Source organism: Mesoplodon mirus (genome assembly GCF_964341445.2).
Source record: "Mesoplodon mirus genome assembly, chromosome: 10".
Taxonomy (NCBI): domain Eukaryota; kingdom Metazoa; phylum Chordata; class Mammalia; order Artiodactyla; family Ziphiidae; genus Mesoplodon; species Mesoplodon mirus.
In genome coordinates this window covers 26,645,631-26,717,719 of record NC_138986.1, presented here as the reverse complement: position 1 = coordinate 26,717,719, position 72,089 = coordinate 26,645,631, and the positions used below count along the sequence as shown (strand labels likewise).

Below are 72,089 nucleotides of genomic sequence, written 5' to 3'. Positions count from 1 at the left end.
TAAGCCTGTGTTTTGAAATCAAGTAATTCTTCTGGGTGGAGGAACGGACACAGGAAGGCACAGTGGCAAGCCAAGCATACCCCTGACTAATGGGGTGTGTGGCATGTTAAATTGCCTTAAATTCCCTGGAGTGGTAGGTCTCTGGCAGGCTGAAAACAAAAGTCAGGAAAGTGCTGATTCAAAATATATTGGTCATCTCTATTTGGAAGTGGATATTTTAAGCCAATCCCCCTTAACATTCCTGTACTTTCGTACCTCTTGTTGCCTTATCAGTATTTCTGGAGACATGACCTTGTTCATTGGCCAGGTTCTAGACTAGAAGAAATTGTGCATCCAGCTCTGGCATTTGTCCCTTTGGAAAATGAGCGAACTACTCAAAACTGTATGAAAATCCTTTCTCAAATCTCCAGAGGAGATGATTTTCTCCTAGACTATGCAACCCAGCTATTGATACCCTCTCCCTGTGGCTGGCTGGTTAATTAACTGGGGCATGAAATTCTGGAGTGTCCCTCTCCTTTCATTCTCTCTCCCTCCCATTTTGCTTTTCTTCTCTTCTCTTCCTTCTTTCTCAAAGCAAAACACATTCCTCAACTTGCCTCTTGAATCTCAATTTAGCATTTTTCTCACTTGAAGCCCGATCTTGAGGTCTTGTCTTACCCTCAGTCCCAATCTCTTTATCAAAATATTTTTTCCAGGTAAACATAGAGCACTTCCTCAGAGGAATTCCAGGGAGTAAATTTTCTGTCTCATTCCATTTATAACAGTGATGTTATGGAACTTGCAAAGTATAATATTAAAGACAAAACATTGCCTTACTTAAAAAATAAACAATATTTATGATGCGATCCTTATGTATTGATCACTCTCCAAGTGATTTCCTTGCCTTCTCTTACTAACTAACCTTTCTGGCAACCCTAAAAAATAAGTGTTTTATTCCCTGTTATTAAGCAACTTGTCCGAAATCACACAGCTAGTAAGTGGTGAAGCTGCGATTTGGACCTAGGAGTTTGGTTTTTACTATGACATACGCTTACATCTAGGGAAGCATGAAGGACATTAATTTTTTTTAAATTTCTTTTTGACATTAAGTTTTGAAACAGGTGTGAACAGAGAAGCAGGAGAGAGTATTAGGTAAGTAAAAGATATTTGGGAATAGGTACTCAAAAACTGCTTTATTAATTTATTAATTATTTTCTATTTTAGAATTGTTTTTTTTCACTGCTGTAAAATTATTTGTTTATTGTCATCATTCATTTGTATATTGAGCATTTTTGCATTCCTTTTTATTTATTTATTTTTTAGTTTATTCTTTTTTATTGAATGAAAGATTCTTTTTTTTAAACAGCTTTTTTGGAGTATAATTGGTTTACAATGGTGTGTTAGTTTCTGCTGTATAACAAAGTGAATCAGCTATACGTAAACATATATCCCCATATCTTCTCCCTCTTGTGTCTCCCTCCCACCCTCCCTATCCCACTCCTCTAGGTGGTCATGAAGCACCCAGCTGATCTCCCTATGCTATGTGGCTGCTTCCCACTAGCTATTGATTTTACGTTTGGTAGTGTATATATGTCCATGCCACTCTCTCGCTTTGTCCTAGCTTACCCTTCCCCTTCCCCGTGTCCTCAAGTCCATTCTCTACGTGTACGTCTTTAGTGCTGTCTTGCCCCTAGGTTCTTCAGAACAATTTTTTTTTTTAGATTCCATATATATGCGTTAGCATACGGTATTTGTTTTTCTCTTTCTGACTTACTTCACTCGGTATGACAGACTGTAGGTCCATCCACCTCACTACAAATAACTCAATTTTGTTTCTTTTTATGGCTGAGTGATATTCCATTGTATATATGTGCCACATCTTTATCCATTCATCTGTCCATGGACACTTAGGTTGCTTCCATGTCCTGGCTATTGTAAACAGAGCTACAATGAACATTTTGGTACATGACTCTTTTTGAATTATGGTTTCCTCAGGGTATATGCCCAGGAGTGGGATTGCTGGGTCGTATGGTAGTTCTATTTTTAGTTTTTGAAGGAACCTCCATACTGTTCTCCATAGTGGCTGTATCAATTTACATTCCCACCAACAGTGCAAGAGGGTTCCCTTTTCTCCACACCCTCTCCAGCATTTACTGTTTGTAGTGAATGAAAGATTCTTTAAATTCTATAGTGCTTTAAAATTTTTATAGGTTTCACACACGATTTCATATAATCTCATAATAACCCTTTTTTAAATGCCCTGCCCCTACATTGCCCCTCCTCCCTTCCCTCTCCCCATGGGTAACCACTAGTTTGTTCTCTATATTTGTGAGTCTGCTTCTTTTTAGTTTTATTCACTAGTTTGTTGTAGTTTTTAGATTCCACGTATAAGTGATATCATACAGCATTTATCTTTCTCTGTCTGACTTATTTAAATGCCCCCCAAGTCCATCCATGAGGCTGTAAATGGCAAGCCTTCATTCTTTTTTATGGCTGAGTAGTATTCCATTGTGTATATACACCACATCTTCTTTATCCATTCAAATGTTGATGGACACTTACATTGCTTCCATACCTTGGCAATTGTAAGTAATGCTGCTATGAACATTGGGGTGCATGTATCCTTTTGAATTAATGTTTTTGTTTCTCATTTGGTATGTGAGCTAGTCTAGGCACAAAACAGTTCTTGACTTCAAGTTTGAGTTTTGTCTTCCAACCAGTTCAGAACCCAAGGAGGAAGTTGGGGTGGGGATGGGAGGTGGTGGTTAGGGGTGGATTTTGTACCCTGCCAAACTCCACTCCTAGCTCCTAAATGAGGGATGGTCATTCAATCTCAGCCCTTAGAGCCAGGGCCCCATCCTACCCTGTTGGACATCCCTTTCTATTTAGATACTCATCTCTCCTTGGACTCTCTGTCTCCTCCTTGTTGGGTCTTCTAGCCCCTTCTGACTGCTGCCTCCAGGGAAGAATGCCACTCACTTATCCATTCTGGATGGGGTGGGCTGAAAATGACCTTGGATAGTGTATGTGGGACATCTGCAAGACAATCAGTACATATGCCCCTAGGCTTTCTGTGTAGTTTTTATGCCCTCTCTCTAGAACTGCGATCCCTAATGCCCTCTTCTCATATCTTGGCTTCTGTAAGTATCAAGCCCAGAAGGGTATATGCTGGTGAGAGTCAGAGGATAGAAACCATTTTTCTTATAAGCCATTGCTTTTATATCTCTGTGCTCCTGAATATCAACAATGAGTATACTTTAATATAAAATGTACTTTTTGGCAAATGGGAGAACAGTGACTATTGCTTGGAAGGGACCACATAATTTTATATATATATTTTTTGCTTGAAACAACACACTCATACAATCATTATTACTACCATTTCACCATTTCTTTAAATATGAAAGGACTTTCATATATATCATTTTACTTAATCCTCACAACAATTTTTAGGAAGGTAAGTTAGCTATGATTATCTGTTGTGAATCACAAGTTGGTATATTTTCCTTATTTCCTATTTACATTTTCTGGGCTGTGATTGTTATGTTCATGAAGATATGCTATCTTACAGTGTCTGGTTAGTTTTTCTAAATTGTTTTCCATGGATTAACCTCTGTTTTATTCTTTTTTATTTCTTGGATTGACAGGATATAAAAATATTAAATAGTAGTTTTACATTGGACATTTTTTATTGGTACTGTCTTTAAAGAGAATGGCTCCAATATTTCCCCACTTTTTCCTATTTTTAAATTTTATTTTCCCTTTGTATTTTTGTGAATGCTTTTTTCTTTTCAGATAGCAAAATTACCATACATCATAAAAATTTTGGAAAGTATAAAAAAGCACAAAGAAGAAAATAAAAATAAGTTAATATAAAAAACTCCACTTAGAAATAAACCTATAAACTATATTGTGTCTATTCCTTCTAGCTTCTCATTTCTCTCAATTTTATACTATCATAAATTATTAAAACTCCCAATTGTTATACATTTTTAATGTTTATAATTTTCCTATATTTTAAAGGATGCCATAATAAACATTTACTTACATATATATTAGAATAATTCTGGTAAGTTCCTAGTAAAATTGCATAATCAATTTTAAAGCTTTTGATGAATTATACCAGATGGTTATTCAGAAAGTTTTACCAATACATGCTTTTAAAAACATTGTGTGAGTCTATGTATTTTACCACGTGCTAAATAATCTTAGGATATAATCATTATTTCAATCTTTGCCTACTTGATGAGTAAAGTAATACTTTAGTGTTGTCTCATTTTGTATGTTAAACTCTGATGAGGCTGAGTATTTTTGTGTGCATGAATTGCCTTTTCCCATCCTTTGCTCATTTTTTTTTAAATCGAGGAGCTAATAAAAGAAAAAACCTTACTCTAAGAACTTTCTATACTAAATATATTAATCCCTTGTCTATTACATATTATAATTAACCTGTTATTTGTCTTTTTAATGGCGTTTTAATAATTTTTTTGAATTTGAAAATTATGAATGGTTATTGAATTTTACCAAGTATCTTATTGATACTTATTAATAGTTTTTCTTATTTTTAAATCTATACATGTGATACATTGCAGGAAGAAAAATAAACCATATGTTGGACTATCCTTGTATTCTATAAACTCTTTTAGACATGACACAATTTTGTTTGAATCTGATGATATTTTTCAGGAGAACAAATCATTTCATGTTATTAGAGATGCCAATTATTTCCTGCCTTGGGGATTCTTCCACAGCTGAGCTGTGGCACTGCCTTCCCAACTCCAAGTATCAGGTGACTGCTCTAGAATTGGACACCTGACCAGAGGGTTCCCTCAGTAGACTCACCAGCGACCAGTCTCGCATGACTCTTAGGAACGTGGAACTTGGAGTGATTCAGCAGTGAGCACCTGAGCTGCAGGTGTGTTGGGTCACATACAAGATAAACAAGCAGATATGCAAGAAACCCTATGGTTCCTGAGAGGTGGAAGGTGCAGGGTGGGTTCTTGAGGGCTCTTGAGTTTCTCAAATTTCCAATGAGTCTCAAAGGCATCGTCTGCCCCTGGATTCTGAGCCCCTTCAGGGTTGTTTCAATCATATACTTTCCTCTCTTTTAAGGTAGTTGGAGATTTCTGACTTATGCAACCAAAAAGCCTTCAGTTGATGCTCAGGATGTCACTGGCCTCCTTCAAAAATAGGAAAGGGGGCTTCCCTGGTGGCGCAGTGGTTGAGAATCTGCCCGCCAGTGCAGGGGACACGGGTTCGAGCCCTGGTCTGGGAAGATCCCACATGCTGCGGAGCAACTGGGCCCGTGAGCCACAAATACTGAGCCTGCATGTCTGGAGCCTGTGCTCCGCAACAAGAGAGGCTGCGTTACTGAGAGGCCCACTCACCGTGATGAAGAGTGGCCCCCGCTTGCCGCAACTAGAGAAAGCCCTCGCACAGAAACGAAGACCCAACACAGCCAAAAATTAAAAAAAAAAAAACAAAACAAAACAAAGGGGACGAACTCAGCACTATCTGTTCTGGAAGTTTCCCTTAAGCCCCACAGTTCTATGAGTCTATGGAATTAATGGTCCCCTTTATTGGGACAGTTTCTAAACTCAGCTTGGTAGAACTCTGGAATAACAAAGATTGAGTGAAAACCAGGAGCCAGATGGCAATGTGTTAAGCCAGACCTCTTAAGACAGGAAGACATTTCCAATTTTCGAAAAAATTGTTTCCTTAAAACCTGAAAGAGCATTTTGCTTCTCAGTCAATGAATTGAACGAGTACCTCTGCTTCCTAAACAGTGTAATTTCAGCTGTCTGTCTGTGCTTCTCTTCACGTAACTCAGACTGGGCATCTGGCAGTGACAGGTAATCAAATCATATCAAGGGACACTGAGCCATCTGCCTTGATCTCAGCCCTCAGAACTGAGCTATTGGAAAGGGTTTCAGCTTTTCATCTGGAGCTTGCAAGCCTGCGTGGTCCAGTTTTCTCAATGAAAGTATTGATTTAGGCCTTTAAAAATAATTCCCAGCCTTACTGACATCAAGGAGACGACTCATAGCATCAAGATAAAAGAGAATCAGGCTGTGAATAAAGCCATTCAATTTTCTTTTATGCACAAAACAAAAGTCTGAAATGCCCACCTTCAATGGCCAAAAAAGAGCAGCAAAATAATTAGGACTTTAGGATTAAGAAAGCACAGTGTTGGGAGGTAATGAGGAGGCTGAGGGTGACAGAAATTCCTGGGCTGCTGTCAGACGGGATATATGAAGAGGGATGGAGCTTATGCTTGAGGCAAAGAAGGATACCTTTATTTTCGTTAAAGACTTGAATGTACAACAAACATCAAAACTGACTGGCTTTTAAATTACTTTTAAATTCTTTAGTATCTTAGTCAGTTTGCTATAGCAGATTACAATAGACTAGATGACTTAAACAACAAATGTTTATTTCTCATGTTTCTGGAGGCTAGAAGTCCAAGATCAGGGTGCCAGCATGCTGTTAGTGAGGGTCCATGTGGTTATGTCCTCACATGGCCTTTCCTTGGCATGTGCACAAAAAAAAGAGGGAGAGAGATCTCATGTCTCTTCCTCTTTTTATAAGGGCACTTATAATCATGGGGGCTTCACCCTTAGGACCTAATTTCCTATTTACCACCACCAAATACCATCAAATTGGGGATAAAGTGTTTCGACAAAAGAGTTTTGAGAGGACACAAACATTCAGTCCATAGCACTTGAGAATATGTATTCTATTCAGGTATCTTTGGATTGCATCTTAAGTTGAGTTTCCCAGAAGTGGACCCTGAGATAAGGATTCATGGGAAAGTAGTTTATTAGGAAATGTCCCTAGGAGAAACTGGTAGGGGAGTGGGATTGTGCAAGAGTGTCAGATCAATATCTCACAGGGCATAACTCTTACTCGATCCTGCAGTAAGTAAAACCATCCAGAGTAAGGCAAGGGTTACAAATAGCTCCCAGGGGATGTACATTCCCGGGTAGTTACAGCTCTTAAGACCAACAGGCTGTGCAGCCTGAGAATAGTGCTCTAACAAAGAGCTGCAGGTACTGGTTGGTAGGAGTGAAAGCACCTTGAGGGAAGGCCCTTGTGCAGGAAAAGGACCCCATAGGGTATGGATGATGCAAAAACAGCAAGTTGCAAGAAACAAAAACCCACCCAAGGTAACGTAAGCAAAGGGGTATCTCAGTTAAGATTTCATTTGGCTGCATATAATAAAAACTGGATTCAGCACCCAACCAAAAGAGTTTATGTTTCTAATAAAATAAGAAGTTCAGAAGTTGGCAGCCTGGGATTGGTGTAGCTGCTTCCTCATGGTATCAGTGAACAATGTTCCAGCTCAACCTTCTTGCTTTTTGCTTCATGCTTGCAAGACGGTTCTTCTACCTCCAGCCTCATGTGTGCATTCCTGTAGGAAGAAGAAGAGGAACAGAAAGAAGGTCATATGTGTATCAGGAAAACAAACACCAGAAATCTAGAGCAGCCTTCTGATTATTTTTTATTGGCTCTGAGTTGCATAATTACCTTTAGATGTAAGGAATTCTGGGAAGTGGCATATGGCTCCCCTGAAAAGACTAACTTTTCTTTTAGTAAAGAAGAGAGAAAGGACAATGACTGGCATCTAATAGGGGATTTTTTGCAAAAATACAGTGGGCCATCTTATGGGCATCCAAGGACAAGACACAAGCACAGCTTGGATTCCTGAGGGATGGTGCCGGAACTGGCCAATGAGGAGCTTGTGTTTTGTAAGTTAAGTCTGAATAGATAATGGAACATGCCTCTGCAGAGGAGATATGTGAAGTGGCAGCCCACAGCACACACACACACACACACACACACACACACGCCCTCATGCACACTGGCTTAGTCCTGTGGCACTGTGAGCAGTAGCCAATGTTCGTGCTAAGCAGTTAGCCTGGCTGCACACGCCAAGGCTGGCACCTGGGTCCGGATTGGTGGTGATGATGATGACAGCAGCAGCAGAAGCAGCAATAGAGGCAGCAGGAGCCATAGCCCTGGAGAGAGGAGGGTCCGCGTGTGAAGACGATGCTAGGATCCGTGGTGGGTGCCTGTCTGCTGATCTGGTCGTGGAGCCTATCTCTGGGGCACTGACACAAATCTTAAATCTTTGGCCAGGAACTGCTGGAGCTCAGCTGGTAGAACTTTGTCAGCAAATTATTACTAACTAAAAAAAGACACATGGGCATTGTAATAAAGCCTATCAGTGAGTTAGTAGAATTCTTCATAATTTAAAATCTCTGGTTTTGAAAACTGTTGCAACATGGCCAGATAAATATCCACAAGCCTAGAAATAGAAATTAAATTTAAAGATCATCACATCTGATGGAAAAGAACACTCTTGTCATATGAAGCATCAGATGAACCAATTATTAATGAAGAAAATAATTTTAAAATTAGTTTTCTCTTGTAATGGAAGATACAGTGATAGAATACATAAACAGGTGTTTGAATTATAGATAAATCATGAATTCAGATTTCTGTATAACCTCCATAAGTTACAGGAAATATAAGAGGAAATGTTAACATGCCATTGTTCAAATTTACATTTAAAATTAGATCCAGACTTACATGAAAGGGATTTGTATGAAGGATTACATTTTTTAAGAAAAATTGTTCTGCAAGAATCATCAGCTCTAGATGTACTGATATTTGTATTTCAAAATAAATAATCAGAAAATTTCCCCAAAGTTTTCACAGCCTATAAATTACTCTTAACAGCTCCAGTAACTGGAGTTATCAGAAGATAGATGCTCCTCAAAATGAAAAATGTTCAAAAATCATTTACAATCTTGAATTTTCCAAGAGCACCTCACATTGAAAATGAAGTTGGTAAAAGTATAAATTTTGATGGCCTAATAATTATGTTTGCAGTAGTGAGCCAGAAAAGTCTAATGATCAATCAAGCCATCACACTAATAAACTATAATTTTTAAAATCTACTAAAATCAGGAGTCTTGCTATACATTTCCAGAAGCAAACTTGGAAGAGTCCTGTTGAATTAAAAGTACAAATTAAAATCATTGATTACTGACAACTACCATATGCTATCACTTATATGTGGAATCTAAAATATGACACAAATGAACTTATTCACAAAACAGAAACAGACTCACAGACAAAGAAAACAAAATTATGGTTACCAAAGGGGAAAGGAGATGCGGGAGGTATAGATTAGGAGTTTGGGATTAGCAGATACAAATTACTGTATATAAAATAGATAAACAACAGGTCCTACTGTATAGCACAGGGAACTATATTCAATATCCTATAATAAACAATAATGGAAAAGAATATGAAAAAGAATATATATATATATATATATATATATATATATATATATATAACTGAATCACTTTGCTATACACTAAAAACTAGCACAGCATTATAACTCCACTCTGCTTCAATAAAATAATCACCGATTACTAAAAAGTTTAATATAGTCACTCCTTAGTTACCTAGAATTCAGGCTTATTGACAACTCCTGCAATCTGGAACACAGCAATGGAACAAAGTTCCCTGAGGTGCTGAGACATCTCTCACAGAATCAGTGCACTGAAGCTCATTTGCTTTAATTGTAGAAGAGGGACCCAGTCAGAGCCTGTTCACCCTTACTTTATACACTCTCTAAATAATTTTGATTTTCTGGTTTGCCAGCCCACAGCAGATTAAAACCAAAAATTTATTAGGATAGTGGAAATAAGTGAATGGAAAGCAGAAATGCTGCTAGAACATATAAAGTGATTATTGACATTGGAGAGGAAACTGAAAGAAGGAACTGTAAAATCACAGTAGTTTGGAGACATTTAATGCACACATGCATCCATTTAGCATTCTCACATACATTTAATAAGCATAACCCGAGTGTCTCCTATTAGCCTATCACTGTGCTTGGTGTCTAGGATACAAAGATTGAAAACTCAGTGCCTACCCTCAAGGGCTTATAATCCAGCATAAAGATTGACAAATAGGGCTTCCCTGGTGGCACAGTGGTTGAGAGTCCGCCTGCCGATACAGGGGACGCGGGTTCGTGTCCCAGTTCGGGAGGATCCCACATGCCGCGGAGCGGCTGGGCCCATGAGCCATGGCCGCTGAGCCTGTGCGTCTGGAGCCTGTGCTCCGCAATGGGAGAGGTCACAACAGTGAGAGACCTGTGTATCGCAAAAAAAAAAAAAAAAAAAGATTGACAAATAAAAATGCCATTATGATATAGTATGGCGAATGGTTAAGTGCTGGATAAGACTGAGCCCAGGGCCAGGAGCCAGAATACATTAAAGTGTTCCAGGTGAGATGTGAAGAAACCCTAATTAAGACAGTGGAAATGAAGAAATATGTGAGATATGAAAGATCAAGGAGGTAGAATTTCCACTTCAGGATGATTGATCAGTTGGGAGAGGTGAGGGAGAAGGAAAAGTCAAGGATGGCTCTGAGATTTCTGGCTGGCATGAAGAAACAGTGAGAGGCTCCAATCTCTCCAATAAGGGCATCACCTTATTACAGCTGACATTTTAAATGAAGGCTTGGGAATCATGACATAAGGTCAGGGAAGTGTGAAATCCATTTAGTAGTGATTTTCTGTACTGGGGAATAAAACACCTGATTGTAAATGAATGCTATACAGAGAAGTCCTTGTAAGTTCCTTGAGGGCAGGACATACATGATTTATCCTGGTGTCCCCAGTGCCCAAATCTGGTGGATGATTAATAATAATTTATTTATTTGACTTATAGAAACCAATTAGACTCACTCTGACCTTTTCTAGTCATCTCCCTTTAGGGAGTAAGATAAAACGGAGGAAATTTGTAAATGTCTTTTGTGCTTGAGCAGATAGCTATTGGCTCCAGACATAGTCTTCTTTCAAACAGATTTTTTCTTAAGGCAACTGAAAAGTCTGTGTTGTCATATTGGATCAGATCTTCTGAAGACCCTGGCAAGTAGCCTTTCCATCTCCTTAGATTTCCAGTGGCTTTTACAAAAGTAGCAGACACCAATTCGCTCTCTGATGCTGTAGGATCTGGAGGGACACAGGCAGTGTCACCTCAGGGCAGCGGGAGTGGCCCTGTGTACTCTTAGGCACTCTGCGTGCTCACAGGTCCAGGGATAGGTGTGCAGTAGGAGCCTGTCATTCCCTAAATGCAAGGAGGCCTCATCCAGCCTTCCTGACCAAGAAGGTTCCTCATGGGAATCTATTCAGAAAAGAAGCTTATCTACGAGTGGTAACTTGTAAACAATTAATTAAGTCAAGATGCACTTAAAAGAAAAGCTCAGAATTAGGTCAGGGTTGGATGAAGGGAAAACACAGTCTAGATGCATTATGGAGCTTCTCTGAAAAGAACTGTTTTCATGATTTTAATCACTGACATCTACTGGAGCAATGTAATTTTTCTTTTATTTGAATGTTTAATTTTGGAAGTTGAGCCTGACAAATAGAAGCATTTTATCCTTTATCAGATAGCTATGAGTCATGTTTGATAGGTATGAAAAAATGAGTTATAAAATCTCAGTTGTCTTTGAAGCAGGAACAGAAACAAGAGAAAATAAGAGTCACATTGCACAAGGAAAACCAACTTCCAAAAACACTCCTGAGAACGTTCATCCTTGCCCATGGAATACAGCTTACTCTATCAGATTGCTCAATTTGTGATATCAAATAGCAGATTTTGTCACTACAAAATCTCTAGTTGGATAAACACTATACTGCAAGGATATGGGTGTGTGAATTCAAATGACACCGGGCAGTGGGCCTTCTTGGTCTTTATGTCTTATTCTTTATGTCGCTCGGTTGGAGGAGCCATGCTTTTATTTCTTTTGAAACCCTCCCTCCCCGTCCCCCGCAAGCAGCTGGGATTTTCTGTAAACCTGAAAGTTGTTCAGTAAGTGTGGCTGGCTAGTTGCCAGGTAGAGGTGAACCGTTTCCACTTCAGCCACTTCTGGGTGGAGAAATCATTCTGGAAACATTTAGCTGGGAAGGGGGCCGCCAAGGAAAGGGCGCACAGCCCAGCTCCTGGGGGCCGAGAGAGGTTGTGGACGGATGGGGCACTCATCACCTCTCCCTGGACTTGCTGTCCCCGACCAGGGGCCGTGGGATTGCGGGAGGGCTTGGTCAGCTCAACGCTCACCTGGGAGCAGGTGGGGCCTGTAGATCGGCAGGCAAAGGAGGGGCCTGGGGGCGGCAGGGTACGGGCGGGCAGCGCGGGGCGCAGGGACGAACCCTGTGCCGTTTCTGAATGCAAGTGGAGGGGGCGCGCTGAGAGTGGGCTCTCCTGTCAAGAACGGCCCCTCGTCCTTAGGGGAGGGTGATGAAGCCGACTGTCCTCTGGAACGACCGTGGGACCCGAAGGAGCCAGTTTGGGATGTAAATGTCAGCGGCTTTGCCTGCTGCACTTCACGGAAGACGGTCGGTGCGCGCTGCCTTCCCGCGCTGAGCCAGCCACCTCCCTGGAAGCTGAGCCGCAGGAACGCTCCGCGGAGGGAAAGGCGGCAGGGGCGGCACCTGCTCGCGGCTGCTTCCCACTCCGGCTTGCTCAGGGTCCTGACCCCGGCAGCAGCGTGGAACTCATGTCGGCAGATGCTCAGGGCTGTGAAGACGGCTTGGGCGGCTCCGCAGTTGAGGGCATATGTAGGAACCAGAGGCGGGAACCTTCTCCGTCAGAGACGTGCCGAGTTTATGCATTCGGAGATGTATTCTGGGCTTGTCTGAAATTTTGCTGGGGGGTCTCCAAATTTAATCCTTAGGAGCTGGTTTCTATACTTTCCCTGGAAATACAGCTATGCCTCAGAGATATTTATGTTCACTAACTGCCTTATCAGATACGTAGGGTCTTTAATAATTCTTTTCTATCACACCTACCACCTAGCCTTGAATGCTGCTTAAAAGGCAGACTTATTGAGGGTTAGGGCCCTTGCTCTTACAAATATATTTGCATTTCAGATTCTAAACAAACCAAACATGGCTTCCTAAGAGAGCATCTGTTTATGTCTAGCAGTATTGAAATATTCAGCTAATTCATCCCACTTACAACTACAAAGTTTACTTTGGTTCTTTTAGATAGTTAAAATGAAAGGTTCCCAAGGTCGTATGAGCTCCTTTTTCTGGGACTGAGTTGAAGAGCTATCATTATTCTTCAGGTGGTAGACTGCGCTGTTTGCTAATTTCCAGCCTGTAGACGTCTCGGGGACGATTCACCGTCAGCGTGCGCATCCGGTTTTACTTCCTAATTTCAAATACATTTTTGAATGTACCTGTCCTTATAACATTGTTGGAAAGATGTAGTTCATTTAATTCTCACTGCTCCATCCTAATTAGTTTTTCTGTGAGTCTTTGGTCTTTAAAAATGCGATAGCTAGAGGCCTCTCTGTTCTTGAGGGTGGTGCGGGTAATAGCGTGAATGTGCTCCTAATAGAATTTCCACACTTTTCTAAATGTCACAAGTGATGCATGACCATGATGAAAATGAGAAAACATGTAAGCAGAAAGAAAAACAATGCATTCTTATATTCATATTTATAAAAAGTATTTATAAAAATGTATGTGTATATTTGTAAAAATGTGATTCATTTCATCACTTTTTAATATTTTCCTGCTTAATATAATATGAACATGTTCCTTGATTCTAATGGTTGCCTAATTTTGCCTTGTATGGATGTAACAAAATTAATCTTTTGTTGCTGGAGATTCAAATTATTTAAAAATCTTTGCTATGGTCAATGCAGTGATGAACATAGTTATATTCCTGTGCATTTGCTCAAGTAATTTTGCAAGATGAATTTCCTGAACCCAGGTTTTTTGTTTGTTTGTTTGTTTGTTTGTTTGTTTTGCGGTACGCAGTCCTCTCACTGTTGTGGCCCCTCCCGTTGTGGAGCACAGGCACCGGATGCGCAGGCTCAGCAGTCATGGCTCACGACGGGCCCCGCTGCTCCGCGGCATGTGGGATCTTCCTGGACCAGGGCACGAACCCATGTCCCCTGCATCGGCAGGCGGACTCTCAACCACTGCGCCACCAGGGAAGCCCCCAAATATTGTTTTTTCATAGTAGACATTTAGAGACAGAAGAGAACTTAAAGACCACCTATGTCAACCCCCAGTCCCATGGAGGAAGCCTCTCTGCAAAAGCGTCAGCAGAAACCAGCCCATGCTTGAACCTTTCCTGTGACAGGGAAATCAGTTGCTCATATGGTTACGAATTAAGAGCTGCCACTTAATTATAGAAAGCCCTTCCTTCCTTGGAACTGAACTCTGCCTTCTAGCAACTCCCAAATATGTGTCCTAATTTCATTCTCTGGAGCAACAAACACATGGCCAATGTCCTCACTCATAGAAAAGTCCTTTGCATGTGGCAGCTCTTAGGACTTCACTAAACCCTGGATTCCCTCCACACTTCCCCTTATGTCCTGGCTCCTGGACTGTCTTTGAGATGCTTTCTGGTTGTTCAAGCCTTTGCTAAAATGTGATGCACAGAATGAACATACACTCTAGATTTTTGAAACTGGGGTTAAGATGATGTGGGTGGCTAAGAAGAAATATTAGCACATCTTAATTATACTTGTTTGTACTTCATTTGGGGGAAAGTTACACGTTTAAAGTTCATCATTGTGCCTGGATTAAAGGTGTTTCCACTTGAAGGTGTTGTTTAAATTTGTAATTTTGCAAATTTTTTCATTTTGGAAGCTGCTGGCAACAAGCTGGCTGGAAATATGGGACTTAGGAAAAGCAAACACATTCTATTTGCCAATGGTCACTAAGCATGTGTAACCAAGGCAAGCTTATTACAGAAAGGAACAGTTAGCTGGAGCGTAAAGGCAGAGCATTTGAAAGTCCTAATCCGTCTTCTCTGCATACTAAAATCAGCAGAGATCAACTATTAGCTGCTTCATACGGAAGGGATTTATTTACACTATGTAATTTTTGTCAGTGGGACTGCCTACCTGCTTGCCTGACTGCCTGAGATCTTTTTAACTCTTTATTACCTGTGAGTAGGAGAAGGTGCTTGCATTTCAGAAGTTTGTGTGAATCACGTGTCCGCCTCACTTCCTGCCAGGGCTCAGGTATTCACTCTTTGAATCATGGCAGTTCTCAGCCGAGCCAAGGCACGCCCTTCACCACGGAAACCCAATGAATCAATTGGTCAATAGTTCTTTTCTGTTCAGAATTTTAGGCATAATCAAATCTTGGGAAACTAAGAAGATCGGTAAACAGAATATCGTCATAAAATACTTGTTTCCGACTTGCAAGGGAAAATGTCTAAGAGCGATCATCATTCCAAATAGCTTTACCTATGGTACAAAGCTGACACTGGTTATGGAACCTATGAGAATGACACAAAATTTAGGGGCTTTGGGGTACCATTATTGTTTTCCTTAATTAAATATACACACATTAGAGGATATATAATACATATGTGCAGTTTAAAGAAGAATAATCAAAGGAATACACTGTTTCTACCATGTTTAAAGAGCCTGTAACTAATTCCGCTGAAGTTCCCGTGAGCTCCGTGCACTCCCATCCCCTTCAGTCCACGGGGGGAATCCATGATCCTAAACTTTGTGTTAATCATTTCCTTGCCTGTCTTTATAGTTTTACTATGTATATATGACTGGTGTTTAATTTTGTATTTCTTGAGATGTTATGTAAATGGATTTATCCTCTGTATAGTCTCTAGAAATCACTCTTTTCGCTCAACACACCTGTGAGATTCACATTGCCATGTGGACGTGTAGTTCCTTCCTGTCCACAGCTTTCTTCCGCTGATAGATAAACACACTCATTTTGTGTCAGGCACTCTTCTAAGAACTTTCAATATATTGATTCCTTTAAACCTACCGCAACCCTAGGAGGTAGGGACAATTATTATCCTTATTTCATAGATGAGGGAGGTCGGTCCCAAAAGGTTAAATAAATTGCCTAAGGTAATGTGGATGAAAAATGTCGCCTGCCATATCCTGACGGTGCACGCTGAGGTGTTTCAGGATGGAGAAAAGCAGGACATTGGCCATAGATAGTTAAGGTGCATATCAAAGGAATGGTTTCAATGAGCCCAGACTCTTGCATCTTCCCAGACACAGAAAAGCACTAAATTCATTAACTTGATATGTCTGGTTTCCTTTAATTAGCAGTAGTCTTTTGATGTTCTGATTGATGGTGGGTTTTTTTTCAATTTTTATTTTATATCAGAGCATAGTTGATTAACAATGTTGTGTTAGTTTCAGGTGTACAACAGTGATTCAATTACACACATACATGTATCTATTCTTTTTCAAATTCTTTTCCCATTTAGGTTATTACAGAACATTGAGCAGTGTTCAATAGATTGGGAGTTTGGGATTGACATGTTTACCAATAAAGAATTTATGTAACCAATAAAGAATTACTGTATAGCACAGGGAACTGCTCAATGTTCTATGACTGATTTTTTTTTTTGCAAAAACTCTTACATAGCCTGGCTCTTCTCTTACCTCTTCGGAATAGTCTATCAGAGTTATGTGAGAGGCTGCCTCCTGGGCTTCAGTCCTCAGAAGGTCTGCGGAATAAAATATAATTCTCACCTTTTAGGTTGTGCAATTTTTTTCAGTAGACAGTCCATATATCCCTTTGTTAGTCAAATGCTGCCAAATTCTTTTAAAAGCACAAAGTTGACAAATTTAATGAAGATCCAATATCCCATGCCGCCTTTTTTGGGGGGGTTAGGATTAAAATTCCCACTGATTTTTTTCCCCTCTCACATCAAATGTTCTGAAGCGTCTGCATCTCAGATCAATTTCAGATTGGGGAAGAATGCACTTGAAGAGAAGGAAGAACAATATGTAAACTATCTTAACTCTATGAGACCTCTAAAAGCAGTGGCTAATTCATACGTCCCACAAAAGTCAGTTCCAGGGACAGGCAAATGGCAGATGGTAGTCATCCCCAGCAGTGTTCATTGTCTCAGTGGCCTGGGCGTGAAAACACAAACACAAGCCATATGTCCATCGTCTGAATTGGTGGGAAGCCTCCAAATACCACTTAATCTAGAGAACGACAGATTGAGATGTCAAAAAGAAATCTGTTGAGGAAGTAAGGGAGAAAATACCTCGTCTGTTTCCAAATTTAGCAAAGTGCCAGAGACAGTGTTTTAGGGAAACCCATGAAGAGGCAGCCTTGCCTGAGGACAGAAGGAGACTCCTTCAACTGGCACCAACACAACGTAACCCCTCCCAGAAGGGAGCCTTGGATGAAGCAATGCTTTCAGAGCCTTAACCTGCCATCTTTACTGGCATTCAGAAATGAAAACCACCTGGAAGATTTGTTACAGTCTAAAACTAGCAAAATACAAAAGAAATCTTGTGGCTGCCATAGGCAAAGGAATCTGGAGGAAAATCAGTGATAAACATAAATGTTTATCCAGGATTTACAGTGAAAGCCAAGATTGCCTTCAAGGATCTGTCACTGAAGATCCTGAAGACCTTTAGAGGAAAGGTGGAAGGTGGTCAAAACTAAGCACAGGGGAGTCCAACACCCTCAAAGGGAAGATAAACGACCATCTAATAGTCATCCAGCCACTCTGCAGAGGCAGTGATTTCCAGGAAATAACATTTTGGAGAGGTTCAGTTTTCTTTAAAGGATTCATATCACTTTGCTCTTAATAATGCCAACTTTTGGTTGCTGTTTGACTAAAAATGTTTTAAAGCATTAAGTTTAGAAAAAAATAATTCATCACCTGTCATTTCAGTAGTTCTAGTTTGAATAAGATTGGTGCTTCATAAAGTTAATCTAAGTAGAGTTAAGACAGTTATATATTTTCGAGTGAGTGAAAAGAGCAAGTTATAAAAGTTCACTAGGATCCCTCTTTTGAGGAAAAATAGATACATAAATGTATTGAAAGTGTCTGGAAAATTCTACACCAGGGTTTATCAATGTGGGCACTATTGACATTTTTGGCCAGATAACTCTTTGCTGTGGGGGGCACCCTGGGCGTCGTAGGATGTGGAAGAGTATTCTTGGCCTCTCCCCACTAGATGCCAGCAGCACCCTCTCCCTAGAGTTGTGACAACGAAAAATGTCTCCAGATATCGCCAGGTGTCCCATCGGGGACAAAATCACCCCCAGCTGAGAATCATTTCTCTACCCTTAGATGTGTACAGTGGCTAAATCTGGGTGGGAGTATTACAGGTAATTTTAATTTTCCCCCCTTTATCTCTAGTTAGTTTGTAATGAATATGTGTACATTTATCTTCTACAGAAAAAAAATAAAATCTAGTCTTAAAATACCCACAACCATTGCACTATTTACCTATTTATTTAGATTTTAACATATTCTAAGTTTATTGGCTGAACTGCAACTAGCCAATAGGCTGCTTGAAACTAAGCAGTAATATATCTTGTTGGTAATTTGTGTGTAGTCACACTCTTCTTTTGTAAATTTAAAAAATGTTTATTTTTCAATTTAATTTTTATTTCATATTGGGATATAGTTGATTTAGAATGTTGTGTTAGCTTCAGGTGTACAGCAAAGTAATTCAGTTATACATATACATATGATTTCTTTTTCAGATTCTTACCCCATATAGGTTATTAGAGAATATTGAGTACAGTTCCCTGTGCTATATAGTAGGTCCTTGTTGATTATTTTATATATAGTAGTGTGTATCTGTTAATCCCAAACTTCTAATTTATTGCATTATTTATTAAAAAATTATAGGCACATGGTCTTGAACAAAGTCTTTGAAAAACCGTGGATAGAAGATTTGTGGAAGACATAATGTGGGGAACCACAAAGGAAATAGAAAAAGTTCTTTCCAAGGTAATTTAGCAAAAATTCATCTCAAGATGTGGGATGGCAGTGTGTGGGCCAGAAAGAATTTGATTTATGACCCAGGTGCACTGATCCACACTGGTGCAGCCCTCTATTTGATGTTCTCATTAGATTTACCATGCTGCACAGACTTGCACTCTGGGCTGTACAAATAGTTTTTCCCTGCACTGATTTCCTTTGAGGTGAACTCAGCCTAGGGGCACCCGATCTTCCCCATGTTGTAGGCTGAGGGGACAAATGTCCCTCTTCTCCTACTTCCTTCCCAGGTGCAAGATGTGGCACTAGGTTTCACTCACTTTGCAGTGGGGGGTATTTTTATTCACCCAGTTGTTTAGAATTTATGGGGTATGGACATAGAGCCACTAGAAGACATTTTCATGTGGAAAAATCACCTAATGTGGAAGAGGTATGTAAAATCCTAAAACTGATGAACAGCTAGTGAAAGGAAGAAGGTGCTCGTCAAAGATTCTGAAACCTCAACTTCCCAGCTCCACTGGGACCTCAGGCCTAGGGATGGAATCTAATGAGGCCCCAGAGGATGACTTCTCAGAGCTGCTGAGGCTCTGGCCACAGAGGTGACAGGAAGCATGATGGTTGTTGCTCACAAAGGTAGACTGCATCGAAGAATGTGTCACCCCTCCCCCACAAGACATACCTACTGTACACTCACATTTGAATATATATATGTATCTCTGCATGCATTAGGTATGTTGCAAAGTACTAAAGAAACAAAATTTTACAAAGGCTCAATACTTCTGATATGCTTAGAATGATAAGAGATGTGAAAGCAACTCAGAATTAGATTCCCTTTTACAAAACCACAGATGGATTTCAATCTGAAGGCATAAAGTAGGAAGCAAATTACTCTTGTACTTTTCGGTAAGAGAAACAAAGAGAAGCAAACTCTGCCTTTGAATCAAAATAGTCATATGTCTAAATGGCTTCTTTTCCTGGTGTTAAGCACATACTCTGACAGTTAATAATGATTACAAACACATAGCACTTGCTATGTGCCAGGCACCGGGTTTTTTTTGTTGTTGTTTTTCCATTTTTCCCTTTCCTGGGATTTTTTTTAACATCTTTATTGGAGTATAATTGCTTTACAGTAGTGTGTTAGTTTCTGCTTTATAACAAAGTGAATCAGTTATACATATACATATGTTCCCATATCTCTTGCCTCTTGCATCTCCCTCCCTCCCACCCTCCCTATCCCACCCCTCTAGGTGGTCACCAAGCCAGGCACCGTTCTAGATGCCGTCTATGTTCTAACAGTTTTTCATCCTCCAAGTAACCCTAAGGTTGTTGTTATCCTCCCTACAATGAGGACATTGTAGGACATAGTAGATGCTCAGTAAGTATTCTGTGAATGAAGTGAGTAAGCCAAACAATCATCAATCATTTTATTTTCTTTTTGCTCTTAATAGCAACTCATTCTTTCCCACTCCTGAATTTCCTTTATAGTAATAATAAATTTGTTCTTCAAAACTGGCTGTTTTGAAGCAAATGGTGAAGGAGATGGGAATAGTTAGTGGAAATTAGCTAGGGTAGTATTGTTTTATGATATACGTTCCTTCCCGCAGTAAATTATGTCAAAATTTTAATACACTCTCTCTTACATATTTATTTAATAATAAATTTGTTCTTCAAAATTAGCAGAATCATTTTTACGTAGATTGAGAAGAACAGAACACTCTGGTTAACAGAATTATGCTCTAAATTAAATCACTAGATCAGAAGCTGTTTGGATTTGTGGACAATCTGAAAAGACCATGACTTCAGAATCCATCTCTCTTACCAGGGTTGTCTGTCTGTGCCAAGAATATAAATAAGAAAATACGGATGATATCTGTTTTCCTGAAAGAGCATCAATGGATCATGAGCTCACGATTAAAGCAAACATATGCTAAGGTAAATCATATGAAACTGCTGTCTCTGCAGGTCAAAAACAGTCAAATATCAACAATTTTATATGGTTCAACTTAACAGATTCTGTCATATTTTAATACAATGTGACTATCGAATTTAATTTTCTAAGCAAATGATGAAGGAGATGGGAATGGTTACTGGAATTTAACTAGGGTGATACTGTTTTATGATATACTTTCATTCCCACAGTAAATTATGTCAAATACACTCTCCCTTACATATAAACTCAACTTATTTCTTTTGTATGTCTTTATTTATTGATTTTAAGATTATGTAGATATGGGATATTCATTCACACATATTCCAAGGAATCTCTAAGGCACTGCTCATTCAAATAGAATATTTGATATTATAATAGTAACAGTGATTCAGCTACTAAACATGTTCTAGTTTATAGACTATCTAAATATCTTTTGAAAAACACATTTCCAGAAATAAATGTACTGTTCTATTATAAAATGTGGCATTTTTTTTTCAGGTTAATTCCCTACTAAAAAGCCTCAGTTATTGAGAGGACATTTTAAAATACATTTATTTATTTTATTTATTTATTTTTGGCTGCCTTGGGTCTTTGTTGCTGCGTGTGGGCTTTCTCTAGCTGCAGCGAGCGGGGGCTACTCTTGGTTGTGGTGCGCAGGCCTCTCATTGTGGTGGCTTCTCTTGTTGCGGAGCACAGGCTCTAGGCGCACAGGCTTCAGTAGTTGTGGCTCGTGGGCTCAGTAGTTGTGGCTCGCGGGCTCTAGAGCACAGGCTCAGTAGTTGTGGTGCACAGGCTTAGTTGCTCCGTGGCATGTGGGATCTTCCAGGACCAGGTCTCGAACCTGCGTCCCCTGAACTGGCAGGCGGATTCCCAACCACTGTGCCAACAGGGAAGGCGAGAGGACATTTTCTGACTATAAACTAATAACAACAATTTATGTTTATACTCCAGAACTTCTCCTAAAGTATTAATATGGCCACTTAAAGTACCCCAAAGCATATGACATCAAGATCTGTGCCTGATTTATTCACTCTGAACATGGATTATGATGACTGAACAGTGGGTTACGTCTTTAAATGTGACCACTTCCCACCCACTTAGAGGTATTTGCATGTTTTAAGTATCTCATCATTCTGGCAATAAACCAAATTCTAAAAAAGTAGCACTTATACAATGAATGGTCTTCATGAAGTATTTTTTACAGTGCTATACACTTGGTAAGGGCCCAGAAAATAATTGTACAAGTGCTTGTTAGAAAATCATAAATAAAGAGGCCACAGTACACACACCTGAATAAATTCTGCATCCAAGTTGGCCAACATTTTTGAATACTTACTGGGTACAAAGAGGGTCAGCCACTCTGGGCGCCCACCCTCAGTGTGGGAGACCCACACGCACAACCCAGCCACCCACAGGAGGCGGAATGAAACAAGCGCTATGAAAATAGAAGGAATAAGTAATTCTCACTGACACAGAAATCTGAGTAAATTTCTGTCTCCGGTACTTTATTGTTTGGTCACTTATCTGTTTGCACTCACATGTTTTGTAACAGTAGAGGTCTGGCAAAGGGACGTTTCGGTGTTAGTCTTCCATTTGTACATATAATCCCCATTCCTCCATAAATTGCATGAGATAGGCCTCATGTTCCTCCAGTGTCTTGTCTGGAGTCTGATCCTGGTAGAGTCTAGATAAGAGGCACTCCTCCTTGAGTCCCTCAGACTCAGGATGCTTACATCTGTCTGAGTCATGTTCAAAGCTGGATAATGAAGGTATACACAGCCTGCCAGTCCGAGGGTCCCAATCGACCAGTGTGGTCGATGGCTCTGCCTCTGGTCCCTCCTCTGTGTCCACATGCCCCTGCAGCAGGTGGTCCAAGTCTCTGAGCTGAGGGGTATATGAATATGGTAGTGTTTGTGGACCCAAGTCTGTTAAAGTTGCCTGTTGCTCAGATAACCTTCCTTGTAGGGACACTTCCGACTGCAAATTGAACTCCTGATCTCCAGGCCCCACAGAAATATCACTAGTTCTTATGTCACATTCATATTCGATGACTGTTTCATCTGTGGGCATTGTCCTGCTGGGTGGCTCTTGCTGGCTTAAGGAAGTCCCTTTGGTGCTTTTCTCAGAGTCATACACAATGTCCACCACATGTGAAGCATATCCCAGGTGTTTCACCTCCACTTCCTCCTGATGGGGCTCCTGGTCCTCGCTGGGCTCATTCAGGTCTGATGCATCACTGCTTTTTTCCATTACACTTATATCCTTAGGAGAAGTTTTAGAATCCTCCAGAATATTGAGGGTGATAAAGTTAATCACAACTTTTTCAGCAGGTACAAAGACTCTTTTGTCAAATTCATTTCCATAAATCAAAATCTATAAAGAGAGAAGAGAATGGGTTTCACCTTTTCACTTTAGAGAGACATTAAAAACAGCTGTTAGATCACTAATCATTAGAGAAATGCAAATCAAAACTACAATGAGGTATCACCTCACACTGGTCAGAATGGCCATCATCAAAAAATCTACAAACAATAAATGCTGGAGAGGTGTGGAGAAAAGGAAACCCTCCTGCACTGTTGGTGGGAATGTAAATTGATACAGTCACTGTGGAGAACACTATGGAGGTTCCTTCAAAAACTAAAAATAGAACTACCATATGATCCAGCAATCCCACTACTGGGCATATACCCTGAGAAAACCATAATTCAAAAAGAGTCATGTACCACAATGTTCACTACAGCTCTATTTACAATAGCCAGGACATGGAAGCAACCTAAGTGTCCATTGACAGATGAATGGATAAAGAAGATGTGGCACATATATACAATGGAATATTACTCAGCCATAAAAAGAAATGAAATTGAGTGATTTGTAGTGAGGTGGATGGACCTAGAGTCTGTCATACAGAGTGAAGTAAGTCAGAAAGAGAAAAACAAATACCGTATGCTAACACATATATATGGAATCTAAAAAAAAAAAGGTTCTGAAGAACCTAGGGGCAGGACAGGAATAAAGATGCAGATGTAGAGAATGGACTTGAGGATACGGGGAGGGGGAAGGGTAAGCTGGGACGCAGTGGGAGAGTGGCATGGACATATATACACTACCAAATGTAAAATCGATAGGTAGTGGGAAGCAGCCACATGGCACAGGGAGGTCAGCTTGGTGCTTTGTGACAACCTAGAGGGGTGGGATAGGGAGGGTGGGAGGGAGACGCAAGAGGGAAGAGATATGGGGACATATGTATATGTATAGCTGATTCGCTTTGTTATAAAGCAGAAACCGACACACCATCGTAGGGCAATTGTGCTCCAATAAAGGTATTAAAAAAACAAACAAACAAAAAAGCCCCAGCTGTTAGTTAGAATTTATACTGTCCCCAGATAGTTGTAAAGGCCTATTCTTACCAACTCACGGAAGTGAAAGTTATGTTTGGAATACGTGGGAAAACTCCCTCACCTGGAGGCAAGGGACCCAAGATGCAGGAAATGCATGTAACAGTGAAAAGTGGTTCCCTGGGTGGTCCAGATCCAGTCCAAGGATCGGGTGTGACTGCCTCTTCCTCTAACTGGCTGAGGGAATTCAGGGGGCTTGTTTAATTTCTTGAGCCTCCTTTTTTTAAATTCTGTAAAATCAGAATTTCTGCTGTGTCAGGAGTGGTGAAGACTGAGAGTTTTTGAAATTGCTTTATTAATTATAGTTTACTATGTGTTTATCAATAAGCCATCCTCTGGGCTACCAGCTCTTTTTTTGCATATACTCTGGACAGGAAATGTGGAAGGGCATGAAAACTAGGTGTAAAAAGAGAAATAAGCACATGAATAGAGATGGTTTTACTTACTTCCCCAATACACCAAACTAATCATGCTATAATAGGGCCCAAAACGGAAATTCATCTGCCAATTTATAGCAGATAGAGAAACTCTAAATCATGTCAGGAAAACTTGTTTAAGATTAAAGTTTTGCTGGCAATACATGGAAGGTGCCTGTTTACATTGTCAATGATGAGTTATGTTACAATTCTCACTGTCCACCCTATGATGTGATTTCATTTAACTACAAAATAGGAACTTCAGCATCTTTCTTTTACAAAAATTTGGGTTTCAGAAAGTCACAGGCTGTCAGTTCTCCTGTGCTTTTTCCTCCTAGGAAAGGTCTCCCTACGTCATTAAAAAGCTAACTCTGAAACCTAAATGAAGGCAGAATAATAGAAACATTTAAAAACAGAACTAACAGGAATGCATGTATGTATCGTGTACATGGGAACACGTATTTTGATAAGTCCCAAAGAAATAGTTTTTGATTGTTAAAATATGCTCAGCCTTGGGAAACCTCCAGTACATGGTCCAGAAGCATAAGGTTTGTTCCTTCTTTTACTTTCTTGCTTCTCCTTGCTGTGAATGATTAAGTCCTGGCCACTTTCCCCCTAAACGTGTTTCCATTCTGTGTCTGTCTCCAGCCCTACATCCCCCTCTCCTCTTTTAGACTCTCATCTTCTCTCTCTTAGACAACTCCCACAGTCTCCTAGCTGGGTTTGTTTGTTTCTTTGTTTGTTTGTTCCTAGTCTTCCTCCCCCTAAAGTTGTCTTTAACGCTATCCAGTTGTATCTAAAACTCAATCTTGACCATAATGATCCCAACTCAAAACCCTACAGAGTTTTGCAAACACAATGAAGCCCAAGGTCCTTGGAAGAACTCCCCAATTCTCTCATTACCTGGCCTTACCCCCTCACCCTCCAGTCTCTTCTTTCATAGCTTCTCATCAGGAACCTTATGGTTTTGCAATATTATATGTTTTCCCAAACATCCTCCTACCTTTGCCCCTGCTGTTTCTTCCGCTTGAGGTAGGTGCCCTAACTCTTACTGAACTTTCATGACCAAGCCCAGGCATGAAACTCCTGATCCTCCAAGTAGGGTGCCAGTGTCCTTCCTGTACCCGCAAGAGTCCCTAGAACCCACTTTCATCTTAGTCTTCACATATCCTTTAAAACTTCTAGTCCCCAACTAGACTTAAGCCTCTGGAGGGGCATGGATCATGACAATTTATCTGTGTACCTCAAGACCTAGTCTGATCTGTTCCATAAATATAAAATCTTTGTCAAAGTTAAGGAATCTTTCTCTTTGGTTATGTTACTGAGTTAGTCTAGTACAGAAAGTGTTTTTAATTCATCAACTCTTTAACTTGAGACTCACTCTGCCCATAAAAGGAACAGTATCTGTTCTAGAACCTCCTTTTCTATCTTCCTGGGGGTGTTATAAAGCCTCCTACCACCCTAGGCACTCACCAGATTTGCTGGGTGTTTCTCTTTGCCGACATGGGTATATCTGTACATGGAGTAGCACATCACAGAAAAAATAAACACAGTAACAGATATGGGCAAAACATAGCAGAAGATGATTTTAACCTTCAATGTTGATGTTTGATCTGTAAAAAGAAAAGTGGGGTGGGGTAGACAGTTGTGATTTGGTGTGGTGGGAAAACGCTGGTAACGTCAAGAGGCTTTGGAGAGATCAGTTACTTTCAGGAATTCAGTTTTCTCATTTATAAATTGAGAAGCTTGAGCTAAATGTCAGAAGGGATCTCAGAATTCTTACTCTCTCTGACAATAGGTGGCATTAAGGAATCATCTGGACTTGTCTCCAACCTTTACAGCAAGGATGCCTTAACAACCTAAGTCAGCAGATATTCCAACATTTTATATCTGGCTATGAGATTCATGCTGGTTCTTCTATTTGCAGGAAAGTGTGCCTGATACTCAAGCAACTCACAGCGCTTCAAACCAAACAACAAAACCTTCTTGTGAAGATCCCATTAAGCTGCCCCACATTTCCATGCCCCTCATTCGACTCAATCTTTTCCACATATTCAGGACCTTGCCACGAATGTATGGCGTCATCTTCTGTGTGACAAACAGAACCATCCTTACACAGTTGGCCAGGCTTTCTGGTAGGCCTGGAGCTTGGGGATGTGTGGAGAGGCAGCTGAGCTGCTGTGTGCTGAGAATGGCAGTAACTCCCTCCCTGGTCCTGCTGTGCCATAGGTTCATGATAAGTTTAAAGTCCATAGAGGAATGAAAATATCTGGTGAGTAGTTTTAAGAAAAGTAGCCCTGGATCACCATGGATCAGACTATATGCTTGATAGATAGGACTCTTTGTGACTAATTTATATTTGTTAAGCTCCTGTGGAGTACTTGTAAATTGTGAAGGTTAAATTTATGTGTCAATCTGGCTAGACCACAGTACCCAGTTATTTGGTCCAACATTATTCTAGATGTTTCTGTGAAAGCATTTTTTAGATGAGATTAGCATTTACATTAGTAGACATGAGTAAAGTAGATTACCCTCTATAATGAGGGTGAGCCTCATCCAATCAGTTGAAGGCTTTGATAGAAAAAAGACTGATCACGTCTCAGAAGAGCGAATTCTGCCAGCTGATCACCTTCAGATAAGAACTGCAACATAAATTCTTCCTTAGGTCTCCAGCCTTGCAGATTTCTAACTTACCAACCTCCAAAATCATGTGAGCCAGGTCCTTAAAATAAGTCTCTATCTCCATCTTGATGTGTGTGTGTGTATACATTTATATATAAAGATTATGTATATTGTGTTCTATGGAGAACCCTGACTACTACAGCAGTGGAAAAAGGAGCAGCTTTAGCACAAATGACAAAAGTTCTAGGGCATTCCTTACATACTAATACAATCAGCAGGAGTGTCGTGGGAGTATTCTAATCCATGCAGACGTTGGTACTCTTGATGCCTAGTCCTGGGAGAGAGCAGCTAAGTTACTGTCTGGTTAACTGTCTAGTTAAAGAGTGGAAACAGAAGCATCATGGACTTCTGGTCAACAACAGTCAGTGGGAAAAGCCCAGGTATGGGGATCCAACTGCAGGCACTTCCATCCTGAAGAGCACATCTGTCAACAGGTTCCACATAGAAAGATGCCAATAATGCAGATGTTGCAGATGGCTGAGCATCACCTGCCCCTACTTCAGGCTACAACTCAGTCCAGTCCTTTTTTTAAAAAATTTTTATTGGAGTGTAGTTGATTTACAATGTTGCGTTAGTTTCAGGTGTACACCAAAGTGATCAGTTATACTTATACATATATCCACTCTATTTTTAAGATACTTTTCACATATAGGTCATTATAGAGTATTGAGTAGAGTTCCCTGTGCTATACAGTAGGTCCTTATTAGTTATCTCTTTTACATATAGTGGTGTGTATATGTCAATCTCAATCAATCCAGTCCTCTTAATACAATCCCTGGCCTCTGGATCAAACTCACCCTGATAAACAGAGCCATGACAACAACGACTGAAGGCACTTAGTATACACCAGCACATGTTTGCAACAACCAACTAATAAACTGCATCTGTATTTTAGGAATTGGGGGATTGTGGAGAGCAGAAATATTTCAAAGAATAGTCCCCAAAGAGGTAATAGTGAGTTTTTGAAAAAGTAGACCCTCATAATAGTGTCTTGGAAACGTATCTGGGGTGCTCTAACAGCTGGGATATCAAGAAAGGTCAGAACATGAAATGGTACCTTGTTATTACCTTTCCAGGACTAGTGAGAAGGTCGGCTCCATCTGCTTACTGGGAAGTATTTCATTTAATCTGTACTTTAGTTGCTTTAGCTCTGCCAATGGCTTAAATGATTTCCACTGGGAATTCATTCCTACCATTTGCCCACTGATCAAGCTGTTAGTAAACAGAGCACTTTTCCAAATGCAAAAATGATTTCCTCAGTCTGCTTTGCTTTGCCTTTTGCTTGCTTTGCATTTTAATTTTATTGATATTTGACATATGGTAGAGAACCCTTCATTTTAAAGGGAAAGGTATGATAATGATGGAGATTCAAAAATAAAGCTTTTCACTTCTGATATGTATTCACAAAATTCCCTTTTTAATCCTTAGGACAGTTTCACCTCGAAATGTGGGAGGCTTGAGGGGAGAGGAAAACAGGGGTTCTGTCACCATTCCTGTCCCATAGGTGGTGACGGAACCAAGTCTTGGGGAAAATGATGTGACATTTGGAAGGCCAGCACATTTGGAAGAGAGAAACAGAAGAATGGATGAAGAGTCATTCAATGAAGGTAAACTTTAGGATTTATTTTCAAGTTTTAGGTTTTGAGTTCAGGGTCTTACCACCCTCAGGGAAGAACAATTAAACAAACGCCAAGCTCCTAACCCTAGTCTCCTAACAGGAACGAGAATCTTCAACCACACTTCCTTGGCAGCCAAGTTCAGAAAACACGAGGAGACAAATAAAAGGAAAGAGAGAGAAGCAACTATAAGAGTGAGGGAGTAATAACTGATTTGCTGATCCCAGGCCCATGCACAGCCTTGCACAGTGAGTGTTACCTGAACACAACCTGCAGCGCCTATAATTTGTATTCCCGAGGGGGAGCAAAAGACTCTGTCATAAAGTGTTTTTAGGATACTGCTTTGTTCCCAGGAATAAACTCATCTGATGTTCTTAAAGACCACAGAACTTCTACTGATCAGAGTGATTATAGTTTTAAAGAAGAAAAACCGTGTGTGTAAAAATTCCTATAATTCTTATTTCCCAAGGTAGAGTCTTGTTGGACTGGTGCTAAGAGTTCCCTAGGAGGTGAAAACACTCTCTACTGTGAATCAGGTTCAATGGTAGAGTCCCAGGCTGCTCAATGCCTTTCTGGTGATGGTTGTTTCTGCCTTCACTTCAGCCTGTTTCTGGTAGACACGGATTTTCAAAACCTTGTCTACACCACCATCCTTCCTTCTAGTTTTAGCAGATATCCTTCCTCAGACCAGCTGAGGTTCTCAAAGCTTACCTTTCAAAGTACTGACACACTGCTTCTCAGAAGGCTGAGCAAGGCGAGGAGGGCCTGGGACGAAGGACTCCACGAGGACGCAGTACAGAGTGTCCGGCTCCAGCCAGCTGAATACCAGCGTTCGGTTTGTCACACACTGGGACCACTAGGATAGGGAATTGCGAAGAGCAGTCAGAGCCAGAGATTTCCAGCACCACCCCAGACCAGTAACTTTAGAAGGAAACAGAAGACTGAGGTACCATTAAGTCCTTTACTATTACTAAGAGCTTTTTTTTTTTAGCAACAGCTTTAAAATATCCTTTTCCTTCAGCTTGGCAGTCCCAGTTAGGGACTGGACAAATTGTGGGAACAATTCTAAATAATGACATAAGGAGAGATTTCTTCTTCCACTTTGTCCTGTGTTCTTGCTGATATTTTTTTCTTTCTTGGAGAGTGATTGACAGATGTTAAGCAAGTAAAAACTCTCCATCAAAGTGAGGTGGACAACGGCTCTACATACCAACAGCAATGTCATAGCAGAGACTTTCTGTAAAGGAAATCTGAAGGCAGTTTTTAAAATTTCTACACATCAGCTTCAACTGTATCTTGTATGGCAACACTTTTGAATATCACACCTTCCCAGATTCACATGCCGAGAATTTAAGCATCAGGGCTGTGTGTTCCAGCATTAGCTGCAAAAAGTGACACAAATTATAGGTCCCCATTCCATTTCAGGCTTACCGTTCTATTTGATTTAGTATTATGTATGGACACATTATACTTCAGATTAGAGTATATTTGTTCCAGGGAAATAGAGCTTTCTTCTGGGTTTTTCTTCCACTTCTTTGGAGCCGTCAGAACAATAGATATGGATTTCTCATCAGTAGTCAAAGCAACCTCTGGTGGGCTAATTTGTGCTTAAAGGGGAGGGGAGAGGCAATTATCATGTTCAGATGTAGAAATCACCTTGGATGAAACAATATAATCCTACTGGGATCAAAGCTCTAAAGCCCACCTTCTTATCTGAGATGCCTCAGAATGCTCTAGGTGGGCCCAAGTAATACCGAATCTTGAAACAATCATGTCACACACTGATAGAATGTTAAAACAGCAAATTTACTTAGTCACATGTAGTTCCTAGTCACATGGATGAACAGTACTAGATGATGGTTAATATAATTAAAAGTGTTTGCAACACTCCTGGGACCTGAAACGTTGGTGATAAATAACATTAAGAGGATTTGATGTGTTTGTAAAAATCAGAAATGGAGAACTGAAGCGCTGCTAAAGACCTTTGGGGAAGTAACCTTTGGAGAATGATCTAGAACAGAGATTAGCAAACTTTTACCATAAAGGTACTGACAGTAAGTATTTTAGGCTTTGCAGGCCATGTGATCTCTGTTGCAACTATTATTTACATAAATGTAAAAACCATTCTTAGCTCGTCCTGTAGAAAAACAGAAAGGGGAGGGGGTGCTGCACTTAGTCCGAGGCCATAGTTTGCTGACTTCTGATCCAGAAGGGCAGCAAGGGAAAGGCTCCAGCTCCAGAACTTAGGGAGTGCTTGTAAATTTCATCATGGCAGCTCTGAGTGGGTCCTCTATGGCTGAATCAGTCACAGATCAGGGATGGAAAATTTTAAAAGGAAATACCAGGAAGATGTTGCCTTAATTCTGAGTTACATCTAGAAATTATGTCATAACTCTACCAAGTTTGTAACAAGAAGAGACTTAGTTTGGTGATCAGAACAATCTTTAATCAATCTGCGGGCATATGTCAAATGGTTTATAAACCCACAAAATTAAAATAAATCTGTCAGTTGTTCCTCAAATTATATAACCTCAACTAAACATAAGACAAAATCAAAATTTGATAATATTGACATCTAGTGTCAATTCTGGGTCCGGGAGCAATCTTAGAGACACTTGGCCAAAACTTTCATTCTAAAGATGAGACTCTGAGATGCAGCAAGGTGAAGTACCTTGGGCTGGTCACTTCACCCGATCAACAGAGTGCAGAGCGCTGGCCTCGACAAGGCTGTCTATGAGGCAGAGACTGTTACATTAGGGGGTCAGATGAACTTGATAATGATACATGTTTAACAGACAACTGTGTTACTTACTTTCTAAAAAAGGATAGAATCGTCCAGTTTCTGCCCATTTAGAACAATTCGTTCCCCAAACGGCCTTAGCTTTGGCATAATATTGACGTTCGTAGTCAGAAGTTTCAGCAGAGAGATCACAGTAGGTCCTACTGATATTTCTGCATTCGGATTTATTCAGCCATTTCTTTTGCCCATATCTGCTGAGAAGGAAACTATGAATTAACAATGAGGTGCTCTCTATGCTTTACAGTAGGAAAAAAAAAAGACAGTCATTATATAAAACTGAATGGAACTTAAGACCTTCTCTTCAGAACAACAAAAGTGCTTGTCATTGAGCTAAAAAAGAATCTACTTTTGCTGCTGGCAATTCTTTTCATTAGCTGTCAGGAACATGAGTCAGAGTTTCTGTAATCACCTTTCTTTTTTGTGAATTATAATGTGGATAGTACATTTTGAAAGCATGTATTTTATTATTAGGCTTGACCTACAGTAAAAACTTTACAGATTGTGTGATCAATTCTTCTATGTAAATTTTTAGCCCACATGCATACCAAGGTCAGTTTGATGGGTCTTTCTTTTTTTTTTTTGGATGGATTGTTTTAAGAAAAATTCATCAGTTTTTCCTTGGAAATTCTTCTTGACATTCTCATAAAATTTAAAAATATACTTGCCCTCAAGGGTTCTGGGGAAAATTCACTAGGTTGGAGTGCATTCCAAAATTAGCATTTTCAGTGATCATAGTGATGATGATATTAACTAGGCTGTTCACATCTGTTTTTCCTCTCCTTTATTAAAAACATAACACCCGCAGAAAATAGGAGGTGGGAAATATTTTAGCATTTCTCAGGTGGAAGAGACTGAGGTATTGAGCGTTTAAGTGACATGGGAAGAGCCAAGTGAAAGAGACAGGGTTGCATGAGAGGCTACTGAAAGGATTAAAGCAGGCGCGTTGGGCTTTTACACAACTAACTCTGGTGGTAGCGTAGAGAATGTACTGGGTCAAGGGTGGCAGACTGGGGAGCAGTTGAGAGGATGCTAGAGTGGTCCAGGTGGAAGAGGTAGGTGGCTTGCACAAGGATGGTGGCAGTGGAATGAATGACAGGACAAAAGGAAAAAATATTAGGAGACAAACTTGGTGATTGAGTGCATGAAAGAGATGAGGGAAAAGAAGGTGTTAAGGATGATGTCTCTTTCTGTCCGGGCTAGTTGGGTGGAATGGTGGTAACATTTACCAAGATCAGGAATGCGGAAGAGTGGGTTTGGGAAATGGGGAGAGGAGGGGGGAGGGAAAGATAATGAGTTCAGTTTTTGACATGATGAGCTTAAGATACGTAAAAGGTATCCGAATGCAGCTGCCCAGAAGGTGCTGGAGCTCAGGAGAAAGGGGTGAGTGGGAGGTAGGGATTTTGAAATCTATGGCATAAAGCTGCTCATGGAAGGCACAGGCATGAATGAAATTACCCATGGAGACAAAGCAAAGCCTAGGATAAAATTTCAGGAGTGGCAAGATTTAAAGGTGAGATACAGGGACTTCCCTGGTGGCGCAGTGGTTAAGAATCCACCTGCCAATGCAGGGGACATGGGTTCGATCCCTGGTCCGGGAAGATTCCACATGCCGCGGAGCAATTAAGCCCATGCATCACAACCACTGAGCCTGTGCTCTAGAGCCCGCGAGCCACAACTACTGTGTTCATGTACCACAACTACTGAAGCCCACATGCCTAGAGCCTGTGCTCCACAACAAGAGAAGCCACCGCAATGAGAAGCCCGTGCACCGCAATGAACAGTAGCCCCCGCTCACCACAACTAGAGAAGAGCCTGCGTGCAGCAACGAAGACCCAATGCAGCCAAAAATAATAAATTTTATTAAAAAAAATAAAGGTGAGATACAAAGTACACTTAGAAATAGCAGCTAAAGAGGGAGAAGGAAAAACAGACATCACAAAAGTCAAGGGAAGACTGTGTGTTGAGAAGGAGGAAATGCCAACTTTATCAAGTGTTGCCAAAGCTTAAGGGTATCTTCTCTTTTCAAAATATGGCAGCAGAGTCCTGAAAGTAAATGTCTCCTGTTTCATAAGTACCATAGCTACCAGAAAACATTAGAAGTATAGTTAGATCTTGTTGACCAATTTCTTCATTCGAGTAATCACCATGCCGAGGGGCTTTCATACTTTTTATTGACTGTGAGCCATAGAAAGAAATACATTTCACAGTGTGACCCAGTTCACACATATATCCAACATACTAAAACAAAGGTTTTAGAAGATAATACCTAAACTTTACAACATGCCAGGCACTTAGTTATTTTCCATTCTAATCCACTCCACACCATTCTAATCCTTCCCGTTAAAAAGAAAGATGCTAGTTATGTCCCTCAAAATTGATTTCATGGCCCACCAACAGGTCTTGACTTGTGGTTTGAAAAATATTGCCATCACCTATTTCACCTTTTCTCCTCAAATTTCCTGACTTTGCCAAGGGCAAGGCAGCTTCTCATGACAGATGTCGATGAAGGAGAAACACTCTCTACTGAATTCTGGACAAAATGCTTTGTAAGTCTGACAAGCTGATAGACATGAATCATTCAATAAATACTACAGTAATGATGTTCATGCATGTCAAAAAGTCATGCGGGGCCCTCAGGGGTCTCTGATTTCTGGTAACGGCAGGAAATATTTATCAAGTGCCTATTATGCGTTTGGACTGGTGCTTAGGATTTGAAAGCTTTATCTCATTTAATTATCATAATAACCTTAGGAGGTAGGTACCGTTATTTTCATCCCATTTTACAGATGAGGAAATTGAGGCTCAATGATATTAAGGGAGCTGCTCAAGGTAGTCTGACTAGTAACAAGCATATCTGGGATTTGAACCATTTTTCCCTGATGCTAAAGCTTGTGCTTTTAATGCTACACTCTATTTTCAGTGTTAAATTCTTTGGGTAGATATAATTTAAACTTTTGTTAAAATTTCATTTTTTGCTTGGAAACAAACTTCACTCAAAAGTAAAAAAGTATAATATGTAACCTGCCCAAGGCTACCCATTTAGGTTCACAGTCTGGCTATGACCTCAGGACTGTTTGTCTTTGGAGCTGAGCCTGGAGCCCTGTCAGTGACACAAGCTGCCCTGTATTCCTGCCCACTGTCCACATTCACAGGCATGTAAGAACTCCACCATGGCAAGTTTCTTTTCAAATATTCTTTTTTGAAATTTATGTAATCTAAATTATCTACTCTCACAGAGCAGTGATTACTCTCTCTCTTTTTAAAAATCCTTTTCTGAATCACATAAACACATAAAGAACAGAACAAGCTCCTTGCTCCACCTAATGAAAAAGGAGACAAGGACACACTCATGAGCAGTTTCTCCTGGCAGAGTGATGCCTCTTCCCTAAAATACTGGTTCCTGAGAAATTCTTTGGCAATGAGAATGAAGTTCTAGATAAATGAGGTCATTGTGAGTAGCAGCCAAAGTCTTTCACTGCCTTTAATTGTCAGAATTTTCTTTTCTTTTCTTTTGTTTTTAAACATATTTATTGGAGTATAATTGCTTTATAATGGTGTGTTAGTTTCTGCAGTATAAAAAAGTCAATCAGCTATACATACACATATATCCCCATATCGCCTCAGAATTTTCTTTTCAAAGACAAAAATGATGTTATTCTTTTTTGTAAATATGGTACAGTTTTTAAACTCACGCAATCAGAAAAGTATAACTGAGAGAGAAATAATTATGCTGAAGGCCATTACCCTGAAACATTTGGTACACCTGATTCTGCACATCTCATTATGCTTATATGTACCCAGAGGAATGATTCAATAGCTGAATACATAGACAAAAGCTAGGTTATGCCATACTTATGATTTTAATAAAAGTAGTAAATTTAACTTGATTCAAACTTTAAAGAAAAAGAAATTAAAATGAAATGAACCACTGCAGTTCAAATGTTTCATCACCACACGAGATAGTAGTTTGTAAAAAGATCTTTTAAATTAAGAAAATTGTGTATGAAAGATGCTGAGAGTTTAGTTATTAAAATGATGACATATTTTCATTTTGGATCACATATAATGGCTTCATGCTACGGAAGTCAGTACATATACAGTTTTTCCCCACCTTCTGATTTGTTATATTATTGATAAGATTCAAACATTTACAAGAAAGTTCTGTAACCATATTTCCCATCACTAGTCTTAGTTCTACATTTAGATAGTTTCAATGCCTGCTCCCTTTTTGCCAAAATCTTGTCATTACTAAGTTCATTTAGGCTCATCTTTATCCCTCTGTCAGTTGGATATCATCTTTAGTTAGTGTTCCCTCCCCCCCACAGCCTTCAAGAAGGTCTCAGGAGAGTGATAGCCCAAGTTCAACCTGCTTGAAAATACAGAAAATACATTTGCTGAACTTGGTAAGAGTCTTAGGTCACACTTATTTTTCCCTCAGAAGATATATCACTGTCATGAACTGAGTGTTGCCAGATAGAAATCATTGCTTTTGCTGTGATGGTCATAAATCATTTCATTTTCTTCAAAGTTAAATAACTTTACCAGGATATGTCTTCCTATTATTTTTATTAAATTTTCCTAGACAGAGCATGCATTTACGATATGCAGTTCCAGATAGTCATTATTACCTGTTCAATTATTACTACCTGTTAGCTATAATAGGTTTTTCATCTCTATATAACATTTTTATTTTCCATCTTCTTCCTAAGTTCTGCCACCGTGCTTTTTAAAAAAGTTCTTCTTCTTGTCTTAGAATCTCTTCTTTGACTGTTATCTCTTCTTTGAGGTTTACCATTAGAGACCATGTTGTTTATGGATTCAAACTATGAACCATTATTTGTCTGAATTTTTCTTTAATTTCCATGAGAAAGCTTTTAGGAATGTTTGACTTGTGTTTTTTTTGTCTTTCTCCCTTTCAGTAATTAGGGATAGGTGTGCTGGATTCTTTGGGACAATTACTCTTTGAATGGAGCCAGCTCTTTATTAAATATTAGGTGAGTGGGTATAGGAGTGAGGATCTATCACACCCACTTACCATTTTGCATTCCTTCTTGATTGCAATGAGTGTTGAGCGAGAGGTGAAAAGTGAAAATGTCCATTCACTATTATCTTTAATAAAAACTGTGAGTTGTACAGAATTCTGCACTCAGTTTCACTTAAAAATGTCCTATAATTCTAATAAGTATAGATGTTTCAGAGGTGATGGATTTCCTTGTTTGCTCAGCCACAGGTTAACATTTTGACAGACTTCTTTTCTCCATTTAAATAACTTCTTCTTGCCTAAGTACTCAATACTCTGTTTCCATGAAGAAACTGTTGTCTAATTTAATCTAACAAAACACAATGAGATAATTTAACATGAAATATGTAAAACCTTTCTTTTTCCTCACTCATTTCATACAATAGATGGTTTATATTTGCACAATTAATAGGAGTCTGAGTCTTGTGCTTATAAATTAGCCAAAACAAAAAGAACCAACTTACATGAAATACTGCACAGAATAAGTAACTTCCACTCCTTGTAGGCCCTGTGGTGGGTTCCACTGTAGGATATTCTTCATGTTTATAGATAAGAAGGTGATATTTGTAGGTTTAGGCAGACCACCAGAGACACAGGGAACTGAAAAAGGAGTAGAGAGGAATTGAGGTCTTAATAGAGAGAAAGGAAGACCTAACATGTGGTAGTTGGTCTCCAGATATGGCCCCCAATGAGCCACACCTTCCAGTACTCATGCTCTGTGTATTTCCTTCCAAACTGAACATGGTCTTACCTCATGGCCCTCTTTAACCAACAAAATTGATACTGGGACTGAGCCTTGACAAGGCCTACGAGCTTCCACTTTTGTCCTTTTGAAAGCCCTGAGCTGCCATGTAAAAAGTGGGCTACTATGCTGGAGAAACCATGTCAAGAGACCATGTGAGGAGGGAGAGGTTTGGCTGTCCCAGTGTCCCAGCTGAGCCCAGTCTTCCAACCAAGGGGCCAGAATGAAGCCACTGTGGACATTCCAGCCCCATGCGCCATAGACTGAAGCTTCATGAGAGGCTCTGAAAGAGACCAGCTGAAGAACCATCCAGAGCCCTAGATAAATCCTCAGAATTATGAGAAATTATAAAATGATTCTTTTAATCCACTAAATGTTGGGGTAGTTTGTTATGCACCAGAAGATAACTGAAACAATCCCTTTATTAGATATAGAAATAAAATTTAGGATAGATGTCACTGAAAGGCCAGAGATTGGAGACTGGAGCTGGGGTTAGCTTTCCTAAAGTATATAATAAAGAAATAATTATAATAAGAACTAATGAAAGAAGACAATTTATTTAATTAAACACTGATATGTGGGCTTCCCTGGTGGCGCAGTGGTTGGGAGTCCGCTTGCCGATGCAGGGGACACAGGTTTGTGCCCCGGTCCGGGAAGATCCCACATGCCGCAGAGCGGCTGGGCCTGTGAGCCATGGCCGCTGAGCCTGCGCGTCCGGAGCCTGTGCTCCGCAACGGGAGAGGCCACAACAGTGAGAGGCCCGCGTACCGCAAAAACAAACAAAAAACAAACAAAAAAAACACTGATATGTTCACCTAACTGTGTTCTAAGAAGGAGTGTATCCTAGAGAATTAATTTATAGAAATCCTCTGTAAAGGAATGATAAAAAATGGAGAAACTACCAAAAAATTAGAAAAGGAAAAAAGAAAAGTGAAGAATAGTTTCTTATAAAAGAAAACAAAAACGATCCTTTAAATACAATAAATGAAAAAATTCAGTGGTAATATGAAAGAATCAAAATATTAATTTAAACTACTGGAGAGATCCCAAAGTCCTGAGTAATAAACAATCAGATATTATGAAGAATTTATCATAAATATGCATATTCTAGTCAATGAATTTGGAAAATATCAAATTTTGATATTTCAAATCAAACAGGAAATAAAATTTAGCTAAGTCACTGAAGGCTGGTCCAATTTTGGCTAACGTTCAATAATTCTTGTATAAATCAACTGAGACTAATGTCAGAGAAAGGAATTAGCTTTATGATTGTGGTAATCCTTGGCTAAGATTAGCTCTATACAATGTATTGTAATCCCACAAGCCAAATGAAAAGAAAGAAAAAATTCTTTCCTTTAGAATTAAACTTTATAATGTAACATGACCCTGATTCTAAGCCAGAATAAGCTCTTTAACATGCGGCAGGGTGACCAAACTATAAGTGGTTGAGTTTGTGTTCGTGCATGTGTGCAAGCATGTGCTATATTTGTAATGACTCCTACTTTTAACCTTGCTCATTTTTTTAATACCTCAGTTTTATTTTATTTAATTAATTAATTTATTTATTTATTGGCTGCATTGGGTCTTTGTTGCTGCGCATGGGCTTTTCTCTCTAGTTGTGGCGAGCGGGGACTACTCTTCGTTGTGGCTTCTCATTGCGGTGGCTTCTCTTGTTGAGGAGCACGGGCTCTAGGCACACGGGCTTCAGTAGTGGTGGGACGCGGGCTCAGTAGTTCTGGCTTGCGGGCTCTAGAGCGCAGGCTCAGTAGTTGGGGCGCATGGGCTTAGCTGCTCTGCGGCATGTGGGATCTTCCCGGACCAGGGATCAAACCCATGTCCCCTGCATTGGCAGGCGGATTCTTAACCACTGCGCCACCAGGGAAGTCCTCAGTTTTATTTTAGAGAGGGAAGTTAAACACTCAAAGAGAAGCTCTGTCAACTGGTCACTGTGTGTGTACGTGTGTAGGAGCAGTAGAAAGGATCTCTAAAGGATGCCACCTGCCCAGTGTCTGTCTTTGATTTCTATTCTTCTAACTCTTTGGAACCACTGCATATCAACTGGTATTGGCTTTTTCTGGAGCTTATATATAATGAATAATTATTAAAGATTTAATACTGCTCTGTGCTATCACTAGGTTCTAACTTTTAATCATATTTTTAAGACAAAACAGAGAACCTGGAGAAGCAGCACCATGAAGTATAGTATTCCCCAATCCTTCAAAAGTGGGGAACACTGTCAACGTAAACAATTCCGAGGGCCCCCCGGAGGAAGATGGCGGAAGAGTAAGACGCGGAGATCACCTTCCTCCCCACAGATACATCAGCAATTCATCTACACGTGGAACAACTCCTACAGAACACCTACTGAACGCTGACAGAAGACCTCAGACGCCCCAAAAGGCAAGAAACTCCCCACATACCTGGGTAGGACAAAAGAAAAAAGAATAAACAGAGACAAAAGGATAGGGACGGGACCTGCACCAGTGGGAGGGAGCCGTGAAGGAGGAAAGGTTTCCACACACTAGAAGCCCCTTTGCGGGCGGAGACTGCAGGTGGAGGAGGGGGAAAGCTTCGGAGTAGCAGAGGAGAGCACAGCAACAGGGGTGTGGAGGGCAAAGCGGAGAGATTCCGGCACAGAGGATCGGTGCCCTCAGGCACACACCAGCCCGAGAGGCTTATCTGCTCAGCCGCCGGGGCGGGCGGGGCTGGGAGCTGAGGCTCGGGTATCGGGTTTCAGTCGGAGCTCAGGGAGAGGACTGGGGCTGGCGGCAGGAAGAGAGCCTGAAGGGGTTAGTGCACCACGGCTGGCCGGGAGGGAGTCCGGGAAAAAGTCTGGAGCTGCCAAAGAGGCAAGAGACTTTTTCTTCCCTTTTGTTTCCTGGTGCGCGAGGAGAGGGGATTAAGAGCGCTGCTTAAAGAAGCTCCAGAGACGGGCGCGGGACGCTGGGGCTGCTGCTGCCGCCGCCACAAGGCCTGTGTGCGAGCGCAGGTCACTGTCCACCCCGCCTTCCGGGGAGCCTGTGCACCCCGCCACTGCCGGGGTCCCGGGACCCAGGGACGGCTTTCCCGGGAAAGCGCACGGAGCACCTCGGGCTGCTGCAACGTCACGCCGGCCTCTGCCGCCGCAGGCCCGCCCCACACTGCGCGCCCCTCCCTCCCCTCTGCCTGAGTGAGCCACAGCCCCCGAATCAGCGGCTCCTTTAAACCCGTCCTGTCTGAGCGAAGAACGGACGCCCTCCGGCGACCTACACGCAGAGGCGGGGCCCGGTCCAAGGCTGAGACCCGGGAGCTGTGAGAGTAGAGAAGAGACAGGGAAATCTCTCTGTGCAGCCTCGGAGGCAGCGGATTAAAGCTCCATGGTCCACTTGATGTGCCCTGCGTCTGTGGAGTGCATGAATGGACAGCGAATCATCCCAAATTGAGGAGGTGGACTTTGAGGACAAGATTTAAGACTTTTCCCCCTTTTCCTCTTTTTACAACGAATTATCCCAAATTGAGGAGGTGGACTTTGAGAGCAAGATTTTCGATTTTTCCCCCTGCTCTCTTTTTGTATGTGTATGTGTATGCTTCTGTGTGAGATTTTCTCTGTATAGCTTTGCTTCCACCATATGTCCCAGGGTTCTATCTGTCCGTTTTTTTTCAATAATTACTTTTTAATTTTAATAACGCTACTATATTTTATACTTTATTCTATTTTACTTTACCTGCTCTTTCTTTATTTCCTACCTTCCCTTCCTTCCTCCCTCCCTCCCTCCACCCCTCCTTTCCTTCTTTCTCTTTCTTTCCTTCCTCCCTCCCTCCCTTCCTTCTTCCTTTCACTCTTTCTTTTTCTTTCCTTCCTCCCTCCCTCCCTCCCTCCTGTCTGTCTTTCCTTCCTCCCTCCCTCCCACCCTTCTTCCTTTCACTCTTTCTTTTATTTTCCTTCCTCCCTCCTTCCCTCCTTTCTTTCTTTCTTTCTGTCCTTCCTCCCTCCCTCCCTCCTTTCTTTCTTTCCGTCCTCCCTCCCTCCCTCCCTCCCTCCCTCCTTTCTTTCTTTCTTCCTTCCTTCCTTCCTTTCTTTCCTTCTTCCTTTCTTTCTCTCTCTCTTTCTTTCTTCTACTAATTCTTTCTTTCTACTTTTTCTCCCTTTTATTCTGAGCCAGGTAGATGAAAGGCTCTTGGTGCTGCAGCCAGGAGTCAGTGCTGTGCCTCTGAAGTGGGAGAGCCAACTTCAGGACACGGGTCCACAAGAGACCTCCCAGCTCCACATAATATCAAGCGGCGAAAATCTCCCAGAGATCTCCATCTCAACACCATCACCCAGCTTCAGTCAACGACCAGCAAGCTACAGTGCTGGTCACCCTATGCCAAGCAACTAGCAAGGCAGGAACACAACCCCACCCATTAGCAGAGAGGCTGCCTAAAAACATAATAAGGCCACAGGCACCCCAAAACACACCACCAGACGTGAACCTGTCCACCAGAAAGACAAGATCGAGCCTCAACCACCAGAACACAGGCACTAGTCCCCCCCACCAGGAAGCCTACACAACCTACTGAAACAACCTTAGCCACTGGGGACAGACACCAAAAGCAACGGGAACTACGAATCTGCAGCCTGCAAAAAGGAGACCCCAAACACAGTAACATAAGCAAAATGAGAAGACAGAAAAACACACAGCAGGTGAAGGAGCAAGATAAAAACCTACCAGACCTAACAAATGAAGAAGTAATAGGCAGTCTACCTGAAAAAGAATTCAGAATAATGATAGTAAAGATGATCCAAGATTCTATTCCCAAGATCCAAAATCTTGGAAATAGAATAGACAAAATGTAAGAAACAGTTAACAAGGACCTAGAAGAACTAAGGATGAATCAAGCATCCATTAAAAACACAATAAATGAAATGAAAAATACTCTAGATGGGATCAATAGCTGAATAACTGAGGCAGAAGAACGGATAAGTGAAGTGGAAGATAAAACAGTGGAAATAACTGATGCAGAGCAAAATAAAGAAAAAAGAATGAAAAGAACAGAGGACAGTCTCAGAGACCTCTGGGACAACATTAAACGCACCAACATTCGAATTATAGGGGTTCCAGAAGAAGAAGAGAAAAAGAAAGGGACTGAGAAAATGTTTGAAGAGATTATAGTTGAAAACTTCCCTAATATGGGAAAGGAAATAGTTAATCAAGTCCAGGAGGCACAGAGAGTCCCATGCAGAATAAATCCAAGGAGAAATACGCCAAGACACATATTAATCAAACTGTCAAAAATTAAACACAAAGAAATCATATTAAAAGCAGCAAGGGAAAAACAACAAATAACACACAAGGGAATCCCCATCAGGTTAACAGCTGATCTCTCAGCAGAAACTCTACAAGCCAGCAGGGAGTGGCAGGACATAATTAAAGTGATGAAGGAGAGAAACCTGCAACCAAGATTACTCTACCCAGCAAGGATCTCATTCAGATTTGATGGAGAAATTAAAACCTTTACAGACAAGCAAAAGCTGAGAGAGTTCAGCACCACCAAACCAGCTTTACAACAAATGCTAAAGGAACTTCTCTAGGCAAGGAACACAACAGAAGGAATATACCTACAATAACGAACCCAAAGCAATTAAGGAAATGGGAATAGGAACATACATATCAATAATTACCTTAAATGTAAATGGACTAAATGCTCCCACCAAAAGACACAGATTGGCTGAATGGATACAAAAACAAGACCCATATATATGCTGTCTACAAGAGACCCACTTCAGACCTAGAGACACATACAGATTGAAAGTAAGGGGATGGAAAAAGATATTCCATGCAAATGGAAATCAAAAGAAAGATGGAGTAGCAATTCTCATATCAGACAAAATAGACTTTAAAATAAAGACTATTAGAAGAGACAAAGAAGGACACTACATAATGATAAAGGGATCGATCCAAGAAGAAGATATAACAATTGTAAATATGTATGCACCAACATAGGAGCACCTCAATACATAAGGCAAATACTAACAGCCATAAAAGGGGAAATCGACAGTAATACAATCATAGTAGGGGACTTAACACCCCACTTTCACCAATCAACAGATCACCCAAAATGAAAATAAATAAGGAAACACAAGCTTTAAATGATACATTAAACAAGATGGACCTAATTGATATTTATAAGACATTCCATCCAAAAACAACAGAATACACATTTTTCTCAAGTGCTCATGGAACATTCTCCAGGATAGATCATATCTTGGGTCACAAATCAAGCCTTGGTAAATTTAAGAAAATTGAAATTGTATCAAGTATCTTTTCCGACCACAATGCTATGAGACTAGACATCAATTACAGGAAAAGATCTGTAAAAAATACAAACACATGGAGGCTAAACAATACACTACTCAATAACGAAGTGATCTCTGAAGAAATCAAAGAGGAAATTAAAAAATACCTAGAAACAAATGACAATGGAGACACGACGACCCAAAACCTATGGGACGCAGCAAAAGCAGTTCTAAGGGGGAAGTTTATAGCAATACAATCCCACCTTAAGAAACAGGAAACATCTCGAGTAAACAACCTGACCCTGCACCTAAAGCAATTAGAGAAAGAAGAACAAAAAACCCCCAAAGTTAGCAGAAGGAAGAAATCATAAAGATCAGATCAGAAATAAATGAAAAAGAAATGAAGGAAACGATAGAAAGATCAATAAAACTAAAAGCTGGTTCTTTGAGAAGATAAACAAAATTGACAAACCATTAGCCAGACTCATCAAGAAAAAAAGGGAGAAGACTCAAATCAATAGAATTAGAAATGAAAAAAGAGAAGTAACAACTGACACTGCAGAAATACAAAAGATCATGAGAGATTACTACAAGCAACTCTATGCCAATAAAATGGACAACCTGGAAGAAATGGACAAATTCTTAGAAATGCACAACCTGCCGAGATTGAATCAGGAAGAAATAGAAAATATGAATAGACCAATCACAAGCACTGAAATTGGAACTGTGATTAAAAATCTTCCAACAAACAAAAGCCCAGGACCAGATGGCTTCACAGGTGAATTCTATCAAACATTTAGAGAAGAGCTAACACCCATCCTTCTCAAACTCTTCCAAACAATTTCAGAGGAAGGAACACTCCCAAACTCATTCTACCAGGCCACCATCACCTTGATACCAAAACCAGGCAAGGATGTCACAAAGAAAGAAAACTACAGGCCAATATCACTGATGAACATAGATGCAAAAATCCTCAACAAAATACTAGCAAACAGAATCCAACAGCACATTAAAATGATCATGATCAAGTGGGGTTTATTCCAGGAATGCAAGGATTCTTCAATATACGCAAATCAATCAATGTGATACACCATATTAACAAATTGAAGGAGAAAAACCATATGATCATCTCAATAGATGCAGAGAAAGCTTTCGACAAAATTCAACACCCATTTATCATAAAAACCCTGCAGAAAGTAGGCATAGAGGGAACTTTCCTCAACATAATAAAGGCCATACATGACAAACCCACAGCCAACATTGTCCTCAATGGTGAAAAACTGAAACCATTTCCACTAAGATCAGGAACAAGACAAGGCTGCCCACTCTCACCACTCTTATTCAACCTAGTTTTGGAAGTTTTAGCCACAGCAATCAGAGAAGAAAAGGAAATAAAAGGAATCCAAATTGGAAAAGAAGAAGTAAAGCTGTCACTGTTTGCAGATGACATGATACTATACATAGAGAATCCTAAAGATGCTACCAGAAAACTACTAGAGCTGATCAATGAATTTGGTAAAGTAGCAGGATACAAAATTAATGCACAGAAATCTCTGGCATTCCTGTACACTAATGATGAAAAAGAAATCAAGAAAACACTCCCATTTACCATTGCAACAAAAAGAATAAAATATCTAGGAATAAACCTACCTAAGGAGACAAAAGACCTGTATGCAGAAAATTATAAGACACTGATGAAAGAAATTAAAGATGATACAAATAGATGGAGAGATATACCATGCTCCTGGATTGGAAGAATCAATATTGTGAAAATGACTCTACTACCCAAAGCAATCTACAGATTCAATGCAATCCCTATCAAACTACCAATGGCATTTTTCACAGAACTAGAACAAAAAATTTCAAAATTTGTTTGGAAAAACAAAAGACCCCGCATAGCCAAAGCAATCTTGAGAACGAAAAACGGAGCTGGAGGAATCAGGCTCCCTGACTTCAGACTATACTACAAAGCTACAGTAATCAAGACAGTGTGGTACTGGCACAAAAACAGAAATATAGATCAATGGAACAGGATAGAAAGCCCAGAGATAAACCCATGCACATATGGTCACCTTATCTTTGATAAAGGAGGCAGGAATGTACAGTGGAGAAAGGACAGCCTCTTCAATAAGTGGTGCTGGAAAAACTGGACAGGGACATGTAAAAGTATGAGATTAGATCATTCCCTAACACCATACACAAAAATAAGCTCAAAATATATTAAAGACCTAAATGTAAGGCCAGAAACTATCCAACTCTTAGAGGAAAACATAGGCATAACACTCTATGACATAAATCACAGCAAGATCCTTTTGGACCCATCTCCTAGAGAAATGGAAATAAAAACAAAGATAAACAAATGGGACCTAATGAAACTTCAAAGCTTTTGCACAGCAAAGGAAACCATAAACAAGACCAAAAGACAACCCTCAGAATGGGAGAAAATATCTGCAAATGAAGCAACTGACAAAGGACTAATCTCCAAAATTTATAGACAGCTCATGCAGCTCAATAGCAAAAAAACAAACAACCCAATCCAAAAATGGGCAGAAGACTTAAATAGGCATTTCTCCAAAGAAGATATACAGACTGCCAACAAACACATGAAAGAATGCTCAACATCATTAATCATTAGAGAAATGCAAATCAAAACTACAATGAGATATCATCTCACACCAGTCAGAATGGCCATCATCAAGAAATCTAGAAACAATAAATGCTGGAGAGGGTGTGGAGAAAAGGGAACACTCTTGCACTGCTGGTGGGAATGTGAATTGGTACAGCCACTATGGAGAACAGTATGGAGGTTCCTTAAAAAACTACAAATAGAACTACCATATGACCCAGCAATCCCACTACTAGGCATATACCCTGAGAAAACCATAATTCAAAAATAAACATGTACCAAAATGTTCATTGCAGCTCTATTCACAATAGCCCGGAGGTGGAAACAACCTAAGTGTCCATCATCGGATGAATGGATAAAGAAGATGTGGCACATATATACAATGGAATATTACTCAGCCATAAAAAGAAACGAAACTGAGCTATTTGTAATGAGGTGGATAGACCTAGAGTCTGTCATACAGAGTGAAGTAAGTCAGAAAGAGAAAGACAAATACCATATGCTAACACATGTATATGGAATTAAAAAAAATGTCATGAAGAACCTAGGGGTAAAACGGGAATAAAGACACAGACCTACTTGAGAATGGACTTGAGGATATGGGGAGGGGGAAGGGTAAGCTGTGACAAAGCAAAGGAGAGGCATGGACATATATACACTACCAAACGTAAGGTTGATAGATAGTGGGAAGCAGCCGCAGAGCACAGGGAGATTAGCTCTGTGCTTTGTGATCGCCTGGAGGGGTGGAATGGGGAGGGTGGGAGGGAGGGAGATGCATGAGGGAAGGGATGTGGGAACAGATGTATATGTATGACTGATTCACTTTGTTATAAAACAGAAACTAATAAAAAAAATTAAAAACTTAAAAAAAAACAATTCCGAGGATCTTTCCAGATCTAAAATGCTGTGGTTTTATATTTTTAGATGACACTAATATGTGAAGAGTGGTTAGCATCTTGTAAAGACTAAAATTAAAATAGACTGTGTATTATAATATCGTGGATGGAAGACATTACCAAAACATGGCTCCACAGAACTAACTGAGAAGGAACCAGAATAGTCTGATTTGTGGCAATTTGTGTTCGGAGAATTAAAAAAACACAAGTTATCTTAGATATTATAATCCAGGCATATTTTCTCAATGTTTATCTATACAAAGGTTTATCTTCTACAGCATTGGTGTCTGTGTGACTTTTTTTTTTTTTTTTTTTTTTTTTTTTGCGGTATGCGGGCCTCTCACCGTTGTGGCCTCTCCCATTGCGGAGCACAGGCTCCGGACGCACAGGCCCAGCGGCCATGGCTCACGGGCCCAGCTGCTCTGCGGCATGTGGGATCTTCCCGGACTGGGGCACGAACCCGCGTCCCCTGCATCGGCAGGCGAACTCTCAACCACTGCGCCACCAGGGAAGCCCATGTGTGACTTTTAATATAAGTAAACAACAGAATTCTCAAAATGCCTAAAACGTACCCCCCAATTTTTAAAGAAATAACTTGGAATAAAGTAAATGGACTGCTCATTTTAATTTTTTATTTTATTTTATTTATTATTTTTTTTGTGGTATGCGGGCCTCTCACTGTTGTAGCCTCTCCCGTTGTGGAGCACAGGATCCGGACACGCAGGCTCAGCGGCCATGGCTCACGGGCCCAGCCGCTCCGCAGCATGGGGGATCTTCCTGGGCCGGGGCACGAACCCATGTCCCCTGCATCGGCAGGCGGACTCTCAACCACTGCGCCACCAGGGAAGCCCCTCATTTTAATTTAATTGGGGGAGACACTGTTATGAGGAAACACAGCAATTTTGCTTTTCTGAAATAAAGTACTCTGGAATGTGCTGTCAATCATTAATGTTCACTGATTCAACAGAAATTTTTACTAGTGTTTTGTAATCATTTAAATGCTCCTCTAGAAAAGCTACATCAATTATCAAAATGTTACCAAACTCTGTATCATAGAGGATTAATTTATAGAAATCCTCTGTAGAGAAATGCTAAAAAAAATCATTTTAATAGTTTAAATAAAAGGAATAATAGGTTAAATAAAAGAATTAATAATCTGACAACAATATTACAACATTAAACAATTTTCTCATCATGCCATTCTATTTTTTGACAAGAAAACATATTTCATTATAAATGTTGTGAAATGGATATATACCTTCTCTGCAAGTTTACATTAGGGGTAAATTATACACATTGCCACAGTTTTGTTAGCCAGCCTACAAGACGGCCCTCAGTAATCCCCTCCTCCTGGCATTCACAGCCTGTATATTCCTCTCTCACACTGTATCTGGGTTGGTCTGTGTGACCAACAGAATATGACAGAAGTGATGGTACGTCATTTCCAAGATTAGGTTATAAGAGATACTGTGGCTGCCATCTTGATTTCTCTCTCTTGGATTATTTACTCTGGGAAAAGTCAGCTGCCATTTTGTGAACAATCCTCTGCAGAGGAACATGTGGCAAGTAACAGGCCTCCAACAACTGGTGAAGAACTGAATGAAGTCTCTTGCCAAGAGGCACATTAATGAGTTTAGAAGTGGATCCTCCAGCTCTAGTCAAGCCTTCAGATGGCTACAGCCCCAGCCTACCCCTTGACTATACTCTTGTGGGAGACCCTGAGCCAGAACCACCAGCTAAGCCATTACTGGACCCCTGACCCTCAGAAACCATGACATAATATTTGTTGTTTTAAGTTGCTAAGTTTTGAGGCAGTTTGTTACACAGGACTAGATAACTAATACAACAAAGAGTCTAAAACTGAGAGAAACTAAGAGAAATTAATCACTGAAAAAAAAGTGAATTAAATGGAAGAAGAAATGGAAGAAGAAAAAAATGGCACCTTCCATTCCCAATGATGTTATAAAAGACTCCTGCTTTCACAATCTTGAAAAATGTTCTTTTTAATAGTTCCATTGCATCTTTATAAAGAAATTTTAAAAACCCAATGAGAAGACTGTAAACTTATTAGCCTTTAATTCCAAGTGAGAATCACAGCAACAATTTTTTGAATTAAAAGAAAAAGATAAATGCTTAGTTAAGCTCACTGTAAATACATGGTAGTAAACACCTTTAACAGAAATACATTTTAAAATGGATGTTGCTGTCTTGTACACTGTTTCTGGGGAAAGAATATCCTAGCTTTTAATCCTTCAGATTCTTCATTTGGATTAACATTATCTTTCTGATTGCCTAGGCAGAAAATATATCAGTTTTGGATATCTATCCTCTTGTCAATAAATCAAAGTATTATCCCAGGGGCAGCCTTAACATGATAAAAGCCATCTGAAGACACAGTGAATGGTGTTCTGAAGACACAGGGAGAACACGATTTGAAGATGGAAGGTTGGAGTGATGCATCTATAAGCCAAGAAGCCTGGCTACCACCAGAAGGTGGACAAAGCAAAGAAGGAACCTCCTCCAGAAGCTTCAGAGGAAGCATGGCACTGCCAACACCTTGGTTTCATACTTCTACCTTCCAGAACTGTGAGAGAATACATTTCTGTTGTTTTAAGCCATCCAGTTTGTGGTACTTTGTTACAGCAGCTCCAGGAAGCTAATACAGTTGCCACTGTGTGGATACCTAATGGTGAATAAACACATATGTTCCTGCCCTTGTGGAGATCCCAGACTAATGGAAAGAGAGCACCATTCACAAGTCAAAAAACAAACAAAAACATACTCACAAATTTGGTGGCCCAGTTATGAAAGGGAATAAGGCTGCAGTAGTGGGTCACAGAACCTACTTAGATAGGGGCTTAGGAGTCAGCTGTGAAGGGGGAAGGCACTGTTCCAGGCAGAGACTCCTGAGATGGGAAAAAGCTCACCCAAAAAAACCGTGCCTTCGGAACAGTCAAAAGACCAGTGTGGCTGGAAAATGTGAGGAAGAGGAGAGGGGTCACGATGTAACTGAAGAAGTTCAAAGGGGCTAGACCCCTGCCCCCCTCTCCCCCGCCCCCTCCCCGCCCCGGTCTTTGTAAACCCTGGGAAGGAGGCTGGGTTATAATTGAAATTCAGCAGAAAAGTATTGAAGCCTTTTATGCAGTGGAAGCCATGGCCCTATTTGTATTTCAAATGGATTACTTCACTACTGAGGAAGAAAGACTGGATGGGGGCAAGAAAAGAAATGGAGAGACCTGTAAGACTGCAGTTGCATCAGCCCCAGTGAGGAAGGCTGAGCTTGCACCGAGAGGCTGGCTGTTGGATATGGAGGGTGAGGTGGGCGCAGCTGGGAGCACTCTTTTCAAAATAGAAACAGTACCCCCTGATGAAGCAGAGATATGAGAGTCACATCAGTAAGAGAGTTGCTGTGCTGTGAAAGCTAAATCAACAGATGAGGATTTATCAAGAAATATTTGCCCTTTTGATGATGCAAAAGAGGGATAAAAATAGAATTAGCACTTTGTTTTTGAGGAGGAGAAACAGTATTTAAAAAAGAACAACTGATAACTAATATTTCCTTGTGGTGTTTTCATCTTCACAAAGTTGTAGGCACTGTTTGTCTCCAGTTTGGAAAACACTCCTGAATAAATGTTCCAGTTGAGATAAGTCATTTTCCTAACCTGCCAGTATCGATAAGATCATTTAATCAACACCAAAGAGAAAATATGTCACACCCACATTGATATCATGTGCCAATTCGTGGGTAACAAAAGCATTTTTGTTTGCATAGATTGATGGCCTGGAAGTACAGCTCTGATCCTCTCAAAGTCCATCCATTTCATATCCCAAATCACGAAGCTGTTGGATTAGCACACATAATTTTATTTCTGGGAGTGCTATACCATTACAACTTCGGTTTGGTACACAAAGTTCTCCATGGTCTGGTCTGGCCTCGCCTTTTGTAATTCTGCCAAATGCACTATGTTCATTAGTCACACCAAATCACCCACAAAACCCTAACTAGCTCTGCGGTTTTTGTGCCTTTACAATTTTGGTACCTTCCTCTTATAGTATCTTTGGGAACTAAAAGCCGCCTTATTTTTCCATGTGTGCCTCCATTTAGAGTACTGGCTTGTACTATTTTAATGACATGATTATGTTGTGATGCTGTGGAGGGTATGCATGGTCTCCCCTAAAGGGAGTGGGCATTCCTGACGACAGTCACTGGGTAGGAGGCTGGTCTTTGAGGAGAAAATGAAACACAGAAGACCTCAGAAAGGGACAAGAACTCCAGGCTCCCTTTGAGCTTCCCTGACCGGGGTATGGACACTGGGCAATGGAGGGGGACTTGAGAGGACCCCCCTTGGATAACGGGTATTTAAGATGGCTTCTGCAAACTAGTGGTCCCCAGTGGGGAGGTGGGGAAGGGCAATAGAGGGGGAGGGGAATAAGAGGCACAGACTATTATGTATAAGATAAGCTACAAGGATATATTGTACAACATAGGGAATATAGCCAATATTTTATAACTATAAATGGAGTATAACCTTCAAAAATTGTGAATCATTATATGGTACACCTGTAACTTATGTAATATTGTATATCAACTCTACTTCAATTTAAAAAAGGAAAAAAATTAACCAATGAACAACAACCAAAAAGATGGCTTCTGTCCTAACAAAGCTGTGAGGGGTCAGCAAGAAGGGGTCCACTTAATGAACTCCTAAGTAATGGTGGGTTAGCTATAGCTTGTAAATCATGTCATTTAGACTTGTGTTCCCTTTCAGTGTTTATTTTCCTCTCATTATATCTTGGCTTTTGGGAAAGTCTTCTAGCCCAGCTTCATCTATGTTATAACACCAAAAAGAAAAAGTCCTCTATCTCCTCTTGCGTCCTTCTAGTAGAAAGAGAATAAATAAATGGAATTTGAAATGGGTAAATCTTTGACAGCTTCATTAGTGGAGTTTTATAAAATGTGGCTGCTACATTAGTTCCAAGAATTACCTTATAGTTACCTTTCTGTAGGTGGAATGAAATGGTATGTGACATTTTCTTAATGGCCTCCAAGATAATACTAAGGTCGTCATCTTAAGTATGTTGCAGCTTTAATTATACGCCTGACAGTAAAAGGTATTTCCATTTCATTATACTGTGGGAAAAGTCTATGCATAAATTAGTGCCTGATGAACACTGGTAAAAAAGTGGTGAGGTTTTCAGAGTGAACTCACAAAGGGTAATCAGGCTCATGGTTACCCAAACCTCTCTCTTCTGGGGCTGAGGCTTTCTGAGTTTCCCATTATGGACAGTATGCTCATTCACTCCTGAGGAAAACCACCAGACTACAAGAGGCTGAACAGTCAAATGTGTCCACTTTTGGGGACTTCCCTTTGGGGCCGTTCAAGTTTCTCAAGCTCATGATTAACAAGGGAACCTCAGCATTGAGGAAGCCCTGCCCACCTTTGCCCAGAGAAAGCCTCCAGACCTCCAGCCCAATCTGTCTTTCTGAAGCTGAAGCAGTGAAGGAATCACTAGGCTCTGAGCTGTTTGACCCAGAGCACCATGTCTTATAAGATTCTTTGTATCCCCAGTGCCTCTCCAATAAATACTTTTTTTTTTTTTTTTTTTTTTTTGCAGTATGCGGGCCTCTCACTGTTGCGGCCTCTCCCGTTGCGGAGCACAGGCTCCGGGCGCGCAGGCTCAGCGGCCATGGCTCACGGGCCCAGCCGCTCCGCGGTACGTGGGATCTTCCCAGACCGGGGCACGAACCCATGTCCCCCGCATCGGCAAGCGGACTCTCAACCACTGAGCCACCAGAGAAGCCCTCAAATAAATACTTTTGAACTGAACTAACCAGGGACCACTGGGCTTACATAAATTGTAGAGAAAGGGCAAGACCCGGACTCACATGAGCATCTGGATGAGGGTGACACAGTCTGAACCACCAAACCCTGATAGCTTGAAATCATCCTGGGAAACTTACACTATACACAGGGGATTAGCACAGTCAGAAGATACTCAACAGATGCTTTTTAATGAAGGAAGAGCAGCCCATGGTAAGTGGTTGCTACATCTTACAAGTGTCTTTCAAAATAGGAAAATACCTACTATGCTTGTAAGACCAAAAAAAGAAAAAAAAATCACCTCCTGGGGCTTCCCTGGTGGTGCAGTGGTTGAGAGTCTGCCTGCCGATGCGGGGGACACGGGTTTGTGCCCCGGTCCGGGAAGATCCCACATGCTGCGGAGCGGCTGGGCCCATGAGCCATGGCCGCTGAGCCTGCGCGTCCGGAGCCTGTGCTCCGCAACGGGAGAGGCCGCAACAGTGAGAGGTCCACGTACCGCAAAAAAAGAAAAAAAAAAAATCACCTCCTGAATGAGTTTTCTGTTGTGGGAAATGGGGTTAAAAACAATCGATGTACAAAAAGCACCAGAGGGTGATTAACCAGTTTCAGGAAGCAAAAGTTGGAAATATGTCATCCCAACCTCCACCAAAAGAGAGCCAAACAGTGTCACTGCCTTCAAACAGATTAAATATTGTTATAACTTCATCGTGCTGAAAGGAAAGGCATATTTTCTTTTGTCTTAAGGTATAAATTATCCTGAAAAATATTAACTTCTCTTTCCTCTTTTCCCCCTTGACATATATTACATATATCAAGTGCCCTTAGAAAGTGAATCATTTAAAGAACACTTGAAATGTTATTCAGGAACTATTTACCTGAGAAAATATACTTAATTGTCTTCTGTAAAGGAGAAAGTACGGTTTGATGTTAACATTAGTTCCTCTGAACTCAATTATCTTCCTTTACCAATCCCGCTACAATTTCTCTATTATTTCTTTGCCCACTTGCTGCTGTACTTGCATACGGCCTCTGTTTTCTCTTAATAGTATACTGAATGTTATACAGGGCACTGCCACCTGCCCTATCTCATTGGCTTCTAATAATTGTTTATGTGAGTAGGTCAGACAGAAGTTTTTTTTTTTTTTTTTTTTTTTTTTGCGGTACGCAGGCCCCTCACCGTTGTGGCCTCTCCCGTTGCAGAGCACAGGCTCTGGACGCACAGGCTCAGCGGCCATGGCTCACGGGCCCAGCTGCTCCGCGGCATGTGGGATCTTCCCGGACCGGGGCACGAACCCGTGTCCCCTGCATCGGCAGGCGGACTCTCAACCACTGCGCCACCAGGGAAGCCCCCAGACAGAAGTTTTAAGAACAAGAGTTCTAGAGCCACATTGGGACCTACTCCCTGTTCTACAGCTGACCTAAGCTGTGTGCCCTGAAGTAAGTTATTTAGCCTCTGTACTCCATTTCCTCATTTGTAAAATAAAACAATAATATTATCTGCCTCATAGGCTTGTTGGAATGATTAAATAAGGTTCCCAAAAGAGTGCCTGGTACAAAGAAAGAGCTCAATAATCATTAGTTCAGTATTGTCTTCCATGGTTACTATTCTCCCTTTACAGCTGATTAGATAGAGGCCCAGAGAGGCTGACTGATTTGCCTGTGGTTATTCAGCCATCTGGAAGCTGTTTGAGCCCAAGTGCTCTGAGGACAACAGGGTTCTCTACTAGGACACTCACTTACTGCCTTTAGGGAACGCTTCAAGGAGCAGTGTTGTGGGAAGAAGAGATTGCATGATCATTGGAAAGTGTGCATGTTACAGATGACTGCTTCTAAGGAGATATATACGAAATTCAATGAGGAGTTCAATCCTTAAAAATGCAAATGCTTCATATGCTGTTTTTCCCTATCTTTTCTCAGTGTGAATAAAAATATGTACACACACACACACAAGGAATTCAATGAGGAAAACCCTAGTATTTCTCCTTCATTGAAGTTTTTTCTGGTGGAGGGGTACTTAGTCACATCATTCATTCAACCTCATTACTGGGCACCTACTAGAAACAGAAATTGATAGTTACTAGGGTGCAGTGGCAGACAGAAACACACAGAAGGCCCTGCTCTCACAGAGCAGATATTTTCTGAATCTGGGACACAATCCATCAATACATGCTTTCCCTGCCAGGTATGTGAACTTTTATATGGATGAGCGATATATAAGTCATACATAAAAAGCATGTTACCTCTTTATAGCCACACCTCAATAAGTAAATCTATGTGCTTCAACGTGTTTTGGAATATTGCTGTTGGTGCTTGAGAGCAAGTAGGACTTTAAGGTTGAGACTACTTCTTAAAATAAATATATTGGCATTTACCCATCAAAAAGAGTATGCATTGTCCAAGCAGTTCCCTTGGGAGGGTTTGTAATTATTTCCTGGTACTGCTCAGCTCTGGCATCTGGGGCATGCTTCCTTTCAGCTACAACTGTCTTCAGCGGTTGCTTGCATACATGCAAAAAATTCCATCTCATTTTTTTTTTATAGTCACACCTTGTTTTTGCCCAACATAGCATTTCTTAGCTTGATTACCCAAGTTGGTTGGAAGTGGCTTTGAATGCTTTTGAAAATTAAACCACGCCTCCAAGATGAAGGTTTGCCACTTAATGGCAAACCTTAATCTGACCAATGCATACAGGTTCTATTGAGAACTCTGAAAAAAGGAGTTTAGGAAATACGTTGTGAGATTTTTGTGCACAGCCTCCTAAAATGACTATTTTGAAGATGCCATTATTAATTTGAATATGTTGGTCCCGTTGTTAGAAAATCAGTCCCACTTCCTTATGTCATCTCTTGTATGTATGTCTTCCCTTCCCTTCCCTTTCAGACTTGCTTTTTGAGGCCAGGGACTTGATGTTTCTCCACATTTTGTGATCTCCAAAGTGTTTATCCAAATTGAATATCATAGTAACTATGGAAAAATAGATTCAAATGTGGGCTGGAGTCTCTACAACTTGATAACTTGCCTCAGAAAGGAAAAGTTAAAAGAAAGAACAGAGTCAAAGACAAACCATTTGAAACCACTAAAGTATTGGAAAGAATAGCTGTTGGGAACTCCCAGTTCCATCAATAGGTGTTTACTAAATATCAACATACATCGTCCACTTTATTTTTCAAATAATTTTCATAAATCATAGTACTTCTTTTTATCCTCACATAAGTAATGTGATTCTTCCATTAACATCTCCATCACTTGAAATTTTCAGAGAGAAAATCAAGGTAAAAATGTGAGAAAAAATTAATAGAAAAAGTAAGAGAGACAAAAATAATTACTTAGTGGAGATTTGGAAGTAATTAGTAGTATTTACTTCTCTTGGCTGTTGATTGCGATTTTGAGGCAAACGAGGTTGAGAGTGTGATCTCAGACTTTGCAGTCAAACAAGATGAAGACAGAAGTGTACAGCAGCCATCAAAAACACTGTCAGAAAGGTGCAATATTTTTCAATAGGTAACTCTCCTCCATTGTGACAAGTCAATGCTTCGATGTTTTTGATGGTGACCAGGGCTCACATCACACCTCTTCAGGATTGAATTAAGCCTCAATGAAGTTGTGTAACTAAATGTGATAAAGTGGACAGGGGGCTCGCTGAAGATCAGCTCTCTGAGGTGGTTATCCTACCACAAAGATATTAAAAAACACTGGTCAGGATAAAAGCAGAGCAACAGTGAAGAGGCCACCCATGAAGAGGCAAAGGCACTGACAACACTGGAACCTCTCCAGGATCAACTCAGAGAATGGATCAATGAAGACATTCCCTTTGCTCTTGCTGTTAAAGCTAACAGAGCCTTCAAAGGACTGTGTTGATTCAGGAAGTGAGAAAGAGTGCCTCGGGCACCAGCCCTCTTAGAAAACCACAGCTGTAACAAGGGAGCCTTTTGATACCTGTTTGTGGTTGGATTCAGTGTTGCACAGAGCCGCAGACCACAGTGACCTGTTGAAGCTGTCAGTGACCTCGAGGTCGAGCTGTCCTACAGCTGCAAAGCTCCTTACTCCCACCCACCTGGCAATACCATTGTCAGAAAAAAATCATCTGTTTCATAGGATTCTGCTATTTGTTGTTGGGTTTTGTTGGTTGATTTGTAGTTTTACAAGAAAGAAATGTAGGTGGGAAAAAGGAATGTTAACTACGTGGTAGTTTATAGATAGAAGATGCTTAGAACAGGATTTAACTTTATTTTCTTGCTAGCATTTTATTTTATTTTATTTTATTTTATTTTTTATTTTTTTTGCTGTACGCGGGCCTCTCACTGCTGTGGCCTCTCCCGTTGCGGAGCACAGGCTCCGGACACACAGGCTCCGCGGCCATGGCTCGCGGGCCCAGCCGCTCCGCGGCATGTGGGATCTTCCGGGATCGGGGCACGAACCCGTGTCCCCTGCATCGGCAGGCGGACTCTCAACCACTGCGCCACCAGGGAAGCCCCTTGCTAGCATTTTAAATGAAAAATATAACAAGTATATTGGCAATTCTCATAAGTCTCACTTTCCCTTTTCAAAGGAAGCCCTGCCTGACTCCTAGATTAGATCAGTTGCCTTGCTCTGTGCTTCTAAAGAAGCTTGGTTTCCTCAGTTCTGGCATTTATACTGTGATGTAATCACCCGAGGTTAAAAGCTCCACGAAGAAAGAGCCTTGTTTTCTTGTTCACCTCAATACCGAGAACAGTTCCTGATATGTATGAATGAATGATATTGAATAAATGAAAAGTGCTCAAAAGAAGGTTATTTAAAAATCACGTTGTGTCAAGTTGTATTTTAACTTATGAAAACTCAAAATGAATGTGTGGGGTATGAAGGTAATTCTTTTTCATTAAATCTGACCACCTCAAATACCTCATTCCCCTAAGTTATTTGCTCCTAAGGCATACGTGATATTCTATTTTGCACCTAAAAACTATCAGCAAATTTTAAAAATAACAACATAACGCATTTAGTAAGATAACTCAGAGGACCTTTTACTTCTTTTATACTTTAATCTAAAATGGAGGAGGAGGCTGACTTGGAATCATATGGATAGTCAGCCTTAAGTATGAAAATGGTCCATGCTGGAGCAAGAGTGAAGATTTTGCAATGAACGTGCCACATAGAGGAACAGAGATGGAGGTCTGATGAGAGTGAACCCCTCTGCCGAAGAAATTTAAACTCCACCATCTTTATTACATACCCATTGACGTTTCTCTCCTCTTTAAAAAACAGGTATAATTAACATATAACGTATTAGTTTAAGGTGTACAACATAATGATTCCATGTTTGTACATATTGCAAAATGGTGGCTATCTTTTATGTTCACGTTATGGAAAGTACACGAGACGACTCATCTCTGCCCTCTACATTCTCAGGAGAGCCTTTCAGGCGTTAGACTTCTGCAAAGGTTTCCTTTTGGCAGTGGACACAGACTGATAAACACGTTGAGGAGGAAAACTGCATGGGGTTGAAAAAGTAGCTTTTCTCCACTTTAGAAGCCAAGCTCATGAGTCCTGCTCACTGCCCTACAAGCCGTTGAGGGTATGGTAGGTGTGATAAATTCAACTGTGGCCCCACAAAGAAATATGTTGAAATCCTAGTCTCCAGTACCTCATAAAGTAACCTTAATTAGATATAATGTCTTTATAGAGGTAATCAAGTTAAAAGAGGTCATTAGGGTGGGGCTCAATCCAACATGACTCGTATCCTTATACAAACAGAAAATTTGGACGCAAAGAGAGACATGCAGAGGGAAGATTATGTGAAGAGACAGAGAGAACAGTGTATGAAGGCAGAGGATTGGAATGATGCTCAACAGGCCAAGGAATGCCAAGGATTGCCAGCAACCACCAAATGCCAGGAGAGAGACGTGGAACAGATGCTCCCCTACAGCCTTCAGAAGGAATCAACCCTGCCAACATCTTGATTTCAGACTTCTAGCTTCCAGAACTGTGAGATAATACATTTATGTTATTTTAAGCTACCCAGTTTGTGGTACTTTGTTATGGCAGCCTCAGGAAAGAAATATAGTAGGTGTCTGTTCCTTGTATCCTTCCTCAAAAATGAACACAATATTTATTTAAGAGAAGAATGAATGCTTTAAGGGCTGCCAAGTAACCTGGAAGTAAGGATGGAGGGATTGATGTAGGAGAAAACAAAAATGTCTGCAAAGTTGAAAAAGAGGAAATTTAAATGGCGGAAGTAATGTAAACAAATGCTTCCACTAAGAGGATACACTTGCCAAAATATCTCATATCACCAAAAAACACATGTTAACGGTATGGAATGGAAAAATTTCAGGGGGCTGGATTAAAGGCATACATGTTGAGACTCAAGAAGTATAAGGAAAACTTCCTGACAAATCTGTATAGGACAAGGTATGCCCATTCTCTGTGCCTAGAGGTGGAGCTGGCATTTGATGAGGCAGTGCATAAAGTGATTGGAGAAGCTGAGTGGAAGCCATTTTGGTGTCTCAACGTGCACTGTGGTGACCACCACACTTGAAAAACAGAACTGATTTTGAATAGATAATATTTGTTTTTTTTTTTTTGTTTGTTTGTTTGTTTTGTTGTTGTTGTTGCTTTATAACAAATTTAATCAGTTATACATATACATATGTTTCCATACCCCCTCCCTTTTGCGTCTCCCTCCCACCCTCCCTATCCCACCCCTCCAGGCGGTCACAAAGTACCGAGCTGATCTCCCTGTGCTATGCGGCTGCTTCCCACTAGCTATCTACCTCACGTTTGGTAGTGTATATATGTCCATGCCGCTCTTTCACTTTGTCACAGCTTACCCTTCCCCCTCCCCATATCCTCAAGTCCATTCTCTAGTAGGTCTGTGTCTTTATTCCTGTCTTACCCCTATGTTCTTCATGACATTTTTTTTTTCTTAAATTCCATATATATGTGTTAGCATACAGTATTTGTCTTTCTCTTTCTGACTTACTTCACTCTGTATGACAGACTCTAGGTCTATCCACCTCATTACAAATAGCTCAATTTCATTTCTTTTTATGGCTGAGTAATATTCCATTGTATATATGTGCCACATCTTCTTTATCCATTCATCCGATGATGGGCACTTAGGTTGTTTCCATCTCCGGGCTATTGTAAATAGGGCTGCTATGAACATTTTGGTACATGTCTCTTTTTGAATTATGGTTTTCTCAGGGTATATGCCCAGTAGTGGGATTGCTGGGTCATATGGTAGTTCTATTTGTAGTTTTTTAAGGAACCTCCATACCGTTCTCCATAGCGGCTGTACCAATTCACATTCCCACCAGCAGTGCAAGAGTGTTCCCTTTTTTCCACACCCTCTCCAGCATTTATTGTTTCTAGATTTTTTGATGATGGCCATTCTGACTGGTGTGAGATGATATCTCATTGTAGTTTTGATTTGCATTTCTCTAATGAGTAAAGATGTTGAGCATCCTTTCATGTGTTTGTTGGCAGTCTGTATATCTTCTGTGGAGAAATGTCTATTTAGGTCTTCTGCCCATTTTTGGATTGGGTTGTTTGTTTTTTTGTTATTGAGCTGCATGAGCTGCTTATAAATTTTGGAGATTAATCCTTTGTCAGTTGCTTCATTTGCAAATATTTTCTCCCATTCTGAGGGTTGTCTTTTGGTCTTGTTTATGGTTTCCTTTGCTGTGCAAAAGCTTTTAAGTTTCATTAGGTCCCATGTGTTTATTTTTGTCTTTATTTCCATTTCTCTAGGAGGTGGGTCAAAAAGGATCTTGCTGTGATTTATGTCATAGAGTGTTCTGCCTATGTTTTCCTCTAAGAGTTTGATAGTGTCTGGCCTTATATTTAGGTCTTTAATCCATTTTGAGCTTATTTTTGTGTATGGTGTTAGGGAATGATCTAATCTCATACTTTTACATGTCCCTATCCAGTTTTCCCAGCACCACTTATTGAAGAGACTGTCCTTTCTCCACTGTACATTCCTGCCTCCTTTATCAAAGATAAGGTGACCATATGTCCGTGGGTTTAACTCTGGGCTTTCTATCCTGTTCCATTGATCTATCTTTCTGTTTTTGTGCCAGTACCATACTGTCTTGATTACTGTAGCTTTGTAGTATAGTCTGAAGTCAGGGAGCCTGATTCCTCCAGCTCCATTTTTCGTTCTCAAGATTGCTTTGGCTATTCGGGGTCTTTTGTGTTTCCATACAAATTGTGAAATGTTTTGTTCTAGTTCTGTGAAAAATGCCAGTGGTAGTTTGATAGGGATTGCATTGAACCTGTAGATTGCTTTGGGTAGTAGAGTCATTTTCACAATGTTGATTCTTCCAATCCAAGAACATGGTACATCTCTCCATCTATTTGTATCATCTTTAATTTCTTTCATCAGTGTCTTATAATTTTCTGCATATAGGTCTTTTGTCTCCTTAGGTAGATTTATTCCTAGATATTTTTGAATAGATAATATTTGTAATCAATAAAAATTTCCTTTCCAGAAAAGAGTCTCCTTAATTGCATTAAAGTCCACCGTGACAGACATCATGTGCTCTAGATAAAACATCATGCCATCCTTCCATTCTCTGTATTCTGAGAAGACAAAGAAAATTGCCTCCACAAAATGAAATTGTATTAATATGAAATTCTGAGTTTAAATGAGGGGTCAAGGTCTGTGTCTTATAGGAAAAGACAACAAAGGTAAAAAGGGAGGGTAACTTTTAGGCACCAGGAACCCTTTGTTCACCAGGAAACTGATGTTGAATCACTTAAGGACCAACATGCCAGGGGCAGTGATTAAAATCTGGCAGACCAGCCATGTCATCATGATCTATAGTGAGTATGCCTGAGAACTTACAGACAATCTGGAACACACACATCCAGAAAAGACCAGGAGAGAGAGGGGCCTGGCATGACACAACTGGGGAGGTGGTTAGCTGAGATGAATGAAGACAGAGGAAATGTGATGGTTGCAGTCAATGAGCTGAGCAGCTTGTTCTGCATGACTTCATCAGCTTAGAGTGAGGACCAACAATGGGACAAGATGAAAGAGATCAAGACCTCAGCTCGTTCATGGGAAGAACATTCTAGTAGCTGGAAGTCTACAACGACAGGACATCCTGTCTTGGGTGTCAGGTATCAAGTTTCCTGCGATGAGAGGTGCTCCAACAACAGATAGGTAATGATTCTGAAGTTATGTCGCAGGGAAGATTCACAAGGGAAGCAGTTGGACGGGATTTTAAGGCCCTTTCAAGCCTAGTTTTCTATATCAAAAGGAATTCTGAAAATAAAGCAGAGGAAGTACTTAACTGTATTGTCTTCAGCTTTAAAAACAGTTCTCTTGTTCTCCAATTTTATATGGAATTGACACATCTTGAGACAGATTACAGAGATTTAATTCATTTTTCTAGTATCACCTTTTGAGTCAAATAATCATAAATGTGGACCAAGAAAAAGTAAAAATTCTGTCAGAACATCACAATCATAGCATAAAGGTAATGTTATAAATAAGATGAATAAAATGATTTCACTTCTTAAAATATATACTACCTTAAGCTGCAGTTAATACTTAGCAGTCTTTTTTTTTAATCATCATGGAAGTAAACATGTCAAAGATACCTGGTAAAATTGTACATGAAGAAAAAGATGAAAGTAGAGAGTCATTTTAAAAGTATCATGCAGGGCTTTCCTGGTGGCGCAGTGGTTGAGAGTCCGTCTGCCGATGCAGGAGACACAGGTTCGTGCCCCGGTCCGGGAAGATCCCACATGCCGCGGAGCAGCTGGGCCTGTGAGCCATGGCTGCTGAGCCTGCGCGTCCGGAGCCTGTGCCCCACAACAGGAGAGGCCACAACAGTGAGAGGCCCACGTACCGCAAACAAAACAAAACAAAACAAAACAAAAACATGCATATAATGAAAGATGCCTTTTAACCAAACCAAAAAGGCAAATTTACTGAGTGACATTTGTGAAAAGCACTACGCCAAGCACTTAAAAATAGTTAACGTTTTATGCTCATAATGTTTTATGAGATGCTTATACTAAAGTATTAGTTTTATAGCATTAATATTAAAAATTAAAAATATATGTTACTGCTTATTGTCTTTGTCTAAAGTTTAGGCTTAAATGCAAAATCTGCATCCTACCTATGGCTCTGAGTCAGAGCTGTATGGAAAGGTGCACTCGGGGAACTGACGCCCCTCCTCAGCCCTACCGCCTTGGTCGTATACCATGCCACCTCCTGTGGGTAACAGATCTCCTTAATTGTTCTCTAGGGAGCAAATTCTGCCTTTCCTGGATTTGTTCTATAGGAAGCTGAATAAACAGCTACAGGTAGTAGGAGCACATCTTCTGAAAGGGGAGGCTGGTGATACCTATAGCCACACGCTTAGATCTCAGGTATATCATGCTCTCCAGACATGCTGGGGATGGGCTTCGAGCTGATCAATGAGGAGCTATATAATAGCCAATAAATGATAAATGTACATGCAAATGTACAAGAAATGCCTCATGTCTGCTCCAAAGACAATGGGAGAGAAGCTGGAAAAGAGGACAAGCTTGTTTGATGGAAAGAACATTTGAGAAGACAAATCCTGCTTTAGCTGCAGTAGAGCAGCCAGATGTAGACCGAGGTCTTCACTATTCGCATACAGTATGTTTAAAACCAGGTGTTGTCATGTGAAGTTGAAGCAAGATTTGGAAATGATTTAGCCTTGATATGAATTTGGCCAGTACAGTCAGGGCCTACCTTTGAGGATTATGGATTTGTGAAGCAGAAAAGACATATCCTGTTAAGTCAAAAAATGCTAAGTGGAAAAGAGAACCTGTAGTATGCTAGGTTTCGTGTGAGAAAGAAGGGGAATATGAGAAAACACACACATATCTGTTCACTGGTGCAAAAGAAATACAGGAAGGATAATCCAGTAACTAAGGAGACTGGTTACCTACGGGGGTGGCATGGAATAAGAATAGGAACCAGATTGTAAGGATGATGAGGGGGCAAACCCTCTCCAAGTGTACCATTTGGTACATCTCTGACTCTTAAACCACAGTAATGTCTCACATGCCCTTCAAATACCCCCAAATCAACAAACAAAACCAACTAGCATGTGGGAAACCCCAACGGAAATACAAACAGTAACAAATGAACCTAACCTGATTACAAATAGACAATATAACCACAGTAAAGAAGGTGAAGGAAAACTGGTCTAATCTAAGTAACTTTGGTCAACAGTATCTTGACTGGGTATTATAAAGCTAAAGACAAAAGAACTGTATAGAGATACTATAATCTAGTTAGTAAATGTCCTTCTCATAGGAGCATGGGTTAATACTTCTGAAACTCTAAACTAGCGAAATGAAGAAATAAGTAAATCTATCATAGATAATGATATCAGGTTTCTCACTGTTGGAGAAAGAAGCTACAAATAAAGAAAGGAAAGACAATGAACTCTGTGCTCTTGGAATCAGAGGTATCAGTGTAAGCTTATCGTCTTTTGTATACATAGACACATACATATAGATACAGAAATACAGATGTGTGTGGATGCCTGGGTTAGTATACATATTTATAACTTCCATCTCTGTCCACTGAGAGAGCCTAGAAACAACATTCCAGTAGCAATGAGTATGCCTGGCAACTAGATTTTGGTTTCTAGATCCTATTCTCCAGTAGAAGGAGCTAGAGCTCCTTGGGGAAGTAGCTGATTCAGCCCTGGGGAAGGGAAAATACAAGATGAACCTGAAACATTTTATGTTTCTAGAAAGCAATGAAATGCTTAAAAAGAATGGGGCTTGTTGAAAGGACATGGGAGCCAAACTAAAAGAGCTTTTAATGGCCAAAGCTGAAACAATTTGAGCAGCAAAATTAATAATAATGGTATTGGATTATAACGCAAAGAATAAAGTAAATATTTATGAGTCCATATTGATATATTTAAGCAATTGAATAAATAAATAAATGGGGGAGAAGTAACTGCTCTTCTTTGCATTAGAATTCCAATTTAATAAATAGAGAAGGAAAAAATGAAATTAAAAAAATCACCATTAGGCATCATAGTTGTTGCATTCAGTACCCACTGATGAATACTAAAATTAGTGGGTGTAAGTTTGAGGAGAAACAGGATATTTGCATGATCTCAAAGTATCTTCCCACAATGTATTTATTAATCAGAAAGCGAAAATAGTAACTATACAGTGAAAAACCCTGCAGACACCACCTAAACCAAATGATCAAGGTTAACATCGCCAGGAAGAAGACATATTGACACCATAAACCCTTTGATACGATGCGCTGGGAAAGACAACATAATCTCTGTGGTATTATTGCCCAAAAGGAATAACCTCACTCTAATCAAGAGGAAACTTCAAATGAACCCACATTGAGGGGCAGCCTGAGGAAGAGGTGACAAGAACTCTTCAAAAATATCAAGGACACGAGAGCAGAGAATCTGAGGAACTGTCATAGATTGGAAGAGAGGAAGGAGACACAGCAACTAAGTGTAATGAGGATCCTGGATTGATCCTGGAACAGAAAAGGGGAATTAGTGGGAAAAAGAGTGAAATTGGAACAAAGTCTATAGTTTAGTGAATAGTGTCGATACTATACCAATGTTAATTTCCTCATTCTGAACACTGTGCCACAGTTACGTAACATGTTAAAATTAAGAGAAACCGGGTGAGGGGTTTATGAGAGCTCTATTATTTCTATAGCTTTTCTGTTAGTCTCAAAATAGTTCAAAACTAAAAACGAAAAAGAAGAAAATAATGAAGAAAATTTAATTAGTTCACTGGAATCATTTGTGTGTGTTTGAAAAATATCTTGAAATAATTTCTCAGTGAAATACCTGATGCTGTTGTGTTTATATCAAAGAAGAGACACTTCAACAAATACCCTCATTCTGTTAATTATAGTATATTAGTTCTAATAAGCAGAGATGCTGTAATAGACTGCATTCAAAAGCTCCAAACCTAGAGTTTGGCTCATTTGTTCATAGGCATACTAAACAATATTTTTTCCCTCTTTGGGGATTTTGGGAAGCTCTCCTTGAAGGACACACATTGGAGGAGAGATGCTAAGTCTGAATAGGAGTTAGCTGGGGACAGAGTGGACAGGAAGATTCCAGCACAAGAAACTGCAAGTATGAAGTCCTGAGACGGAAAACGGTTTGGTTTGCTCTAGGAACTGGAAAAAGGCCGGGATAGCAGGAATTAAGTGATGTGAGGCAAGGCTGGAGAGACAGGCAGGAGTGAGCCGTATAAGACCACGTAGGAGAATTCAGATGGAAGCCTCTGAAGGGCTTGAGGAGAGGAGATACATGACCTTGGAAAGTCATCTCGGTTCTTTATCTTCACTGAGGAATAAGACATGGGATTGGGCCAGCAGGGCAGGGTTTGATAAACCACAGTGATAAACTTCCTGGTGAAACTTCTGTCCCTAGAGACATAAGAGAGTGAAGGTCCAGATGTGTATCCCTCCTGCCTTGAGGGAGTGGCACAGACGTTCTGAATTCCTTTACAAGTTTACCTGAAATGAACTATGAAGAACTTTCCTAAAATGTTGATGCCACACTGAATTTTTGTTCTTTCTTTTTGGATGTTTGGTATTGTACAGCCTGATCCAATCACAGAGTTGTGTGACTTCGAACTTTTGTGCTAAAATTTCGAAAAACTGAAGAATTCGCCTACTGGAGAATGGTAATGTCATATAACTATCAGAAGGTTCACATTGCTCAGCCGATACGGTGGCGGATCCATCAAGGTAGAATAGCTTTCTCTTAAGAGTCAGGTATGGTATCCATGTAACCACATATGCCTTCTCACCTGGTTTTCCCAGCAGTCCTCAGGGTGTCTGGAGGCCCAGAAGAGGACAGGAACTCTTTAAGAAGAGCTAAGAAACTACCTGGGTCTCGTGGGTCAGAAAAGAGTTTCTTCTGTTTTGTTTTTTCCCCAATTTTGCTTTGAAGCCAAGAATATTATTACCTTCTAATGTCAGCCTCCCAACCCAATTAAGGAGCAAGCTTTATTTCTTTGATTAGAAATAGAAACAACTAAATTCATATCTGTTAGTTGAGGTTCTGTATCTGGATAGGTCAGGAGCAGACCTTCCCATTCAGCTCACCTAAGAATATTTATCACAAGACAAAAGAACTACAATTTCTGGTAACTTTAGGATTTAGAAGAGAAACTTTTTGTGTATAATGTCTGTTGTCCAAAAATCTCTCCAAGATCCATATGCACACAATTCTTACCTTTGTAACTATATTGAACTTTAGTAACTTTTTCTTTGACTACTAAGGACACTGCAGTTTCATGAACAACTTTCTTCCTGAATTCACTGTCATTGTTCAGCTCTGGGTTAAAAACATGGAAGCCTGGATCAAATCTGTACCAAACCTGTACAGTATTCTGGGAAGTTGTGTTGCTTTAACTTTTAAAAAAAAAAAAAAAAAAGGAGGGTCCTAGATATCTTGCTTTAAAAAAATTTCTTTTTCTCATACACCAGAAATGCAGAAGGAAAAAAAAAAGAAATCAGGTTAATGAATCATTCTGGTTTACTGGATTCCGGATGGTAGAGAGTTAAAACTTAAAACCAAAAAGCCTTGAGTTACCTATGTCATGGATCAGTTCAAAGTTTTGTTACTTGCAAAAAATATCAAAGAGCACATATATGTACAAGATCAAAACTGCAAAGGAAAAAAATGACGTGCCCAGAAAGATCTTACTTTAGAAACGCTGCACTTTCTAACCCCGGTTCCCTCAAAGCCCACTCTTTCAGGAAGTTTGATTTTTAAAGCGCAGACATCGCCTCCTTCCCTGGGGTGCTCTGTTGAAAGGGGCCAGGTCGGTGCGGCCACGGCGTGGGTGGCGGGAGCCTGCGACGTGCCGGCGAGTGCAATGCGAAAGGTCACTGTCACCGACCGTAAGTTACCAGCTGTGGGAACCGCTCGGAGCGACCACCGTCAACCTTCCTCTACCTCGCCCGCAACTCCCGCAACGAAAAGTGTGGAACGCGGAGAGCGCGAACTTGACCCTGAAGCCGGCCCGCGCGAGGCAGCGGCGAGTTTCTCCCTGGGACTCCGGGGCACCCGGTGCTGACCCGCGCTCCTCCCGCTCTGCGCGCTTGAAAGCGAAACCCGGGGGCTGGAGGGCCGAAACCAGCCGGAGCTGGGCGGTCGTCGCGGCCCCGGCGCGACACTCCTACCTGCACGTCCCGTCGGCGCGGCCACCAGCAGCAGTAGCAGCGGCAGGGCCGGGAGGCCGGGTGCCGGGGCCCCTGTGGCAGCCGCCTTCGCTGGGGGTCGGGGGGCGCACATGGGCGGCGGGGCCGGGTCACATCTCCGCGGGCGGCCGGTAGCGTCCGACGCCCCCTCGGTCCGCGGGCGGTGGGAGCGCGGCCTCCCCTCGGCGCCCCGGGGCCCAGCTCCCACTGCGCGCCGGGCTCGGGTCGGCGGGGCGGCCGGGGAGGCGGAGTCGCGTCCCGCCGCAGCCCGGGCCAGACGCCAGGGAGAGAGGAGGGCCCGCGACTTCTAGTCCCAGCCACTCTGGCTCGCAGCTCTGACAATCCGAGACTCTCCACCGCCGCGACCAACGAGATTACTACTGCAGGGAAGACCTCCCTCCAGTAAAGAGAGAGCGTGAGCCACGCACACTGAAGAGTGATTCTGGTCTTCGGGCCTGATGGTCATTTCTGTAAAACTTTTGAAATGTCCGAGTTCAGTGCCGGAAGAAGAATGAAACGGATATTTATTTCTCCACACACTGTCAGTCACTCTACCATCCATTGTATTTGATTCCATTTAATCCTTGTCATCTGCAATCAGGCATTGTCCCATTTTGCAGATGAGGAAAGGGACACTCAGAAAGTTGGGGCGTCGGCCTGAAGTCCCACAAGCCTGTGAGTAGTGACGCCCGTATTTCCACACAGGTTTGATTCTAGGTCCCATGCTCTTCATAATGGGAGGGCGGGGCTGAAATTAAGAAATGTGCTGAAGAGTCACAGATACAGAAAACAAATTTATGATTCGCAAAGGGGAAAGGGAGTAGGGGAAGGATAAATTAGGAGTTTGGGATTAGCAGATACAAACTACTGTATATAAACTAGATAAACAACAAGGTCCTACTGTATAGCACAGGGAACTATATTCAATATCTTGTAATAACCTATAATGGAAAATAATCTGAAAAAAATATATAACTGAATCACTTTGCTGTACATCTGAAACTAACACAATATTGTAAATCAACTACATTTCAATTAAAAAATTATATTAGTTTAGCACCATTATTACCATTTCAATTCTAGTGGGTTAAATATGCATATTTGCCATAGAAGTACCTTGAGCCTATCATTTTTTGATATCTAAATCTTAAGACTTGTGTGCGTTTCAGTTCCAGTGTGAATTGTTCATGGCCTTAAAGGGGCTAAGACAGACACACATACAGCCCTCCTTCCCTTTCTCCTTCTTCTTTTTTTTTTAAATTCTATTGAAGTATAGCTGATTAACAATGTTGTGTTAATTTCTGCTGTATAACAAAGTGATTCAATTACAGGTATATATTCTTGTTCATGTTCTTTCCCATTATGGTTTATCACAGGATATTGATTATAGTTCCCTGTGCTATACAGTTTCTTGACCCTTCTTAACTTGAGCAGGAACTGTTCGTTTCCTCTCACTAGGAAGCAGAAATGGGCGGTGGGTACCTGGGACGCGGAGTCCTTTCCCTTCTTAAGTGGGCACCCTTTGTTTGTGAGCCAGGAGTCTTCTGTATGCCTCTCCCTCCACTCCCCCTCATCTTCCCCTGTGCACTTGTCAGACTGCAAGTCAGAATTTCATGGTCTCATACCTGTGAGCACACTCACCATTCTGTCCTCAGGTTGCCTATGGTTTTTGTAGGGTGAGTGTGACCTGAGAATTGCTAGGCGTTCGCTGATGTTTCCCGTGCATTAAATTAAAGAGGGTAGTCATGACTTTTGTTTTTACCTGTGACCTGGAACTCACTTTAGGGCGTTTCCTTTGTCCCTTTCAATCCTACCCTCGTCCCATGTTGTGAACTTCAGGAAGAGACAGTCTGAGTCCCTCCCAGTCTAAACCTTTCAGGTCGAAATAAATCCTAGTGTATTCTTCCACAGATTTTTGAAATGACTCAACACATTCAAATTGATGTTTTCTTCTACTCATAAAGATTACAACCCTTCTTGCCATGACTTATCACGCTGGGGTCTTAATTTTGCGGTGCCTGACATATGGGTTTTTGGGCTTTCTGATCAGAACGGCCGTAAACCAATACCTCCCACCACAACCCCAACATTAATACCACAAACAGACGATATAAACTTTCCCTGTTCCTGTTTAACTCCCGTTTAAATAGTTTCCAGGGATAATACATCATCACCATCATCATCATCTTCATCACCATCACTTGAAGTTACTGCATCCTTTTTTTTTCTTTCTCAGACAAGTGGCTTTATTTCCAGGTTTTTTTTTAATTGGGGTATAGTTGTTTTACAATGTTGTCTTAGTTCCTAATGTACAGTGAAGTAGAGTTCCCTGTGCTATACAGCAGGTTCTCATTAGTTATCTATTTTATACGTATTACTGTATATATGTCAATCCCAGTCTCCCAGTTCATCCCACCTGTGTCCCACTTTCCCCCCTTGGTGTCCATACATCTGTGTCTCTATTTCTGCCTTGCAAACCAGTTCATCTGTACCATATTTCTAGATTCCACATATATATGTTGATACATGATATTTGTTTTTCTCTTTCTGACTTCCTTCACTCTGTATGACAGTCTCGAGGTCCATCCACGTCTCTACAAATGACCCAATTTCATTCCTTTTTATGGCTGAGTAATTCCATTGTATATATGTACCACATCTTCTTTATCTATTCATCTGTTGATGGACATTTAGGTTGCTCCCATGACCTGGCTATTGTAAATAGTGTTGCAATGAACGTTGGGGTGCATGTGTCTTTTTGAATTATGGTTTTCTCTGGATATATACCCAGTAGTGGGATTGCTGGATCATATTGTAATTCCATTTTTAGTTTTTTAAGGAACTTCCAAACTGTTCTCCATAGTGGCTGCACCAATTTACATTCCCACAAACAGTGAAAGAAGGTTCTTTTCTCCACACCCTCTCCAGCATTTGTTGTTTGTAGATTTTCTGATGATGCCTATTCTAACTAGTGTGAGGTGATACCTCATTGTAGTTTTGATTTGCATTTCTCTAATAATTAGTGATGTTGAGCAGCTTTTCATGTGCTTCTTGGCCATCTGTATGTCTTCTTTGGAGAAATGTCTATTTAGGTCTTCTGCCCATTTTTGGGTTGGGTTGTTTGTTTTTTTGATATTGAGGTGCATGAGCTGTGTATATATTTTGGAGATTAATTCTTTGTCTGTTGATCCTTTTGCAAATATTTTCTCCCATTCTGAGGGTTGTTTTTTTTGTCTTGTTTATAGTTTCTTTTGCTGTGCAAAAACTTTTATGTTTCATTAGGTCCCATTTGTTTATTTTTGTTTTTATTTTCATTACTCTAGGAGGTGGGTCAAAAAGGTCTTGCTGTGAATTATGGCAAAGAGTGTTCTTGCTATGTTTTCCTCTAAAAGTTTTATGGTGTCTGGTCTTACATTTAGGTCTTTAATCCATTTTGAGTTTATTTTTGTGTATGGTGTTAGGAAGTTCTAATTTCATTCTTTTACATGTAACTGTCCAGTTTTCCCAGCACCACTTTTGGAGGAGACTCTCTATTCTACATTGTATACCCTTGCCTCCTTTGTCATAAATTAGTTGACCATAGGTGCGTGGGTTTAACTCTGGGCTTTCTATCCTGTTCCATTGATTTATATTTCTGTTTTTGTGCAAGTGCCGTATTGTCTTGATTGCTGTAGCTTTGTAGTATAGTCTGAAGTCAGGGAGTCTGATTCTTCCAGCTCCATTTTTTTTCCCCTCAAGATTGCTTTGGCAGTTCGGGGTCTTTTGTGTCTCCATACAAATTTTAAGATTTTTTTGTTCTAGTTGTGTAAAAAATGCCATTGGTAATTTGATAGGGATTGCAATGAATCTGTGGATTGCTTTGGGTAGTATAGTATCCAATCCATGAACATGGTATATCTCTCCATCTGCTTGTGTCATCTTTGATTTCTTTCATCAG

At 40.6% G+C, this 72,089-nt stretch overlaps 1 protein-coding gene across 2 annotated transcripts; it reads right to left on the bottom strand.

Moving 5' to 3' along the window:
• Window positions 1-22,182: 22,182 nt before the first annotated feature.
• On the bottom strand, window positions 22,183-68,471 carry IL20RA (interleukin 20 receptor subunit alpha). Of its 2 annotated transcripts, none has more exons than XM_082634214.1 (7): window positions 68,135-68,471; window positions 37,088-37,223; window positions 31,616-31,797; window positions 30,235-30,410; window positions 29,515-29,659; window positions 25,979-26,118; window positions 22,183-23,067 (listed from the first exon to the last, which is right to left on the bottom strand). In XM_082634214.1, exons 1-7 carry the CDS (start codon window positions 68,244-68,246, stop codon window positions 22,276-22,278), a joined length of 1,683 nt encoding a protein of 560 aa, XP_082490340.1. In that variant the 5' UTR covers window positions 68,247-68,471; the 3' UTR covers window positions 22,183-22,275. The 2 variants fall into 2 exon arrangements, with proteins under 2 accessions (XP_082490340.1, XP_082490341.1); XM_082634215.1 differs by having other exon boundaries at window positions 31,616-31,794; window positions 68,135-68,469.
• Window positions 68,472-72,089: the final 3,618 nt, after the last annotated feature.

Bases quoted from the DNA above. Each gene is read 5' to 3' on its own strand.
- IL20RA (XM_082634214.1), bottom strand. From the start codon at position 68,246: ATGTGCGCCCCCCGACCCCCAGCGAAGGCGGCTGCCACAGGGGCCCCG. The intron at 31,798-37,087 runs GTAAGTTGGTTC...TTTCCTTCTCAG, and splicing joins TATTCTGTGCAGTATTTCAT to CAGATATGGGCAAAAGAAAT. The intron at 26,119-29,514 runs GTAAGCTTTGAG...TTCTTTTTACAG, and splicing joins GTGTGTCAGTACTTTGAAAG to ATCAAACATCAACATTGAAG.